The 72,089-nt window shown below is 33.4% G+C and overlaps 5 protein-coding genes across 7 annotated transcripts in view; 1 reads left to right on the forward strand and 4 right to left on the reverse strand.

The window, feature by feature from the left end:
• Positions 1–29,260: 29,260 nt before the first annotated feature.
• Positions 29,261–29,836, reverse strand: LOC111241879. Its single transcript, XM_022782325.1, has 2 exons — positions 29,642–29,836; positions 29,261–29,540 (listed from the first exon to the last, which is right to left on the reverse strand). Exons 1-2 carry the CDS (start codon positions 29,801–29,803, stop codon positions 29,298–29,300), a joined length of 405 nt encoding a protein of 134 aa, XP_022638046.1. The 5' UTR covers positions 29,804–29,836; the 3' UTR covers positions 29,261–29,297.
• A 678-nt stretch (positions 29,837–30,514) lies between these two features.
• Positions 30,515–32,094, reverse strand: LOC106763992 (NAC domain-containing protein 2-like). Its single transcript, XM_014648184.2, has 3 exons — positions 31,868–32,094; positions 31,497–31,771; positions 30,515–31,154 (listed from the first exon to the last, which is right to left on the reverse strand). The coding sequence occupies exons 1-3, from the start codon at positions 32,028–32,030 to the stop codon at positions 30,780–30,782; spliced, it is 813 nt and encodes a 270-aa protein (XP_014503670.1). The 5' UTR covers positions 32,031–32,094; the 3' UTR covers positions 30,515–30,779.
• Positions 32,095–40,756: 8,662 nt separating this feature from the next.
• LOC106763165 (mitochondrial import inner membrane translocase subunit TIM14-3) lies at positions 40,757–46,226 on the forward strand. Of its 3 annotated transcripts, none has more exons than XM_022782327.1 (3): positions 40,757–40,907; positions 41,469–41,641; positions 45,759–46,226. In XM_022782327.1, the coding sequence occupies exons 1-3, from the start codon at positions 40,905–40,907 to the stop codon at positions 45,982–45,984; spliced, it is 402 nt and encodes a 133-aa protein (XP_022638048.1). In that variant the 5' UTR covers positions 40,757–40,904; the 3' UTR covers positions 45,985–46,226. The 3 variants fall into 3 exon arrangements, with proteins under 3 accessions (XP_022638048.1, XP_022638047.1, XP_014502859.1); XM_022782326.1 differs by lacking the exon at positions 45,759–46,226 and adding an exon at positions 43,140–43,916; XM_014647373.2 differs by having other exon boundaries at positions 40,758–40,907; positions 45,828–46,226.
• A 5,293-nt stretch (positions 46,227–51,519) lies between these two features.
• On the reverse strand, positions 51,520–52,499 carry LOC106764473 (E3 ubiquitin ligase BIG BROTHER-related). Its single transcript, XM_014648754.2, has one exon. The coding sequence runs from the start codon at positions 52,305–52,307 to the stop codon at positions 51,699–51,701; it is 609 nt and encodes a 202-aa protein (XP_014504240.1). The 5' UTR covers positions 52,308–52,499; the 3' UTR covers positions 51,520–51,698.
• A 14,908-nt stretch (positions 52,500–67,407) lies between these two features.
• Positions 67,408–72,089, reverse strand: part of LOC106765281 (proteasome subunit beta type-3-A) — a 5,138-nt gene continuing 456 nt past the window's right edge. Inside the window, exons 2-6 of the mRNA XM_014649850.2 lie at positions 72,077–72,089; positions 70,156–70,245; positions 69,586–69,670; positions 68,527–68,621; positions 67,408–67,662 (exon numbers count right to left, since the gene is read on the reverse strand). The exon at positions 72,077–72,089 is cut by the window's right edge and continues 95 nt beyond it. Coding sequence (XP_014505336.1) covers positions 67,614–67,662; positions 68,527–68,621; positions 69,586–69,670; positions 70,156–70,245; positions 72,077–72,089 — 332 coding nt within the window. The 3' untranslated portion in view covers positions 67,408–67,613. The remainder of the gene's footprint in view (positions 67,663–68,526; positions 68,622–69,585; positions 69,671–70,155; positions 70,246–72,076) is intronic.

Here is a 72,089-nt window from a genome sequence, read left to right on the forward strand (position 1 = left end):
AAAATGTAAAAAATATCGGTGGGAGATTTGTAAATAAAACGATATTATAGGCAGATTAAAGGCATATCGGACGTCAAATATTATTATAGACGTTAGCTTTTAAAGGTCGTTGTTTTATTGCATTTAGACAACTACTACCTCCACCTCGACGTCTAATTCAAACTAGACGTTGGCTTCTCTCACCATGGACGTCATAAAGGTTCGTAAACCTTATTTTAAGCGTCAAAATTAATTCTTTTATTGCCTTTAGACAATGGCTACCTCCAACTCGACATCTAATTCTACTTATACATTGGCTCCCCCGCCACGAACATCATAAAGATCCGAAAAATCTTCATTTTAAGCGCCAAAGTTAATAGTTTTATTGCCTTTAGACGACAGCCACCCCCTCCTCGATGTCTAATTCTAATTAGTGTTGGAAAACAGGTAGGCTTCTTTTCTACACCTTGGATCTCTATCCAAAACAATATCAGTACACACTCCATGCAACTGTATAATCTCACAAATATGCAACTCGGCTAACTTTTCCAATGACATTCATTGATTTATCGGCAAGAAGTGAACACACTTAGTTAACTTGTCCACAATTACCCAAATGCAGTCATGTCCTTTCAATAATCTTGGCAAATGAGTTACAAAATCCATAAATATATTATCCTATTGCCACTAAGGTATTTCCAATTGTTGTAACATTCCTCCCGGTCTCTAGTGCTCCACATTTGCCTTGTGGCAAACTAAACAAGATGATACAAACTTAGCCACATCTTTCCTCATTTCACTCCTACAAAATGAATCCTTCAAATCCTTCTACATCTTAGTCATACCAAGGTGTATACTATGACGACTCTTATGAATTTCTTGTAGAATCTATTTTCCCAACTCCGACTTCGTTGGAACATATATTGTACTTATGAACCGAAGAAATATATGGTTGGTCCATCATTTGTTCTGTCTTTATCTGTTTCAAGAAGTCACTCGTGATAGCTAAGTAACTACACCAAATATGACTGATCGAGGTCGTACCCGAATCAAATTTAATGCTCAATTAAAGTGGAGTATAGACTAGGATATGACTCATAGGTCGTCTCTTAAGGACCAAACCGTGATTCAGGAATTAAGTCCAACACTTGGTGGGGGGTCTTTTTGGATAGTTTTGTGAATGCAAATGAACTAATTAAAGCATGAAATTAAACACAGATTTCAAAGTTGTTGATCATTAACTCAAATGCATTGGTATAATCATAAATTAACATTAATTACTCACTTCTCTAACCCCTAATCCAATACAAGCTAACCAACTAAGTTAATACTAACCATGTTCTCAAAATTACGAACTAAGCAAACGCAATGCTCATGCCCAATCAATTCTGCACCATAGAGTTAATTGACTAAGTGAAGATTAAACACCAATTAGGCTGCTAAGCGTATACCCAATTGCAAGCGCAAAAAAGATTGAATATCAAGCCAATTCATAGTAGTAAAATCACAATTTCAACATAGAAATCTCATGGAAACAATGCAATTTCACTAATGACCAACCAAGCACACCTAAGCTAACATTAAAACAAGATTAAAACAACATAACAGTACTGGAAACAACATTACAACAATCACGAAATGAAATACACAACGAAATCAAAGATGGAATGCGAAAATCAAATGGAAAATGAAACAGAACATGAATTCAAAACGTTGGAATCGAAATGGAAGTGGTAAATCTACACAAAATCGAAATGCTAATGCGAGAATAAAATTAAAAACATAGAATGAAGAGCATAATAGAAAACGAAATTGATTTGCAATAAAAACAAGATTCAATACAAAAAGAGGGAAAAAAGAACAAAACCTAAGACCCCCAAAGAGGGGAGAAGAAGAAAACGCTTCAATGCTACAAACCTAAAGAAAAACGCAAATGAAGGGGGGAGAAACCTTTCCCAAATCTGATTTGGGTTTAAAATGGAAAAAGATGAAAATGCCCCCTATATGGGTTTCTTACAAAATGTTGACCAAAAATGGGTCCAAAGTCATAAAGTTTGACCCAATTACATTATAAACGAATTTAAAATGAAATTAAACTATAATGATGACGTGGATAATGGAAAATGATGTGTCCACACTCTTTTTGTCCCAAAATGTGATTCTAAAATTTTCCTACAAATAAAAATTGGAATAATTAGGCCCAAATAATTCAAATTAATGAAAATAAGAATTAATAGTCCAACTAAGCCTAAATAGTGAAAATAAGACAATAATAAATAATTAAACACAATTCACTAACACAATTCGGTGTGAAAAGCTAAGTGAAAAGTACAAATAGTGATACATCAAAATAGATCACACTTAGTCTTTTGCACTCCTGGACAAAATCAAGACGCAAAACAAGGAACACTTTAAAAGACATCAAGAGAATGACACAACTTCAGACACAAAAACAAAAAAGATACACAAGACACCAAAACAAATTTACACAATTCTCATTGAATCTAGAAAAAGAAAAGGATTAGACAACATCCAACACACAAATAAACAAAGAAAGTAGATACTCATGGAAATCATCCAAGCAATTCCAAACATGGGGGTGGCACTTAACCTTAAAGTTGTATGTAAGTAATCGATAATGATTCAATATATGTGGTAAAAGGTTTCAACAGATTAGGTATGATGTTGGTGAATGACTGAGTGAGTCTGGGTGTAAATTGTTTACTTTGACGAAATAATTGTATGATTATATACGAGTGACTTTAATTTTGGATAGTATAATTATTAATGAATTTTTTTAATGACTCTTTTATATTAGCTCACCCTTGCATGTTTGTGGTTGTGGTTTCCACCTACGATGATCGTATTTTACGGGAGTAGAAGTTGTTTCAGGTGTAGCTAAGGCGAACTTGAGCGGTGAGATACGTGGGAGAACTATGGGATTTGAATTTCAACACCATTAGTTTTGTAATGAAATTTTATGAACACTTTATAGTTACTTTTGGTTTATGAAGTTTTTGTATAAACAAAAGTTTTTATACAATTTGTATTCCGCAACAGTATCTGGTTAAATTTTTTTAAAAGTTTTTGCAAACCCGTAACATCAAGGAAAAAATCGGGGTGTTACACATTAGATTTCAACTAATCAATTTAAAGTGACTAAAATTGATTCAAATACTGATTTCATTTCCTTGTTAACGAGATATTACAATGATGGGAGCAAACAAGGAACAAAACAAAACAATGGCATACTAGGCCATTTATACAGAAAAACAAGCATGAGGACACAACTAGGTCATTCAAGAAACATTGGACGTGTTTCCTAGTTCCTTAGGCTAGTCAGAAGGTTTCAGTTGAATCCTTTTCATCAGACCTTTCTTCCCCCAGTTGCAGATTAACATTATGCATCTTTGTAAGATTGTCAAACTTATCATGCAAAATCCTTATTTGTTCAGCAACATATTTCTCAAAGTTTGTTTTAGGAAAGAAGTTTGTTCCAGTTGTTGTCATAACAGATGTCTTTCCTGTAAGATTCTCAGAAAAATTTTCTCCCATGGATCTCCATCCGTTCATGGTCTTTACTAACCTAAGTGACATAAGAGAGTCTATGTCAAATGAATTTGAGGAACTCCAGATGCATTTATGCTCGTTACTGACATCAACGCCTAGGAGTACCAAGATTTTTCTAATAAGGCATGCATATGGTAGATACAATCATCTTCTCAGAGCAGCGTATTCCATGTGATCTTTCACAACTTGCAACCATTTTGTGGGAATACTATTTTTAATAGCATGAAGTAGATAAATGTCCTCTATAGTCATTCGGTCTTTCTTGGCTCTATTGGGTAAGATGATCTTTGCCAAAAGAAGTGCAAGAATCTTCTCTTCTTTCAATAACCCTTCATGCGCAAAAATGTTTTCAGTAGAATACACCAATGGAAACCTCAGCCATTCTTGATAAACTCATTTCTTGCTTAGCACGATATTTGCTTCAGTTGTAGGTAAGTGTGAATAAGCACCTTTAGATGGCAGATTTGACACAATGTTCCAAATAAAATCATCAAGATGAACATTAATCCCTTTTACCTTGGAGAAAATGTCGTCATTCTTTATTCTCGAATTGTGATAGAACACCTTGACCAAGTCAGGATACCAGCATCCCTTTATTTGAACGAAGTTGGACAGTCCTTCCTTATCTAACCAGTATGGAAACATGATCCCTTCTCTTTTGAACATGTCTAGATTGATGTTCATTAGAGTAACTATAGTTTTGAAGGAACCACTATTAACTCTCTATTTTTTCCCAATTTTCTATGTTAATACTTTTCTTTTAGGTTAGTTTTGCTTTTAATTTTCTAGAATTAAGGTAGTTTAGAATAATTAGGATAAAAATAGGTTTTTTGTAGAAATAATGTTAATTTTCCCTTTTTAGTTAAATAAATAGTATTTTTAAATAAATAAGTGTTTTGTTATTTTCTTTAAATGTAAAAAAATTGTTTTTTTTAGAATTATAGGATTTTATTTTACTGTTAAATTCTTTCTTTTTATAGATTAGATTGTGATAGGCTGATGCAATGAAATTGGGCTAGCATTGATTTGAAAGAATGGGCTGAAGGCTGAAACTTTTGGTAGTTAAATGAAACACAGTGTTTCATGCTGTTGTTGACCAAAGCTGAAGGCATCTTTCTCAAAGTTGCATTTGCGCAGAGAGGCTTAAATCAATTTGGGGATTTCTCCCAATTCTCTGAACCCAGTGCCTAGGGTTCATGGTCCAGCAGAAAAGAGAGCAAGAGAAATGAAGATTAGCTCGCGACCCTGACCAGAAGCTTCACAACCCAAGAAAGAAGATGATCCAAGGCCCAATAGGAAGCGAGTCCAGAAGCTAATCGGAACAAAATCATGATCGGAGACGTGCTAAGCTGGATTGAAGGTTGGAGTGTTCGCGATCAGAGTTAGTTGAAGGAGTTGATTCTAGAAGCTTCTACCGTTACTCGGTTCTTCCCCCTTTCCCTCTTCCTATTCTTTTCTGTTTTGGACTTGCCTTATATAAAGGGGAGTTTTTTAATGAGAATAATGTGTGCACTGGGTGAAAGGTAGTGTACTTAGATTGGTTTTTGCATTCTCTCACTTTAGAGTAGATAGTGGTGGGTGACAGACATCACTTGTAGGGTTTACATTGCGATTCAGTTTTCAATTCTTGCTTTAGTTTAGGTTTATCAAGCTTTTCTTAGAGATAGAACTCCGCTCTTTTCACTGGAACTCGAAGATAATCACATTGGGTGACAGACTTTGCGATCTTCTTCGATTTCTGGTATCAATTGTATTTTTACTTTCAGCTTTCAATAAATTTTCTTTGTTTCAATTTCAATTGTGGGTTCAATTTAAATTTTTTGATGTTTTTTTAATTCTTGCACATGAGTTTATGTTTTAAGTCTTTGATATTGCTTTTACTTGATTTGAAATTACATTCTGAAGATTCTTTTAGTCATAGCTTTACTGTTCTGGATTGTTAGTTAGCTGATATTGTGTTACTTTCCTTTTCGGTACTTTCTTTATGATTTCAGTCTTAGATTACTTTCATTGTGAATTTTGAATGTGTGATTTCATTTTGTTTGATTCCAAGTGATCTGATTAGGCAATTTAGATAGTTTGATATATGGAGAGTGCAGTTGTAGACAATTGGGTTTAACTTGAGATTTAAAAGGATTTGTGCATATAATGGTATTTGGTTCAGGCGCCTTAGGACCCCATAGAGGGCCTAACTTTTCAAGATGTCTTCTTGAGACATAGTATACTTTAAAGTTTCAAATTAAACCTAATGCCAAGATTGTGTTTGAACTTTCTGATTGTTTCCATTATATGTACTTAGGTTTAGATCTCCCATTTCTGTTTTTAGTTTAGGAAGATGAAAAGACACCGATGATTAAAAAACTTATGTTTGACCCAAGAAGACCCATACAAAAAAGGTGCGAAGGAGAGGAGTTCAAAAACGATCCATTTTGATAAAATTCATTGAATATAGATGATCGAAAAGAAAGGCATAATCAAATTGATTAAACACTTATTGACTACTGTATGTCATGAGAATTTTCAAAACAGGGTTTAAAGCATACATATAACATACTTGAATGAATTAATAAGGCAATCGACTAAGACTCATGAAAACAAAGTTACATACTCAATCAATCAATCAAATGATCAGACAATGTATTCATACAATCACACAACAACAACCAATCAATTTTAAGCATAATGCAACAGATTGATACAATTTTACCAATTGTAGATACTCGAGATTTTGATTGTTCCAATGTGATTCATCCTTGAGATCATACTGCACCTGCTATGTATCCTACAAAGCAATTTAAGTTTTGGTTGCTGGTATCCATTTAACTTTGAGTCCATGATTGTCAGTCTTTGTCACCATTTGTTCCTTAGTTCTCCATGCATATAACCCTTTTGGAACAACAACATTTCTGTAATAACAATTTCTAACAGTGTGACCAACACAATTATAATAGAAACATGCATTTTTAGCAGGTTTACTTAAATCAATAAATCTCTTAGTATTGGTTCTATTAGACTTAGCTTTGTATCCAATTCCTTGCTTATTTATAGCTCTACTAGAGGATTCCAAAACAAAATTTAAATTGTCTCTTCCTTGAGTAAACTTAGCTAGAGTGCTAGTCAAGTAATATATTTTTTCAATATGAGTAGGACAATACTCACATGGTTTTTCAACAGTAATAGTTTCAATTTTAATATCCTCAGCAGATTGCAAATCATCATTCAGTTCTTTCTCTAATTTTTCATTTTCAGCAACAAGGTTGTTAATTCTATATTCACAATCTCTCCTATCAGAGTTCAGTCGATTAACCTTGTACTGTAGTCGCATTGCTTCAGCATGCAGTTCTTGAAATGCATCTCGCAGCAGATCGTATTTGATTACCACTGGTTCATTTGAAATGTCTGCATCACTGTCAAAGTCATCCCATGTTACACCTGTCATGTAGCAAATGTTGGATTCCTCCTCTTGATCAGCATCCTTATCACTTGAGCTTTTAGAATCTGTATTCTCCCAAGCAACGTATGCTCCTTTTCTTTTTATATTTTTGGCTTGAGGAAATCTTTTCTTGTCTTTCAGCTTAGGCTTTAATTATGGACATTCAGGTTTGATATGTCCTTCCTTTCCATATTCGTAACATTGGATAGTGTTTGTACTAAAGCTTTTGTTTTTACCTTGACCTGCATGGTTAGTCAGTTGACTATCATTATGTATAAGTCGACTAAATTTCCTTACCATCAAGGTCATGAATTCTTTCTCGTTCATGTCTGTTTCTAAGTTGTTCTTGCTTGTAGCCTTCAGAGCAATGGACTTCTTTTCCTCAATCTCTTCTTCATCCTTTAATCTACCAAGTTCCAATTCATGTTCACGTAGCTTGCCAAACAAGGTAGCCATGTTCATCGTTGTAAGATCTTTGGATTCAGAGATTGTTGTGACTTTTGGTTGCCAATTTTTATTCAGACTTTTCATAATCTTGATGTTGATTTCTTCCTTATCAAACACCTTCCCGATAGCCATTAGATGATTTACAATGTGAGTGAATATTTTTTGTACATCATAGATGGTTTCTCCAGCCTTCATTCTGAACATTTCATACTCTTGTATCAGGGAGTTTTTTCTTGGTCTCTTTACTTCATCTATGCCTTCATGTGTTACCTCTAAGACATCTCATATTTCCTTTGCAAATTTAAATTGAGATATCCTAAAAATTTCATCAACTGTTAGTGTAGAGGCAATTATATTTCTAGCTTTAATATCATACTGAGCTTTTCTATTTTCATCAGCAGTCCACTCAGTAAAAGGTTTTAAAACAGTTTTCTCATTAATAGTTTTGGTAAGCACAAAAGGACCATTTAAGGTTGCATCCAAAATTCCTTTATCTTGCGATTCAAGAAAGATTTGCATTCTGATTTTCCAAAATGGATAATTTTTGCCAGCAAACAGAGGTGGTCTGTTTGTTGAAGCACCTTTACCAAAAGTTTGAAAACAGGAAGCCTGATGACACTTTGGCAAGTGTACCAAATCGTTCAAGTAGTAAAATCGGTAAGACCAAATATTGTTTTCCAAGAGACTCGTTTCACTAGACAATCGTATAATTTCTAACTAACCTAGACTAAAGAATGCTTCCATAAATTGAGTTTTGGTGCAATTAAAGTGACTCTGAAACATAAAAGATAAAAGTGATCTTTAGTACTCAAACACTTTGAAATGGAATGATTAAAAATGATGTGGAATGATATTGTTGGGGGTATGATTTCACCTACTTCACTATTATGTATAGCAAATTACTTCCTCTTCATTAATATGTCAAAGTCAATCTACTAATTTACTCAAACCCCAATCCCTAGGTGGAAAAAGCCTAGACTTCCTCATTAGGCTCCAATCCCTTGGAAAACCTAACAATTATTTCCGCATTAAGAAATGAGATTTTAAGACAACCAAAGGTCGTAGTTCTATCCCTAGATACTATTTCTTTTAGGTGTTTAACTCAAGTCAAGATTTACCCAACATTTCCCAATATCAAGTAAACCCTAAAATCAAGTCATGGGTAGCAACTTCACAACAAGCATTAAGAGAAGAAATTAAACACTAACAATCAATGAAAGAGGCATATATTCATTCAAAACAAAGTGATTTACATAAGAGTTTAGTGGCTACATCAATCCCCCAACAACAATGAAACTAGCTCTCCATAAATGGAGGGCTCAAGCTTACAACAATGGTAGAAATGGAAGAAGGAAGAAGACCCAAGGATGAAGAAGGAATGTTCCCACAACTCCTAGCTCGCCTCCAAGAGCTCCAAATGAGAGGACCGTGTTTGGGCAGCAAAAGATCGAGAGTTGGTCGCGTTTTAGGCTTAAAAAGACCTATTTTTGCCAAATCAGCGTCGCCATCGCTCAGCTACACCTCAGCTGCAGCCCTACGGCAGACTTCCAGAGAGTTGGGCGCTGAGCTGCACCCCAGCTGTAGCTTTCCAGAGAGTAGGGCGTTCAGCTGCACCCCAGCGCCAGCCTTCCAGAGAGCAGTGCGCTCAGCTGCACCCCAGCAGCACCTCAACTACAACAAGTCAAGATAAATGGGGCTCAGCTGCACCCCATCTTCAGCATTTATCTTTGCTCAATATTTCCTCTTTTTACATCCATTCGAACTTTGTGGTTCTTCCATTCTTTGGTTTGGCTAACAAGCTTCATGTTCATGATCTAACAACCAAAAAATGGAGATTAGTGGTGAAATTTAAATCAATTCAACTCAAGATGTAGCTACTTAGAAACTTAACAAATTGAGGCATAAATAAGGTATAAAGCTAAGAAAGAGTTGACATTTTCTCTCAATTCAATATTGAAATCATGGTAAAATATGTCATTATCAAAGGCATCCCTAAGTATATAGTCGAATCAAAGAAAAACAGAGTAGACTAGTTTTTCAAATATTTTATGAAAACTAGCTCTGGTGCCAATTGTTCGAAAAAGGGTAGGTTTCTTTTTACACCAAGAAGGGGGGGGGGGTGAATTGGTAGTTTATCAAAATCAAAGTCTTTTTACAATCCTCAAATCAAAGTATAAAACTTTTCAAACTTTCTTGAAATGCAAGTAATGAAAATTCGTGTGCAGCAGAAAAACGTAGTTAACTGCGCAAACAGTAAAGTCGACTGTAAGTAAAAGTGCAGGGATAGAGAAAATCAAACACTGGTTTTTATACTGGTTCGACATACAATGCCTACATCCAGCGTCCTTCCAACTCAGGAAGCACATCCACTATAATGGTTGCGGTTTTTACAACAAGGAATTTATAGAAGACCTCCACGTTAAAAATATAAATTTCATTTATAACCCGTAACCAAACTATAGGCAGCAAACACAACAAGACTTGCAGCAAGATGTCCCCTCTCCTGGAATCTGCCAAACACCACTTTGAACAATCCTCAAAGTGAACAAGACTCCACGAGTCTATCCCCTGTAATCACAACAGGTCCAATGCAGCAATCTTCAAGGATGCCAAGCCAAAATCTTGATCAACCAGAAAAACCTTTACTGTGCAGAATGTGATCAAGCAATGTGTGCGCAATCAGTCTCCCTTTGAATCTCTTTCAAGAAAGATCATCACCGTCTTCTTGGAGAATTCTTAGAGCTTTAAGATCAGAGATATCAATCTGAAATAGAAATGAAATTTTTAGATTATCAAAAGTCTCTGAGCATCTTCGTGTTCAGCCAATTTATAGATTTATGTTTTAACAGACATTCTCTTAGTCGCATAAGCTACCAATGCAGTCAACTGAGTTATGAAAGTTATAACAGTTCAGTGAAATTGGTAGCATTTAGTCAACCAAAATAAAAACTCATTTAATACAATTGACCTATTATTCAATGCTCAACTAACTTATGAAAATATAGCCGTTAAAGTACAAGAGCATAACAAAATTTCAAATCAAACAACTAATGCAGTTGAATATGTTGCCCGCATAGTCGACTTCGACAAGTAAGATCATTTTGAAATTCTTTTCTTCTCATAATCTCACAATGCACTGATTCTCAAAATCTGTACAAAGACTTTAGCATAGTCGAATTAATTAATGATGGAGTCGACTTTACTGCAACTTTGTCACACAGTTATAAGTTCATAAAAGTGCTTGTGGTTTTCATGCATTAAAACATGTGCAATGCATCCAGAAATGATATTCCAATTACAAGCTCAATATGTATGCATTGACATAGCAATTCAACACATAAACATGTTCAACAAATATATCAAACATTTAGCATAAGAACATGTAACACACCAACTACATATGTCTGTTATTAAACAATGCGTTGTCATCATCAAAAACCAAAGTGATATAGATATTGTGTTGTCAACAATCTCAGCACCGACATCTTCCGGAATTTGAACAGTCTGAAATGGTAATTGCTTTGAATCTTGAGATTGTTCCTGATTAAGCTGAATGACCATTTGTCTCATCTGATTAGTCCAACTTTGAATGGATGTTTCGGTCTCTTGCTGGAATTGAATTTTCTGCAAGGTCATATGCTTCAATAACTCCTCCAATGTAGGCTCTAAAGTAGAAGGTTGAGGAGTCGTGTGAGCATGTATATCTTAGGCAACAAATGTATCAGTCCAGTGTTGAGAGCGCAATGAACATCATCCTTATAGGTGGAATTGGCTCCCAAAGAGTACTCTCACAAGTTGGAGGATAAGCCATATTGTTCTCAGCATAGAAATTAGCACAATATATATGAGAACCATAATCAGAGTTAGATGTAGCAGGTGTAGTATCAACAAAATATGGAGCACTGGATACAGAACGAGAATCACAATTAAAGGCACAAGTAGAAGAACAAGTATGCTTATAACCAAAATAAGTAGACATGCGGCAGGAAAATGTAGTGAAATGTGCAACTAAGGCTATCTAAATGCAAAGACTAAAAATTCCTAAAATGCCTAATTGGTTTATGAAAAGTCCTATCAAATCCAAGATCAAAGGGTGGTCACGTCCCAAGATTGCCCTTAGTCATATACTGAGTCAATTCCTATCAGTAGTTAAAACATAGGAGGTAAAACAACAATATATGCAAACCAACTCTGAATGGGCTGAAATTTTATGAGCAACCCCCTAAAATCATGAAAATATAGCACAAAAATTTTAAAGGAAAATTCAAAGTGAAATTATGTCAACAAACACAGGAAAGTGTAAAAAATGGTAAAAATAAAACTTCAAAAATAAAAAAGAAATAGTAAACGACCTTTTTTTGGATTTAGAGGCATGGGATCCTAGCATTTGCAAGGAGCGATGAGTAGCTCATATTTTTCTACCCAAAAAGTACATTTGATACGTCAATTCCAACTTTGTGAGCAAAAGTTACTATTTTTGGAAGTTTGGGTTCACCTGTTTTTCACAAAACTGAATCTGGACAACAACAAGTACTTCTGAGATTTTTCTATGAAAATATGGAGCAAAAGAAGTGACCACACCAAATTTCAACCAAAATCATGGTCCCTAGCTATAAAAACGAAAAATACCAATTAATTTGACAAAACTGGTCACTATTCACAACAACACAACACAAATGACTTCAATTATGCAACACATTTCTAGTAGCACACAAACACTCAATACAACTTTAGAATCAATGACAATACAACTACAAAACAAATGCAACAATATGACCAGAATTCAACATAGACACTATACAAAATCACATAATACAGAACACAAACAACACTAAACATTATCACATTGACCCAAAACTGAACCGTTGGTCCTGACAACGGTGCAAAAATTTGATCGAGGTCGTACCCGAATCAAATTTAATGCTCAATTAAAGTGAAGTATAGACTAGGAAATGACTTCTAGGTAATCTCTCAAGGACCAAACTATGGTTCAGGAATTAAGTCGAACACTTGGTGGGGGTGTTTTTGATAGTTTTGTGAATGCAAATGAACTAATTAAAGCACGAAATTAAACACAGATTTCAAAACGGTTGATCATTAACTCAAATGCATTGTTCTAATCACATATTAACATCAATAACACACTCCTCTAACCCCTAATCCAACACAAGCTAACCAACTAACCAAAGACTAACCATGTTTTCAAAATTGCGAACTAAGCCAACGCAATGCTCATACCCAATTAGGAAACTAAGTGTATGCCCAATCACAAGCGCAAAATAGATTGAATATCGAGCCTAATCATAGAAGTAAAATCACAATTTCAACTCAAAAATCTCATGGAAACAATGCAGTTTCGCTAACGACCAACCAAGCACACTTAAGCTAACATTAAAACGAGATTAAAATAGCAAAACAATACTGGAAACAACATTACAACAAGCATAAAATGATATGCACAATGAAATCAATGCTGGAATCCAAAAATCAAATGGAAAATGAAACAAAACATGAATTCAAAACATTGGAATGGAAATGGAAGTGGTAAATCTGCACGAAATCGAAATGCTAATGCGAGAATGAAATTAAAAACACAGAATGAAGAGCACAACATGTTAAAATAGAATGGCTCAATTTCTCACACAAAGAGGTGTGATGAATTGGTGAAGTGTAAAAATAAAAGTTTTTAATATCTTTTTCAGAAAATAAAATGTCTTTATAGTTTTCTTGAAACACAAGTAAAAAGATATACAATGTAGTTGAAACTTAATCGAATATGCAAAGAACTTAATCAAATGAATAAAAGAGAGTAGGGATCAGAAAATTCAAACGCTGTGTTTTTATACTGGTTCGGCCAACCGGCCTACATCTAATGTCCTCCCAACTACGGGAAGTAATTGCACTATAAAGATCAAGGTTTTTACAACAAGGTTTTTACAGAACACCTCACGTAAAAAATGTAAAACACCTCTCTAACCCTCTAATCTAAATATAGGCAAACACATAACAAGACCAATAGCAAGAACATCATCTTCTATTGTCTAACCTTTTAAGTCACCCTCAAAGTCAAGAACAAACACGTTCTTCTTCTTGTAGCCACAACAAGGAACCCAAAACAATCTTCAAGATCACAAATCCTCATCGCACAACAAACACCCAAATGTGCAGATTGATCAGAAGTTTGAAAATAGCACGCCTTGCTCCTCAAGAAATCTCAGCTGTAAGATCACACACGTTTCTGTAAAAGATATGAAAGTGTCAAATGCACAAAAGTTCTTACAGAATTCAAATTTGCGTCAATTTATAGTTAAACACATATCACACGCATTTTAATCGACTTTGCTGCTAATGTAATCGAATACAATCTTTCAGTTATAACAGTTTAACAACAATCACAGCAGTTAATTGAATGTACAATTAATGTAATCAACTTTCATTTAATGTTTGGTCAACACATTTAAAAATATGACCATTATGTTAGTTGTGTCAAACAATTAACAAATTTTCAAAACATTAACAGACTTAGTTGAATATAAAGCACATGTAATCGATTAAGCAACAATACTTAGTGTTAAAATAGAATGGCTCAATTTCTCACACCAAGAGGGAGGTGAATTGGTGAAGTATAAAAAATAAAGCTTCTAAAATCTTTTTCACAAAAAGATGTGCCTTTAAACTTTTCTTGAAACTCAAGGTAAAATATTTCCAATGTAGCAAAAACATAATCGAATAGGTACAGAAAGCAATCGATTATAAAAGAGAGTAGGGATTAGAAGATTCAAACACTATGTTTTTATACTGGTTTGGCCAACCTGCCTACATCCAATGTCCTTCCAACCACGGGAAGCAAATGCACTATAATGATCAAGGTTTTTACAATAAGGTTTCTACAAAAGACCTCACGTCATAAATGTAAAACAACTTTCTAACCCTCTAATCAAAATATAGGCAAGACACAACTAGACCAGCAGCAAGAATCCCCTCTCTTATCATCTAAACCCTTTAAGACACTCTCAAAGTCAAGAACACACTAGTTCTTCTTCTTGTAATCACAATAGGGAACATCAAACCAATCCTTAAAAGATTGTAGAATCTGATCGCGCAATAACACCCAAATGTGGAGATTGATCAGCCTTTGAAAACTCAATAGTCTTGCTCTTCAGGAAATCACAAGTTATTGATCACCACGGTCAATCTTGTTTCTTGGATCTTTTTCTCTCTTTCTTTAAGATCACAACTTTCAACAAAATATATGAAAATTTAGGATCACAAAAGTTCTTACAGAATTTAAATTTGCGTCAATTTATAGAATAACATATCATAGACGCATTTTAATCAACTTAGCTAATAATGTAATTGAATATAAAAATTCTGTTATAACAGTTAGTAACAAACACAACAATTAATTGAATGCGCAATTAATGTAGTCGACTATCATTTAATGCTTGGTCAACACGATTAAAAATATGACCTATAGACAGTTATGTCAAGCATTAATAGATTTTCAAAACAATAACAGACTTAATTGAATACAACACGCATGCAATCGATTATGTAACAATGTTAAGCATAGTTTTGAAAAACTTTTTCTCTTTGAAAAATCTCACAGCACACTTGAAAATAGTTTGTGCAAAGAAATGAGTTTTAATAGATTCACCCCATAATGAAATCAACTTAAAACTATTGTTTTGTCACACATTTAAAGTTTAACTAAGTGCTTGTGGTTTTCCTTTCCCATAAACATATGTCATGCAATCACATATAAAATCACATATGTAACACAGTGATATGCAATGAAAAACACAAACATGTTCTCAAATATGCTTTAAATAGATTTATCACATTGATCAAAAAGCATATAACATGTAAACATAGAACATGTAACACATATCACACATGTGTTATTAATTATGTGTTGTCATCGTCAAAAATAGATATTATTAAGATTATGGGTTAAGCTAAACATGTGTTTCCTCTATCAACAATCTCAACACTTAGCACAGTTTTAAAAACTTTTCTTCTTGAAAAATCTCACAACACACCTGAAAAGATTTTGTGCAAATACACGAGCTTTAATCGATTCACCCCATAATCGACTTAAAATTGTTATTTTGTCACACTTTTAAAGTTCAATCAAAGTGCTTGTGGTTTTCCTTTTATAAAAACATATGTCATGCATTCACATATAAAATCACATATTAAACACAGTGATATGCAATGAACAACACAATCATGTTCTCATATATGCTTATACAAATTTTACCCATTAATGAAAAGCATATAGCATGTAAACACAGAACATGTAACACAAAATATACATGTGTTTTTAATTATGTGTTGTCATCATAAAAAACATAGATATTACTGAGATTTGGTTAAGCAAAACCTGTACTCCCCCTATCAATCTCAACATTCTCCTCCATTTTTTTATGATGCACAACCATGATTAATAATCAACCATGTTGCATAACCAAAATACAACCATACAGATTTTCAATTATAAATCATCATAAAATCATCATAATCCTTTGGACATTATAAAAAAAGATAAGCACATTGTAATTGATACTCATATAATCAACCATATAAGAGATGCATCAGATCTAATAATAATGAAAACATATTATGATGATCCTCGTGTCAATAATATTCACATGAATTTAAGATTGTCTCCCCCTTAAATGAGAAACATATGAACAGATCAATAACTTGCAATGATCCTCTTGTCATTATGCATGTATTAATCTCAAATTACAGATGCACAATGCAGTACAATCAGAGTATATTTCGGAGCATGTATCAGCATATTCCCGCATTGTATTAGAGCAAATTTGTAGCAGAATAATCAGAGCATAGTTGATACAATTTCAATCGTCAAAAATAGTTTAAACTTTTATCATCTCAAAACATAGATACAATGAATAAGCATAAAGATATAAGAAGAATAAACATTCAACAAAATATAAAACAAGGTTTAAGATGACAAATATTCCAAGTTAGAATTTTCAAACCCATGTCGAAACTCAATCGATTAGATCACAATCATAATCGACTTCTTGCTGTAATACTTTGTTAATTTTCCTGTTCCATGCAGTCAACAAGTATTGTTCCTACAAAACCTTTCAAAGTCTTTCTAGATCAAGCATTTTAGAATAAATGCATTACATGAATTATCACTGATAATGTATGAGTATGCAAAGATGTTAATGTAACAGTAAAATGTATTCAATTACATATAAACTTAGTGTAATGATTATCAATCTATTTAATACTACTATCATCCAGAATTCCCAATTCATTTCTGATGATATAAAATCTTTCTTTATTCAATGGTTTTGTAAAAATGCCTGCTCATTAATGTAAGGTATATACATATTCAACCTTAATTTCACCATTGAGAATGTGGTCACATATGAAATGATGTCATATTTCGATATGCTTGGTTTTAGAGTGAAGAACAGGATTCTTAGTCAAGTTTATTGCACTGGTGTTATCACATTTTAAGGGAATATGATCTAATGATATGCCATAGTCCTCTAGTTGACTTTTGATCCAAAGAGACTGAGCACAACAGCTCCCAGCTGCTATGTACATGACTTTTATGGTAAATAATGCCACACAAGCTTGTTTTTTTGAATGTCAAGAAACTAATGAACATCCTAGTAGATGACATGTGCCACTAATGCCCTTTTTGTCTAGCTTGCAACCACCAAAATCAGAACCATTGTATCCTTCGAGAAAAATGTTTGAACCACTGGATACCATAGTCCAAGATTCTTGGTTTCCTTTAAGTATTTCAAAATTCTATTTACAACGGTTAAGTGTGATTCTTTTGGTAGAGACTGAAATCTAGCATAAAGACAAACATTATGCATGATGTTTGGTCTACTGGTAGTTAAGTACAATAGAGATCCAATCATACCTCTGTACATTTTCTGTTCAATAGCTTTACCAGCTTCATCAAGATCGAGATAACAATTTGTTGCCATAGGTGTTGCAGCCTTTTTGCAGTCCAACATTTTGTATATCTTCAATAGATCGATGCAGTACTTGGATTGATGAATGAAGATGACATTCTCAGTTTGTTTGACTTGAAGTCCTAGAAAGTACATGAGTTATCCTATCATGTACATCTCGAACTCTTCCTGCATAGTCTTAGAAAATTCTTTGCATAAAGTAGAATTAGTTGATCCAAAGTTAATATCATCAACATAAATTTGGACGTACAATTTATCTTTTTTGGAATTCTTAATGAAAAGAGTTAAATCCACTTTACCCCTAATGAATCCCTTCTTTATCAAAAATTCATTCAAACGCTCGTACCATGATCTTGGTGCTTGTTTCAGTCCATATAAGGCCTTTTTCAACTTGAAGATAAAGTTTGGATGTTCATAATCTTGAAATCCTGGTGGTTGTTCCACATATACCTCTTCCTTGATTTTAAAATAGAATGGCTCAATTTCTCACACTAAGAGGGGGGTGAATTGGTGAAACGTAAAAACAAAGTCTTTTAAAAAAATTTCCACAAAAGGTGATGCCTTTAAAGCTTTCTTGAAATGCAAGGTAAAAGACTTTCTAATGAAGCGAAAACTTAATCGAATGAGTATAGTATAAAGTCGATTAAACGTAAAAGAGTAGGGATTAGAAAAATCAAACACTGTTTTTTATACTGGTTCGGCCAACCTACCAACATTTAGTGTCCTTCCAACCACAGCAAGTAAATGCATTATAATGATCAAGGTTTTTCCAACAAGGCTTTTATAGAGACCTTACGTCAAAAATATAAAACATCTCTCTAACCCTCTAATCAAAATATAGGTAGTACAATAACTAGACCAGCATAAAGAATCCCCTCTCCTGTTGTCTAAACCCTTTGAGACACCTCTTAAAGTCAAGAACGTCGCACGCTCTTCTTTCTGCAGTCACAACAGGGAACACAACCCATCTTCAGCAGATTGTAGAACCTAATCTTGCAGTAGACACCCAAATGTGCAGATAGATCAGATTTTGAAAACACAACAACCTTGCTCTTCAAGAAATCACAAGGAGATGATCACCACGGTCACTTCTTGATTCTTGGAGCTCTTTTCCTCTTTCTCTAAGATAGCACTTTCTAAAAAGATATTACAAAAAATGTTAGATTCACAAAAGTTCCTACAGGAATCAAATTTGCGTAAATTTATAGAATAACTCATGACAGACGCATTTTAATCGAATACGCTACTAATGTAGTCGAATATAATAATTTTGTTATAGCAGTTAGCAACAGTCAAAGCAATTAATTGAATTTGCAATTAATGCAGTCGAATGACATTTAATGCTTAGTTAACATATTTAAAAATATGACTATTAGACAGTTATATCAAGCATTAACAAAATTTAAAAACAATAACAGATTTAGTTGAATGCAACACGTATATAATCTACTATGTAACAGTGTAAATCATAGTTTTGAAAAACTTTCTCTTTGAAAAATCTCATAGCACACTTTGAAAAAAGTTTGTGCAAAGACACGAGTTTTAATCGACTCACTCTATAATGAAATCGACTTAAAACTATTGTTTTGCCACACAATTAAAATTCAACAATAATACTTGTGGTTTTTCTTTTCCAAAAACATGTCATGTGTCAGGACCCATAAATTCCCCAGCTTGGTGGAATCCACGTGTCAAGACAGAGAATGTGTGAGACTCAGAAAGTGGAAGACAGGTGGCGGCATGGGAATGGACCGGTCGGTTTTGGAGGTGGTATAAATGCTGGGATTTTAAATTTTCTACCACTTCCTACATGCACCTTCTTCTCCAAGTTTCTGCAACTTTTTATTTCTTCTCCTTCTCTCTAGAAATTGCATCTTCTCTCTAAGAAATCTTAACCTTTTTCTCTTCCGATCATTGATCAGTCACCAATTGAGCATTCTTGGTGCTAGGAGCTTTCGATTGCACCGATCAAATTTTCGTTTAGAGTTGGTAAGTTAACTTTCTTCACGAGAAATCTGCCTTCGGGCACATGCAAGCTAAAATTTTAGTTGCATGTGTTCATCTGTTTTCTCTCCACAAGAATTTTGATCAGTTTCTTGATCTCTTCTTTGTTCGGTGGGTAATAAGTATTCTAGAAAGGTTGGAATTCGGGAAACACTTTCTCCTAATGAGTAAATAGCTTCCCAATTATAAGGTAAAGGAAGCTTGTAATTTAATTACATTCTTTTGTTTCAGATGTTGTATGCTTGAATGATGTTATGTTGATGAATTGGTTGATCTTGTGATATTGCATGTTTGTTTGAATAAATGAATGTTTGGTAAGTTATCAAGAACTGGGTAGAAATAGGGTTATTCTTAACTCTGCTAAATTCTGCAGAAATCTGTAACTGTGACCGAGGGTCAATGATGGTTGTTCGGTTTTCCATTAGTACGTACGGTCTTGACTGAATTCTCATCTGTAGGAGATTTCAGTTGATGACCAATCGGTCTTCTATGGGTGAATGTTGAGTGATAAGTTAAGTAAGGTTAGACAAATTTTCTTACTAGTTATTTTGGTTAAAATATTCAAAACAAGTTAAGTTAGTTGCTTTGTCAGCTTTACCATATATGTTATATGAAAAGAGTGTTCGGTCTTGTTTTAACGCTCGGTCTTTTGAAGAGTGTTCGGTTTTATACTGACGCTCAGTTTCTTAAAGGATGTTTGGTCTTATACTAACACTCAGTCATACAAAGAGTGGTCGGTCTTGTACTGGCACTCGCTTATACTCATAATGAGTCTCTTGAAGAGTGTTCAGTTTTATACTGACGCTCGGTTTCTTAAAGAGTGTTCAGTTTCGTACTAACACTCGGTTTCTTGAAGAGAACTCAGTCTTGTGGTCAAAGTGCTCAGCTAAAGCCCAAAGTGTTCGGCCTTAGTTCTAAGCGCTCGGCCAAAGCCCAAAGTGTTCGGCCTTAGCTCTAAGCACTCGGTCAAAACCCAAAGTGTTCGGCTTTAGCTCTAAGTGCTCGGCTAAAGCTCCAAAGTGTTCGGCCTAAACTTTAAATTGCTCGGCTTGAGGTATAATTAGTATGTTAAGTATCTAAGTATTTGGCTCCAACTGGATCAATCAGGTTACTTGACCATTCGATCATTATTCTAGAGTTGAGGGTATTCTTAACGTGCGGTCATATTCGAATATAGGGAATATTCTCCCGTTCGGTTTTGTACAGAGATTTTGTAATCTCTTCTGTTCGGTTGTGTTCATCTATAGGGAACTAGCATTTTCATTCAGTTTTGTTCTTAGAAAATGATAATTTTTTCCATTCGGTGCTTTTCATTATGATGATTATTTTATGATATTGGTTAACTTTACTGAAATGTATTTTGGATGAGTAAGTATGTTGATTGTATATTTCAAGTTGGTATGGAAGAGAATTCCAAGGAGGAATTTCTCAGTGAATGGTTGGTGGTGATGTGGTAATAGTATGAATATGGTCAGCTTTGTAGTGGATGTTCATCTTGACATTCCAATGGTCACCGAGTATTATGTAGAGAATGACGGCGCATGTGGTGGGAATAGCAGGAGGCTTGGTCGCGTTAGGCTTAGGGTTCCAGCTAACGAACTAAACTCCTGTGTAAGCTTGGGGTTCCAGCTATAATAGGGGATGAAGGGCTAACCCCGTGTGGCGGTTTGGGTTTCCAACTATGGTATTCACGGGATGTTCCGGTTTACCTTTCCACGGGTGCAAGAACGACCGTAGCTACATGATTCATACAGTCTGGACAGTAAGTGTGGAATGGTTGGGAATTATATTATTATAAGTTTGTATGTTCGGTCATTTCCTGGAATACTTGTATTACGATTGTGTGAATGGATATGTTTGTTTTACTTATTAACTTTTCTATTAAGTGATATGTTTGACTGAATTAATTAAATTACATAAGCTTACCCTTACTTCCTGTCATGTCTTTCATTACCCGTTCGGTCGTTCTCTTCACTGCGATGATCATCCTTTGGATGGGAGCAGAAGGCGACGAAGTCTCACTAGAGGAAGCCCTGCACAGCGAGCAACCCGAAGAGAGTGTAGAACCGTTTGACCTATTTAGTAAATTTGTATAGGACATCTGTAAGACTGTTCAGTCTTATAATTTTCTTTTTGTACAAGTGTAGCATCATTCGATTTGTACATGAAATAGTATCAGCTTAGGATTTCTTTAAAGTTTTAAATTTATAATTATTTTTGGATAACTGTAAATTAGCTTTATTGTCTCTATAACTGTTCTATTATATTATCAATGTAAGGACTCTTAAGTATAGTTTAAGGCTATACTTTTGGGATGTTACATCATGCATTCATGTATAAAATCACATATATAACTAGTGAAATGCAATGAACAACACAACAACAACACAGTCATGTTCTCATATAAGCGTATAACATGTAAGCATAGAACATGTAACACATAATACACATGTGTTATTAATTATACGTTGTCATCATCAAAAACTCATATATTACTGAGATTGTGGGTTTAGCTAAACCAATGCTACCCCTATCAACAATCTCAACACTTGATATACCCGTTTAGGAAAGCTCTCTTAACATTCATTTGATACAACTTGAACTTCATAACTGAGGCAATAAATAGCAGAATCCTTATAACTTCTAGTCTGGATACTGGTGCATAAGTCTCGTCATAATCGATTCCCTCTTCTTGGTTGTAGCCTTTAGCAACTAACCTTGCTTTGTTCTTGATGATTTCTCCTAAGCCATCCATTTTATTCCTAAAAACCCATTTGGTTCCTAAAAACCCATTTGCTTTGTTCTTGGAACTAATTCTCATACGTTGTTTCTTTTGAACTGATTCAACTCCTCTTGCATGGCCATCATCTAATTTTCATCCTCAAGTGCAACCTCAATGTTCTTGGGTTCAATCTTAGAAACATACGCTACATTCATGCAGAATTGATTGAGTTGACGTCTAGTGGAAAATCCTCTAGTGATATCACCAATAATGTTTCTTGTTGAGACATTTCTTGGTGTTTTCCATTCCTTAATCGATTCAGCTCTAGAGAGATTGATAACATCTTCAGAATTTTCATCTTTTGAAATTTCCTCATTTTCTTCTTCCTCTCCAGTGGAGTCATCTGCATTCATATACTTTCTAGGATGTATAGAATTAGTAGCAGTAACAATATACTCATAAAAAGCTAGATGTACATATTCTTCCACACACATTGTTCTTTTGTTATATACACGATAAGCTTTACTTGTGAGAGAATAGCCAATAAAGATAACCTCATTGGCTTTGGAATCAAACTTACCAAGATTTTCCTTACCATTGTTCAGAACAAAACACTTGCATCCAAAGATCTGCAGATGTAAGATGTTAGGCTTTCTTCCCTTGAATAATTCATAGGGGGTCAATTTCAGCATTGATCTTATCACGGTTTTGTTAAGCACATAACACGTTGTGCTCACAACATCTTCCCAGAAATACTTTGGTAAGTCCCTTTCATTCAACATGGTTCTTGCCATTTCTTCTAATGCCCTATTCTTTTTTTCAACAACTCCATTTTGCTGAGGTGTTCTTGGTGTTGAGAAGTTGTGAGAAATTCCCATTTCCACACAGTATTCATCAAATGCTTCATAATGGAACTCCTCCCCATGATCACTTCTAATCGATTTAATCTTAAGCTCCTTTTCATTTTGAATAGCAACAACAAATTTCTTGACCACCCTAAACGTTTCACTCTTGGCAGAAATAAAGAAAGTCCAAGTAAAACGAGAATAGTCATCAACAATTACTAAGCCATATAAATTTCCTCCAAGACTCCTAACCCTTGAGGGACCAAATAAATCAATATATAACAGTTACAGGGGTCTGGTGGTTGACATTTCTCTTTTATTTTTAAAGAATGTCTTGTTTGCTTTCCTTTTTGGCATGCATCACACAATCTTTCAGAAGCATAACGTATATTAGGAAGACCAATGACAATATCTTTAGACACTAGTTTGTTTAATTGACCCATGTTAATATGAGTTAACATTTTGTGCCATAACCATGCATCATCTTCTTTAGACATCAGACATACTACAAATTTGAATGAAGTTTTTCTAAAATCGATTATATATATGTTGTTGTATCTCTTACCTATCAGTAGCAACTCATCAATTGAACCATTGCTAATCAAATAGTATTTTGGTTCGAAAGTTATTTTCAGCCCTTTATCACACAACTGACTAATAATTAGCAAATTGTGTTTCAATCCTTCAACAAGCAGTACATTTTCAATGCTCCAAACATAATGAAAAATGCAAGTGAAGGGGGAGAAACCTTTCCCAAATCTGATTTGGGGTTTTAAAAGGGCAAAAGACAAGACGAAAATTACCTCTATATGGGCTTCTTACAAAATGTTGACCAAAAGTGGGTCCAAAGTCATAAAGTTTGACCCAATTACATTGTAAACGAATTTAAAATGAAATTGAACTATAATGTTGATGTAGATAATGTAAAATGACATGGCCACACTCTTTTTTTGCCAAAATATGATTCCAAAATTGTCCTGCAAATAAAAATTGGAATAATTAGGCCCAAATAATTCAAATTAAAGAAAATAAGAATTAATAGTCCAATTAAACCCAAATAGTGAAAATGAGACAATAATATAGAGTTAAACACAATTCACTAACGGTGTGAAAAGCTAAGTGAATAGTATAAAATAGTGATTCATGAATGACCTTCTTTCACCTGCACTCCCAAGTTCATTTCTCCTAACTTCTCAATCAACTCTAACTCCTTTACCATCAAGGCTACCATTTGAACTTTCTTCCTACTTAAAGCATTGGTAACAACATTTGCCTTACCTGAATGGTACTACAATTCAAAATCATAATCTTTCAAACACTTCATTCGTGTTCTCTTACGCATATTCAACTCTTTCTGATCGAACAAGTATTTCAGACTTTTGTGATCACTAAAGACTTGGAAATGCAACCCATATAGATAATGTCTCCACTTCTTTAAAAATCAAACACTATAACAACCAACTCCATATCATGCGTCTAACAACTCAGCAAACCCAATATTCTACATATGATTATCATACCATCTATATAACATATGTTTGCATGCTAAAACCCTCAATTATTATAACTTTGTTCCTCGTAGAATCAAATCTTATTATGGGAAAACCCATCAAAATCATACATACATTCAAAGGAAAAACCCAAACAACCATGATATAACCCTATCACCATGCAAAATGTATTTTCATGCATGCATCAAATCAACATAACCCTTTCAAGATAACCAAAAGGAAACCTTATTCATCATACAAACAAATAAGAAAATAAACAAAGGTGAGCTTCCCCATACCTTGGCCAATATTAAGGCTTTATCTAACTTTAAAAACACCACAAACCTCTCTTGCACTAAGGTTTTTTACAGCTATTCCTCTTTTCTCGTAGAGAACATCTTTTCTCTCTCTTATATCTCTCAATTTCGTTTTTAGAATTAGGGTAACAGTGTGCAAAACCCTTTCTCTCTTTTCCTTTTTATCTTCTTCTATTCTATCTCTATCTTTTTTGTTTTAATAAAATCTCTTACTTTATCTCTACAACCATTAAGATTTCCTCTCTTGTTCTCTCTTAACTACTTTTTCAAAAATTTTAACAACCACTGAATATCACAACTATTCATGTAATCTTTCTATTTTATTTCAGATTTTAGTTTTGATCTTTTTCCTTCTACATCCCTAACTCAATTTCTGCACCACTTAATAAATACAAAAAAGACCCTTTTACCCCTGTGCCTAAAATTCAATAAAAAAATCCCTTAACTCTCTTTCTTTCTAGAATTGAACTCATAATCATTCGATCATAAATCACACTTCTATAACAAGTCAACACATCACATTGATAATATCACACACACAAATGATCAAAATAACAACATATCAATCATGTATCCCACTTAATCAACAATAATATTGATTAATCAACATTACAATTATAATTAAAAAAAACATCTAAACATTAAAATCAATTACCAACCAATAATACTCAAGTCTCAAACCACATCATTTCCTAATTACTACATCATTAATGCTAATAAAGATCATTTCATCACAGAAAACAGAACATATGCAAATGTCTCAAACTTACTAAGTCAGTTCTAACCATGCACATACACCATCCTTTCATCAAATGCAAACATACCACACATGCTAATGATCAACAACCAACATATTTTATTTATTCATAACAACAATACACATCATCATTGAACGTGACAAAATTAGTTAGCTTCCTTAATCTAAGCTTTACAACATTCTTCTTCTATAGTTCCTTATTATAACTCGTTGGTTTCATTGTTGAACTTTCAAACTCACAATTCTTATTGAATTCTCATCCTTTTCAGCAAAACTTTTTTAGACTTCTTAAAGGAAAAAAAAAAAGAAAGAAAAAACTATTACGAAGAGATTTCGTATATGAAAGAGACTTACTCAATTATTAGTGCAACCTTATTTTTCACTCGAGCTCTTTGGTAATTGTTTAATTAAACAATTGTTAGATTAAGAAATTAAATGTTTGATTTGGACTTGAGTTCCATTAATATTGTGTATTCCTTTTAATTCACACGTAAACCTCATGTAATGCACTCATCCACTAATTATAGTTACATATTGTGTCTATTCTATGTAACTACACTCAACATCTACCATTCTTAACCTTTATTAAATATGTCTATATTTATAATTTTCGTCTTTTCATCTAGATTCTCCATTAAATAATTTCTCACCATTCATCTAATCCAATACTTATTATATATAATAAAATAGTTTAAATACTTAGTGTCGATAAATATTATTATTTTTAATATAAATAATAATATTTTCTCACTATGTTACTTACTTTCATGTTTCTAATTTATTTTTCTTTATCATTCTTACTTTCTATAATTTTATTAATTTATTATTATAACTTTAAATATTATTAAAGATAAAATTTAAAAGTAATTTTGTATTGTGATAATTCATATTCTTAATAGTCATAAAATGAACTAAAATATTATTATATAGAAAAATGTGTGTGTTTTCTTTATAACAATAAAAAATATTAAAAATATTATTATTATTAAATTAAATATAAATAATTTTATAATTTTATCGTAATTTTTTTTTATTTTGTAAATAGTTATAATAAAAAATAGTTAAGTTTAAAAAAAATCAAATTAAAAAACGATAGATAAATTTTAAAAAATATTCACTTAAAAGATAAAATTAATAAAACAATTATTTTAATTTAATTGAAAAAGTATTTAAAAAATAGAATTAAAAAATGTAAATACCAAAAAGAAAATCTCTTTATATACAAATACAAATGAAAAGAATGAAAACCAACAGGATCGTCTCAAAGATTTAACTTCCAGACAGTCCTCAATAAGATGCAAGTGGGAGGAAAAATAAGAAACCCAAATTTGATAGAAAAAGAAAATATCTTTTCATATTGTATAAAAAGTACCAACAACATACTAAAACGTTAGAATCCTTTTATTTTCAAGGAAGTGTAAAATTTAATTAAATGTTTGTATTATACAAGTTTTTCTCATGTTTTGAAAATAAAATAAACTCAAGAAATTTTTAAAATATTCTTGTTTCGGATGTAGACCCGAGACAGAACTCGAACCGATTGACCCCTCCTTTAACACCTGAACGGATGGCGCCCTGCAAGTTAGCACTCCAACGCTCAAGTCAGCAAGGTCACCGTTAAGTTCAAAGTGAAAAGTAATTAGATCAAAAAGTCCCTTGCCTGACCACTTGCTTCTGTATTTATAGGCCTAAATCTTACCCTTGGATGGCCCATTATCTGTAACCGTAGATCCATGATCCCGGGTATCTCGCCACCAAGCGTAACTGTCGNACCTGTCTCCGAGATCTNNGCTCCCACTATCATNTCTGTTACAATACGCATATCCGCTCCCTAAATCGTCGCCCCCACCACATGCTTGCTCANGTGTACTAACTCATGATGTTATCGCTTCCCCTTTGTCATTCCCCGACCAATTTCTCCCTCCCCCGATCCGTTTCTCCCTCCACCCGATCCATTTCTCCCTCCACCCGATCCACCATTCACTCCTGATAGCTCCACACACTACATTGTGCCCACCTCCTAGACCCAGCCGATTATTTTCTCCCTCCCCCCGATCTGTTTCTCCCTCCACCCGATCCACCTTTCACTCCTAATAACTCCCCACACTACATTGTGCCCACCTCCTAGATCCAGCCGATCATTTTCTCCCTCCCCCCGATCTGTTTCTCCCTCCACCCGATCCACCTTTCACTCCTGATAACTCCACACACTACATAAGCCCCCCAAGCCCCAAGGCATGAAAATGGCGAAGGGGTTTAAGCAAAGATAGTACGAAAAAATGATAAAATTAGAGCCCTACGATAAATTATGAAATGAACGGTGCAGATGAGATCTTCTGACAGTTATCAGAGAACTTGAAAAGACGGTTGATGCTGACCCTCTGATTTAACAATCATCAACGGTGAAGATGAGAGAATGGAACCATTTTTCTCGGCTATAAATAGAGAGTCGCTCTCTTCCTCATTTTCTCCTAACAAGCATCTAGGACTCGCGTTACCCGATCCTCTCCACCTATTACCCCTTGAAGGAGGCCTACTCGGCCTTTGGACAAATCTTCTCAAATGTCCTTCTTGAACTAGGGTTTCCAATTTGTCCTTCAGAGTGACATAATCTTCGGTAGAATGCCCTCTATTTTGGTGATACCGACAATACTTACTCTCATCAACACCGAAAGGGGTTGGAGCTTGGACCGTAGTCATTAAATCTGCTCTCAAAGCTTCCTCCAAAACACGTGCCCGAGGGAGGTTCAGAGGTGTATGATGCACATACTGTTGCACCCTTGAGGGATTTCCCCATCTGCGCTCAGTGCCTCTATCCACCCTCTCGACCGGCTGCTTCATCACCCTCTCTCTGTTCCCCTTGGATTGCGAATCCCCCTCCTCTCTTCCTCTCTGATGAGCCTGCCCCTCCTCTATCCTGATAAAACTCGCTAGTCTATCCTGTAACTCCTCCATACTCTGCGGCTGCTCTGCGTGAAGGTAATCAAAGAACGGTCCAGGTCTCAATGTTGCCGTCAGTGCACCCACTATCAACCTTTGGTCGGCATTTCTGACTTGCCTGGCGGTACGATTGAATCGGTCCATGAACATCCTTAGCGACTCATCCCTTCCTTGCCTCATCCTCACCAGCGCAGTATACGTTACTCCCGGGGTTTTGCTTGAGGCATATTGCTAGCTGAACATCTGCCTTAAGGTGGTGAAACTATCAATAGTAGCTGATGGTAGCGAATGGAACCAGTCCAGAGCTTCCTCCTTCAAAGACAAGGAAAAGACCCAACACCACACTAACTCATCGGTTGAATACACCGCCATAGCATCTACAAACGATCGGAGATGCTTAATAGGGTTGGACGAACCTCCATACTTATCCAGCGGGGGTAACATTTTATTTTCCGGTATAACAGCCCTCATAACCCGTGGCGTAAAAGGATGAAGTCCTTCTGCCTGATCGGGATTTCGATCCCTCTGTTCATGAATCCTCTCCCTCGTTTCATGAACTCGCTCTCCCGGTTCATTGGCCCCCTCTCTTCTATCGTTATGCCTTTCATCCACTTCATCAAAATTTTCCAGTTCCCATCGTCTCCGTCTTCCCCTTCCCCGTCCTCTTCCTCTCTCCCCTCGCCCCCTTCCTCTACCAATTGCTCGACCACCCCGTCCACCATTCACTGGATTCTGGTCGCCTCTAGTTTCCACCCCCTACACTTGGGGGTTATCCCCTTCATCGCTTTCCGAATGAATCGTCTCGACATTCACTAACTAAATGGAAGGTCTGCCTTCATCATTTACTCGATTGGCTCGTTTAGCCCTCATCGCCGCAATCTCCGCCCGCATCTCTTGCATCTGTCTCTGTAATTCTTGTAAAAGTTGCAGTGGTGCCTCCTCTGCCATTGTGATCGTACTTGGCTTTTTGTTAAGTCTTCGGGCCCCACGGTGGGCGCCAAAATGTTTCGGATGTGGACCCGAGACAGAACTCGAACCGATTGACCCCTCCTTTAACACCTGAACGGATGGCGCCCTGCAAGTTAGCACTCCAACTCTCAAGTCAGCAAGGTCACCGTTAAGTTCAAAGTGAAAAGTAATTAGATCAAAAAGTCCCTTACCTGACCACTTACTCTTGTATTTATAGGCCTAAATCTTACCCTTGGATGGCCCATTATCTGTAACCGTAGATCCATGATCCCGGGTATCTCGCCACCAAACGTAACTGTCGCACCTGTCTCCGAGATCTCCGCTCCCACTATCATATCTGTTACAATACGCATATCCGCTCCCTAAATCGTCGCCCCCACCACATGCTTGCTCAAGTGTACTAACTCATGATGTTATCGCTTCCCCTTTGTCATTCCCCGACCAATTTCTCCCTCCCCCGATCCGTTTCTTCCTCCACCCGATCCATTTCTCCCTCCACCCGATCCACCATTCACTCCTGATAGCTCCACACACTACATTGTACCCACCTCCTAGACCCAGCCGATCATTTTCTCCCTCCCCCGATCTGTTTCTCCCTCCACCCGATCCACCTTTCACTCCTGATAACTCCCCACACTACATTGTGCCCACCTCCTAGACCCAGCCGATCATTTTCTNCGATCTGTTTCTCCCTCCACCCGATCCACCTTTCACTCCTGATAACTCCCCACACTACATTGTGCCCACCTCCTAGACCCAGCCGATCATTTTCTCCTTCCCTCGATCTGTTTCTCCCTCCACCCGATCCACCTTTCACTCCTGATAACTCCACACACTACAATTCTCAAAATACATTTTAGAAAACTAATCAAGTTCAGTAAGTTTAACAATTTGTTTACAAAAATAAGTTCTTTACGAGCTTTCTTCTATAGAGAAAAAAAAAATCTTTTGTACTATTCTCTCCCAACCAAAAATTGCAATCCTCATACAAACAAATCAATGTAACAATTTTAGTGTATTAAATCAATATTGTTAACACATAATTAACTGAGTATCATTAAATAACCCCGCATTAACACTATAAGACTATTGATGTATTAATATTTCATTAATTTAATACATTCATAATTCATCATCTTCAATTGTTCATGTAAGAATCACATTTTTTGTTTCTGTTTTTGATAATATCACCTGCGCGCACCAGCACGGGCACACTCATGGACCTTCCATCGATCAGTCTCGTGCTCCCCGCGCGATGCAGCCACCTCAAAATTCGATGCATGCTTTCATACGCACACGTACGGCGACGTCTTAGCGACTAATTTTCATTTAAAATGGCTTTGAGAGGTACATGAAGATATCTTGCAGCGGCGACATCTGATTCGCGCTGTGGAACTCCGACGCCAGATTCGCATCCACGTAATTGTACTCAAACTCATTGTTGCTCCTCTTCGGCTCACTCTGCGCCTCGCTCGCCGGCTCCGGCGAGACCACCTGCTCCGAGCAGCTCGAGTCCATCGTCAGCAGCCGCGGCACCGAGTCCGACCCCTCGAAGTTCACGCAGTCCGCCACCTTTACCTCCGCGTACGGCCGCGCAATCGCCGGCTTCTCGTCCGCCAGTTCGGAACACTCAATTTTGACCGGCGGTTGCTTCTCAACCGCGCTTTTCTTGTTGTATATGCGACACAGTACCCAGTCATCCAGCTGCAAAATTATAATCAGGTGCACACATTTTCATCAATTTATTTATTTATTAATTAATTTTCAATATCCCTAACTTAATCGAGATAAGAACGAATCATTTCCTTAAGTAGAAACTAATGATTAGTCCGCCACGTTTTATATTATTTTTCAAGTGATTCCTCTTTATCAAGTTATTATCGTAATCCGAAACTTCTTAATATGTGAACCAATGAACCAGTAGCATTTAATAAAGGGCAAAACAGTAGTTTCGTGCGTTATGTTTTTCTTTTCTTGGAAAGGTCTATTATATCCTTTGTATTTGAAGAGAGAAAAAGGGTATATTAGTATATATAATACACCCACCCTCAAGCTGTTTTTTCTGCGAACGGAACGGTCCACCTCGGCGAGACGATACTCGTGCATGATCCAGTTTGTCTTCTCTCCCTTGGGCGCTTTTCCAGCGTAAAACACCAAGGCTTTTTTTATACCAACCGGTTTCGGTTTACCAATCGGTTTATCTGCTCCGGTTGCTTTCCAGTACCCGGTTCCCGCGGACCGGTTCGGCCGCGAACCGTTCGGATACTTTCGGTCCCTCGGCGAGAAGAAATACCACTCTTTCTCTCCGTACAACGCCATTCCTGTACAAAAAGAACAGTTATACATTTCACAGATGAAATAATAAAATAAGAAAGCAATAAAATATTTAAAAGCAGTAATTTGAATTTGGAAATTACCAGGGAGGTACCAAGGGTCGTATTTGTAGAGGTCGATTTCGGCGATTATGGGAACGGCGATTTGTTGGTTGAGGCATTTGCGGCAGAGGTAATGAACGACGAGTTCTTCGTCTGTAGGGTGGAATCTGAATCCTGGGGGAAAGTGAAGTTGCGGTGCGGCCATTATTGTTGGTGACAGAGAATGATTGGAGAATTATGCGGTGGCGGCGTTTGAAAGTTGGAGCGTGGCGGAGAGAGGGGGATTTATAGGGTGAGGAAAGGGTAGGGTTTGGGCTTGGGATGGTGAGGAGGAAGGACACGTGTCGAATGTCGAAGTGTGGTGCGTGCGTGTCAAGAAGTCACAGGAAGAGGTTTAGTCACTGCTGACGACATTGGTTTGAGTGGGGCCGTTGTGTCTGTTGTCGGTTCGGACCTACCCCTTTGTTTTTTTTCACAGGGATTCGCATCCTCTCTGCGCACTGACGGTATGTTTTTTCTTTATCATAAATAATATAATTGATAATGCTCACAGTTAAGAAATGAATAGCAGAGGAATTTTGATCTGAATGAATATCTTGTACAAGATTTACATATTTTTAAGAAAGTTGATGGAGATAGAAGTTAGAGCAGAGAAATATTGTTCTTTTGTTGGTCTGATTTTTCTCAATGAGGAAGAAACATTTGCCTTTCGTGAGAGATATGTATATCAGTAGGGGTTTTCAATTTGAAAACGTAGATTTATCAAACAAAATGGAATTTTGAAGAGGCATGATTTTTTGTCATCGAGATAGCGCCGCTTTGAAAATCATACTAGCATCCAAATAACAAATAACAAAGGAAAGAGACAATCATGAAAATGTTAATGCAAAGTTCATCTAGGATTAATTAGTTACAAATATTGATGACATAATGTTTTGTTATCTCAGTTAAAAGTATTTCTCTTACCAGCCAATTATACTATTTGTTAGGCATACATAAATTTTCATGAATCGTAAGCGTAAGTATACGAAACTTTTCAGAAGGTCATCCATCTCAAATTACTTTAGTGTGTTTTGTCCTCACTTGTATATTTTCCGAGAAAACTTTCATCCATTCCAAATTACTCTAGGCTAAGCACGTTTAACCATGGAGTTCTAACCATGGAGTTCTTATGGGTTAGACTACCGAAAAACAAATGCATTTGTTGATATGAGTAGCCAAATCAATTCCTTTAAGTTATTCTTCAACTGTATAGTCTCATACCTATACAGTCTCTAGATTCCTCTCATTCCGGTGTATGTTCGATTCGTCCATGTGTCCCTTCCACTAGAAGCCTGCTAGAAGTCGCTCCTTGTCTTTACTTCTTGCACCGGCGATTGATAAGAGTAAAAAGGACTGGGCAAAGTATAAGAAAGTATAAGAAAGCGATAGATATACATTTAATGATTTTAACTAAAGTCTTCAAGAGAATAATAGATTAGATATAGTCTATTAAAAAAGGTAGACATAATCTATATAAAGTATCCTATGTATATTAAAAGTGATGGATGCATATCAAGATTAAACACAGTTTATATAAATTGTGGAACAGTTTATATAAATTCAAAGTTTAGACAAAGTCAAGAGAAGTGTTAATTAAAGATAAGTAAAAGTATCACACAAAGTCTGAATGCAAGCGGATGAGAACAAACACTACTCGAAAAGTAGAAAAAAGTCTTATATAATATGCAAGTACATATGAAAAAATGAAGTTAACATGTTGAAATTACAATAAACATTCTTGAATGTTTGCAATTCATGCAAGTTGACTCACATATTCTCAATATTTTTGAAACAATGAACCTACTTTCTAAGTTTGAATGCTTAATTTGGTATTGTAAAAAAGAAAAATACATAGAATACAATGATAAAGGTATCCTACGTTAACCACATTGAGAGTAGCAACAAAATACTATCAATGAAAAGTCAAGCAGGTTTTATAAAGTATTAACACTAAGGACAAGAAAAGTACAACGATTCTTTTATGTTCATAAGCAGAAGTGAATCCAAGTGGAAATAGTAAATGTTCTATATTGCATTACAAAAGTTCACGAGCTTCTACTGTTAAATTAAAAAGACTATTTACTAGAAAACTTAAAAGAATGGACTATGTTTGTAACTTCTCTATTGCAAGGAGTATTTGGATTTCATATTCTCCAGAGATTCCATGTGAACACTTTAATTTATATTGTGTTGTAAAGAGTGACGTACTGAGATCAAAAGTGTCAAATTGTATTCATTCTTTATCTTAGTGGGAGATAAAAATATTTAATAATGACTGTGTATTCATTGTGAGTCAAGTGATGGTGAGTATTACTTGTAATTTTTTTTAATCAGTGAAACTTTGCATAACATGACGTAACCTATTTTGAGGTGAATCCACATATAAATCAAAGTTTTCACTGTTATTCATCACTTGTGTTGGTCCTATGAGACCATTGTGAAAAAAAAAAATTTAAATGTACCTCAAAACTATTATATGATAATCATTATCTAACACAGATATCATGCTGCCAAAAAAAAAACTAAACTCTATTTAAATTCCTTTTTTAAAGCTAACAATTTATTTTACAATTAACCCGTATCGTTGAACTTGTAGAAAAATATAAAACATGGTATCTTCGATTTCTTGGAAAAGGTATTCAAAATTTTTCTTACAAAACCAAGAACTTTTTTTTTAAAAAAAATAAAAAAGATGATAATGTATCTTCTTAAATACTTTGAGGGAAAATAGTTTTTTTAAATTTCAAGATGCATATTTAAATGGGAAACTAAAACATATTCTTTGGTCTCCAACTTCTTGTTTTGAATGGTAGAAAGTCATGATGATATAGTTTTGTTTTATCTTAAAAGAATGTCAATTCCTATAAATTGCAATTTGGAATTTTATGGTTATGAATAATCATTTAAAAACTATACGCTTTTGAATCTACACACTTATAAAATGAAACAACATTTGCAATTTATTGGTTATCTTGATGTGACTATTTTTTAATCTACATATTGTCATAATTATTTAAGAAAACATGTTCATCATACTGGAACAAGCATAAAGCAAAACCATTAATTGTATTTATCATTCTTATTGAAATGGAGAAGAGTTATATGAATCAAACTACTGTTTCAACTTCTAACAACAAATAATACTTTCTAGATCAAATGAGCAATGTGGTATTTCTACTACTATTTACTGATATTATGATGATTTGGTTGAACGTTTATAACCCTAACTTTATTACATTTAGCTTCCATTTATTTTATATAACTCATTTAGGGTTAAATATGTTTTTAGTCCCTATATTATTAAGCGGTTTTGATTTTAATCCTTCTTTTAAAATAAGGTACATTTTAGTCCTCCTTTTTAAGGAAACTTTGATTTTAGTCCTCCAAAACTAACACGGTTAACTTTTCGCTGAGCTTGCTAATGGGGAGTGCCATGCCTTTTTTTTTTCTGACACTGGGTCATTTTTTCCTCCCTTATCCAGCACTTCTCCACTTCCCCTACGTCATCCATGACCTCCTTTTCGGCCACGTCACCCACCTTCCCACCACACCCTGTGATGACTCTTCCTCCGCTGTCCCCACCCTCCTTGCCACCGTCATCGGCTTCCTCTGTTCCCCCTCTTTCCAGGAATCCTCAAGCGTTGTCATCACCTCCACACTCCACCCTCACTCCTCCGTCCTCGGGTGGTTCTTCACTCATCACCGATCCGCCCTCTGCCCCTCCATGCGCGAGATCTCCTTCACCTCCTCCCTCTCGTCTCTCTCTCAATTCTCTACCTCAATCGATAACTCAAACCCAAACCTAAAGTCAAATTCCCCTAGAATCAACTCCATGGTAAAGCAGCAGAGAGGGAAATGAAAGATGAATCTGAAATTATTGAATCAGAGAAATCCTATGAACAACAACACAATTACAAGATCGAAGAGAGAAAAGGGTAACACGGGTTTATGGAAAAAGGTTACTATTTGAGAATCTTCTAAGTTTGAAAGAGAGTGAGTGTTGAGAAGCGTATGAGAGAGAAGGGTTTTATAAGAATCACAATGGGGCGCACATGGTCTTCCCCCTTTTGTCTCTATAATGGATGCCATAAAACCTGCCATAGGTGGAGATGATATAAGGGTATCATCATTTGTTGATTACTCTGCCCCTGTCACAAGCTCATCATCTCTCAATTCCAATGGAAGCATGGGTTTTAATGATTTAGATTTTACAGTTGTAGAACCTCAATTGAGGGCTCTCATTGTATCTAATCTACCAAATTCAGAAAGTCAGAGTTATGATCAAGATAAATGGAAGAACAACGTACAAAATAGTTTGATGCAACAACACCACCAACAAAACTATCCATGTGAAATTCCTAGCAATTCTCAAAGTGAAAAATGTGCATATATTGGTATGGAGCAACCTCTTCACAGTTCAAGCAAGTTCTCATCTGATGTCCAACCTGTACTATTTGTACTACAATCATCTAGGTATACACCTCCATTATATGCTACAACAACAGCTTATATGACCTCAACAAATCCCTTTTACACTAATTTTCAAGCTTCAGGTATATATTATCCACCGTATCTAGGTGCATATCCCTTTAGTCCCATAGTTGTTCCTCCGTATATTGTTGCATACCTTCTTCATTGTTTTGTACCACTTGTTGATGGGGCTACTTATTTCTCACTGATTTTGAGATTCGTGAAAAAAATTGATTTAAGAGAAAGTGTTGAAATTATGAATTGGAAAAAACCATGTTCTTAGAAAGAGGTCCTGCACAGTGAGGGCATCGAATATTTTCATTGAAATCGTGACTAAGGTTTATGCCTGTCATGTTCCTCTGCTCTTGTCACCTGAATGGTTCGGTTCGGTCGGTGTTGTAGGAACTAGAAATGATTGAAACAATGGCTTTATGGTGGTGTCAGGGTGGAGGCTGAGGCAGAGAGAGGGAGGATGGTTGTATGGGTGGGAAAGGTGTTGATTTGGATTTTGCAAAAGCAAGGAGTGGTGAAGGGATGCACCCCGTAGAGTGGAGGGGGTTTGGTTGGAGAGTGAAGTTTCAGAATCAGAGATTTTCAATTTCCAACGTGGCATGAAACATTGACACACTATTAGCCAAATTAGCGAAAAGTTAACGGTGTTAGTTTTAGAGGATTAAAATCAAAGTTTTCAAGAGAGGAGGACTAAAATGTACCTTACTTTGAAAGAGAGACTGAAACCAAAACCTCTTGATAATATGAGGAATAAAAACATATTTAACCCTATATATTAGTGATATTGGGACTCAATGTTAATATTCAAGAGCAAGAGAATGTAAGGCTTCGAGCATCACATAATTTTATTTTATTGTCTTCCAATTTCTTAAACAAAATTAAGACGTATAGTTGGTAAAGAATTATTAGAGAATAAAAATACATGCGATTTTTACAAAGTGTTGGAGATAATATTACATATATATTCAATTTTAACTAAAAAAATATATAAACAAGTTGTGAAGGTGAATATTTAAATCTTACATCTCACCTACAACTTTACATAATGATTAATTTATTACTTTCTATATTAAATATTTTATATGATTAATTTGAATACTCCATGTATGAATTTTATATTATCTTGCTTCATTTTCTTTCTCTTCCTTTAAAACAGAGTCGTTGAACATAATAAAGGAAATTACCGTTGTATGAGAAGTGATCAAAGTTTAGTTAAAGGAACTAGTTCAGCTTCTTCTTTTTCTTGTCGTTTTTAAGTCAAGTGTAAAAAGTTTTTTCTTTTTTGCAGATGGTGTTTTCAGCATGCAATTTAATTTTCTAAATTATGTTGTTATTACTTTTAGAGTTTATTAATTAGTTTTTTCATTGTGTTAGCGAAGTATGAAATGCTAAAAAAACTTCTTCGTATTACATGGAGTTTGTAGAGATGACAAATTTCGTTGTCCACTTAATTCTTACTTAACCACTGTTCTACCCGTTCTTTATAACTATGATTTTCTTTATTTAAAAATTGTAATGGTGAGGAGCCACATGAAAGCACATGCTTCAACACTTTTGGATACTGTACGGTCATAATTTTGGAAGAACACCTCATCACCGATTAGAGACGGAGATTTTAACCTGATTATGAGTAGAGTTAAGACTTCTTAAAGTCTGCATTGGACTAATTTACTTCAAATTAAGTAATATTTTCTATAAGTTTAGGGATATTGCAAAAATTATTTAATATCCAGCAAAAGATAACATATGTTTCCAATATTTTAAGATATATAAGTTGATTATTTAATATGTAACTATATTAACTATAACTGAAAGATAATTCAAATGAATGAACAACTTCATCTTTAATTTGGTCATATTTAATTTAGTTCTACCAATGACAAATATTAAATTTAGTTTAATCATGTATAGAGTTATTAGACAAGTTATCTTTATAGAATCTATAGTTTATTTATGAGTTGGATTTTAATTTCAATTACACAAAATACACACTATAATATTTAAGAAATATCTATGCAGTTAAACTAATGAATTTAAATTCAATTAAGATAACTAAGATTAAGTATTCTAAAAGTGTATAAAAATATTTTCATCAAATGCTTTAGTTTGAGGTTACTTAAGCTTTGAATCAAAACAATGATATTCACCATGGGACAGTAAACCTTTATCTTGCTTAAAAAAATAATGGTTAAACTTCTTATTTATGTGAGTTTTTCTCCGTTAGATTTTCGTCTTATCGATTTTGTCAATTTAATAATTTTTAATGAAAAATTGACTCAATTAGGTCATTGTTGTTAAATTGACTTAATAGGATTAGGTTTTTTATGATTTGGGACGTTGACTTAGTAAGTTTTTTATATGTGACATTGACAAAGCTCTATACGTAGAATTTGAGAACATTTAACATATTAAAATTTGGGATTTCTCGAATGTAAAATTTAATTAGGAGTTAGGGTTCATTGAAATTGAAATAGGGTTTGTCAGTATGTCAAAAAAGGTTTTTTACACCAGTTAAAAAAGGCTTTTTAGACTGGTTTTCGAAAGCGTTTAGAAGTAGGGCTATAGAAAGTTTTCGTTTTTTTACACCGGTGTAAAATGTTTAACTTTTTACACCAGTTTTGTCGATAATAGGTATTAATATTCTGGGAACAAGTATAAAAGTTCCCCTTCGTTGCTAGGAAAAAACTCACTTTTTATGCCTGTTGGTGCTAGAACAGGTACAAAAGGGTCTCACTTTTATACCTGGTGGTGTTTTTTACACCTCTTCTGACTTTAACCGGTATAAAATGTGACATTTTTTTTAATATTTGATTTGTATGTGCTACTATCCATATCTAGAGCTGCATAAAATTCAATCCCAGAATACAGTCTAAATAATCAATAACAAGCAAAATAATCAATATTATTTCTATTAACACATCAAAATGTAATATTTACCTAACAAAGTTCCCAAATATATTTACCTAACATAGTTACTTAAAATAGTTACACATAAAATAGTTCGTAAACTTAAAACGTAATATTAAAACATATAATTATTTACAAATGGTTAAAAGAAATGCAGCCCAGTGCTCCCGAACATTCTTTTTGACATGTTGCTCCGTTGGAGACGTGTCATCAAATTTCTACACAATCATTAGTGCAAAAACAACTTACAATGTCAAATATTTTGGACTATTCACGTCGAATTTGAGGTTGACGTCATATTGGAAGATGTTAAATTGACGTTGAATTTTGTCAATATATCACATATAAATTAACGTTGAATTTTGTCAATATACGACGTTAATCAATCTTTTTTTTTTTTGTTTTTTTTAATTAATTGTGATCCTTTTTTACAATTCTACGAGACCTGAAAAGCAGAAAAACAACAAATTTCAGTTTTTGCTATTTTATAAAACATGAATTATGAACGTATAGTGTACTATTAACAACAAACAACAATAACCAACAACAAATAAGTTCAACCAAACAACAACAACAAATAAGTTCAACCAAACAAAAATAACAAATAAGTTCAACCAAACAAGATCATCAAACAAGTTTAACAAAAACAACAACAAATAAGTTCAGCAAATAAATTCTTCAAAACGAAAATGAAAACTAACCTTCAAAAAGGTGAGTTCGTCGAAATAAAATGTCGCACTAGTGAGAAAGAAAGCAAAATACACCTACAGAAGACAAAAATACAAAAATAATCGATCAAAACAACATAAAATAATTAGTTAACATACATTTGTATGAAATAAAAGAAAAATTACATCGAATTGTTAAAACATGCCTAGTGCAAGCAAGATAAAGGAAAAGGATAAATTATAGAAACCTATGAAGGTTCATTGAGAAAACATAGGATGTAATAAGCAATAGTCGAATATTATTTTCAGTAACATGAAAGTGAGACACAATTTGACCGCTATCAGGATGGTTAAAAACATTAACAACTTACATCTAATTATTTGGTTAAAACATTTTGTTTACATTAAATAAACCTTTTATTTATTTTATTTCAAAGGAATTAAAGTTCTAAAAATTAATTATGTTATCTATTACTGTTAACATAAATATTTCTCTTTATAGCTACTTTCTAATAATTTGTAGTGGACTTTTATCAATGTAATTCATTTTATTTTTTCATTTTTAAATTTTATAATCATTTTTTAAAATTTAACTAAGTATTTATAATAAAAAATACTACTTATAATTTAATCACAAAGCTATTTATTTATTAAATATATACCTTTCATAAAAATAACAATATTTTTATTCTAATAATTGTAATAAAAATAGAAAATAAATTGTCTTTTCAGTTATATTTTCAAGATAATTTTAGAAAAGAAACGAAAAACTGCAAAGATGTCTTGTATTGGACTAGATATTTCGAGAGAAATCCAACGTGCGGAGCAAGGCAATTAAATTAAAAAAAGAAAAGCAAAATATAAATATAAAAATGAAAAGCCAAGTTTAACAGTGTTCTTCAACTCAGCCCTCTTTCCGTTTGCCGGCAGAACAGAACCCTATTCGAATTTTGCATTTATTTCTCGAAGATTTTAGCATAATGGCAAGTTCTTCATCGTTTTTCTTCAAATTTTCTTCTTTTTATTCCAATTTCTAACAGGGAACCATCCTCAACCATTACAATATTTCGCCAATTCAATTTTAGATTCAAAAGAGCTGTTTTTTCTACAGATATGATCATGCTTTTTCTTTTTATGTTGTCCTTGTTACTTGATTTGAAGCCCCTCTTTCCCCTTTATCTCTTTGCCCACCTTTTTATATCTTCACTATCGGTTTGCCTAATTTCTTACACAACGTTGACAAGTTGTTTATATATTGGAATTTTTTGTAGTCTTCAAATTTTGTTTGGGGCTCTGGAATTCGAGGGGGTTGGGGGATAGAGTCTTATGTTGATGTTCTGAAAACAGAACCTGGATTGTTATCCTTGTTGTTCTGTGCATTAGGTTTGTATCCTTGTTTCGTAGGCTAGCATAGTTTGAACATTTTGTTTTCTGTCTATACAGTAATCAGCAGAGGTTAGGGGATAATTTTTTTATTATATATAAGTTTGTTGATTTTTGTATTGCCTTTGGGTTGTGGTACTGAAACTGAAAATTTTGAACAGACTTCACCATTGGCGGCTGGGCTTGCAGTGGCAGCTGCGGCTTATGTAGGTAGATATGGTATCGTGGCTTGGCAGGCATTCAAGGCTAGACCGCCTAGGATGCGTAGATTTTATGAAGGTGGTTTTCAGGCTACCATGACTAGGAGGGAAGCAGCTCTTATACTGGGTGTTAGGTAATTCCATTTCTGTTTGAAGATTCTAATGTGTTAGATTGAATTTAAGACACTGGAAATGGAGAAAATGGCCTACTAAAATGTAAAATTCTGTTTGTGACAATGGTTTTCACGGTGTTTATTATGACCTTTTCCTTTCGGGGCTTGTTTATGATATTACTTGAATTGGGATAGTGATATTTCTTGTGATGTCTTTACAATCCTGTTCGTATGTATACCAAACTTGTAATAAAAGTTAAGTCTCTTCATGGTAAAATCATATGACACAAGTCCTGTCGTAACCAGTGTTTGAGTTTTGGTTGATATCTCAAAGTATGTGATAAAAAGGAATAGAAGGTCCCAGACAACAGTTGCCACCATCTTATTATGTCAAATATTGGCTATGCTTGCATCTTCAAAGCATGTTCATAGAGTGTAGTTTTTGAAGGTCCCAGACAACAGTTGCCACCATCTTATTATGTCAACTAGGGATAAGTTTTATTTCTGTATATAAGTGGAATTATACCTTATTTTACAAGTTAGTTTGGAATGACGATGAGGTAGGCTTAAACTTACTTTTTAATAGGCTGTGATACCAACTTGAAAACTAAATAATTATTTTACTGATGAGTCACACCAATTACATTCTCATAATCTTTATTTGTAATAACCAAAACTTTAACAAAAGGAAATAAACATTTTCTGAAATTAATATAGAGATATTGAGAATGTTTTTTATCCTAATAATGTGCTCTTTACAACATAAAGCAACTAACCATCAACTGCCCACAAGTCTAGTATTCAGGCTGTATTGCTGTTCACTATGGACACGAGATTGCAGGATAAATCCTCCTTTTTCTTACGTACAACTTGAATATTGTAGATGGCTGAGAGGTATTGTATCATTGTAATCACAAACACATCAACCAGAGTGCTTTTCTGCACATTCTATTGAAGTAAAATGCAGCCATTCTGGTTGTTGTTTGTATATGAAGTTATTGAAACCACTAATTTAGAAATCTTAACGATTTTTACCATTTGTCACGTTTGAAATATTTGGGGCCTCTGACCTTCAATACCATTGTTACCTGTGTTTGGATAGTAAAACATGAATTGTGACCTCTATTTTCTTTCAGCCACTAACCCCACTGCTTAGTGGTATTAGTAGTGTTCAGCTGCCATATTCATTGTTAGGAATCCAGAGTTGAAAAGAGAGCACTCTCTCCTCCAAGGGTTTCCCCTTCACAAAGACCTAAAGCTCAATCTACAAAAGTCCCTTGCATACCAGGACAGCCCCCCCCCCCCCCCCATGTAAAGGAAACCCCACTCACCCTAACAACATAACTAACAACTACTTAATATGTTTGTTTCCTTCTATCATACACATTATATCTTATCATTACACGCCACTGAGAACAACCTTGTCTTCAAGGTTGGAACAGTAAAGCTTGATCCCATGGCAGTGTGATATTGTCTCATCATCGGAAGGGAACTCACTAGCTACTACCTGCAATTTCAGATCTGGAGGCTTGGGTGGTGGTCGATATGAGAGTGGTTTTTGTATATCAGATTTTGAACCCAGTAATTTGGAATCCCAAAATTCCAATGTCACTGATGTTCCAATCATTATGACATCTAAGTTCAACCATGAATTCTTCTTCATATTATGTAAATTTGATTTTGGAAAAAGTTGTTGCTTGGCTGCATCTCCACCTTCAACTCTCTTTATTGTTGCATCCCCTTCCTCTTCCATCATACTATATTTTTCTATTACAAATCTCCCTTCTGTTTTGGTGTTTTCTTCCCTACTAAGGGTATGATTCTTCATTGCTGGACTTTCTCCCATAACTAGAGCAATTTGTATATTTCTAATCAAGCCCTTTAGATCCAGTTGTAGCAATCGATTGTGAATGTTAGATTGCAACCCTGCAAAGAAATATCCCTGCAAGTGATCTTCTACTGCTTTATTTGCTTGTGACACCAATATCTTGAATTCTAGGATGAATTTTCCCCCACTCTCAGTCCATGTTACTGCTGTCAAACTCTCAAGTAAAACTCTCCGTTCATTTCCACCAGCTATTGGCGCCAAGAAATCAAACCCACCCTCCTCAAGAATGCCAATATCTTTATGGATGTAAAGAATATCTATGTCCCATAAACCATCACTTTGCGTATTATTACTAGGTGACACATCAATGGCATAACAAAATTCACCCTATTGTTGTTTCCCACTTCAAATTCTTGAATGTAATCTTCCACCCTTCAATGCTTCAAAAGTATTGACTCATCCTTGTCAGACCAATTTGTTAGGAATCCAAAATTGAAAAGAGAAAGAAGAGTAATATTCTTTACTGTATAGATTGAAAAGAACACAAAATAGGAGAGCACTCTCTCCTCCAAGGGTTTCCCCTTCACAAAGAGCTAAAGCTCAATCTACAAAATTATTCCCAAAAGTCCCCTCCTTACCAGGACCTCCCCAACCATATAAAGGAAATCCTACTCCCTCTAACAACCTAACTAACAACTACTTAATTGATATGACATATTGGACCAATTTGTTAGGAATCTAGAATTGAAAAGAGAAAGAAGAGTAATATTCTTTATTGTATAGACTAAAAAGAACACAGAGCGCTCTCTCCTTCAAGGGTTTCCCTTTCACAAAGAGCTAAAGCTCAAAATTATCCCCAAAAGTCTCCTGCATACCAGGAACCCAACTATATAAAGGAAACCCCACTCCCCATAACAACCTAACTGACAACTACTTCTTAATCTGTTTCCACTTATCATACACATTATATCCTATCATTCATGTTTGCACTTCTGTTAGGCTTCTGAGCAAGAAACCTAGCCAAGAACACCCTCACACACTCTCAAACCAAACGATAAGAAAGAATAGGATGAATTTTTATTAGTCATAGAAATGAATTGTCTGTACAATCAAGTTCGAGGGGTATAATCCCCTTCACAGGTCTAAAGAGCCTGTCTACAATCAATGTCTCAAAAAACTCCTTTCTAACTCTACAACAGCCTATTTATACATTCCCTTTCTCCCGCCCTCCTAACTGTTAAAACAGTTAGGTTATTAATGCTAATTATTCTTCTTTCTTCTTTCATACACTCTCCATTGCCTATCAACTTCTCTGTTCCTTTTTCAAATCTAAATTGTGTTCCTCCTTCACATGCCTTCTTTGATATTCCTTTGATTTTGTTAGATATCTATCTAACATATAATGTGTTGGAATTACCATATCGACTACAGGTAGACCAATTTATAATATATAAATAGGTGTAAATCTTACTTTACAAGTCGATTTTGTCGGGGTTGAGTTAGACTTAAAATTTACTTCTTAACATGATATTAAAGTTATTGTTAAAACCTATCCTAATGAGATTTGTTGAACATAATGTTCCACTCACTATTGGATTGCTATCGGATCACCCTTAATGTCTAATCTCGTATACGAGATGTATATACCTCGACATGAAGGGAGTGTGTTGGAAGTCTCATATCAATTAGAAATCAAGCCAATTTATAGTGTATAAGTGGATGCAAACCTTATCTTACAAATGGGTTTTGTGAGATTAAGTTAGATTTAAAGTTTACTTCTTAACAAATTTGCCTCATTCTTTTCCAAGTTTCAACAAGCTGTTTTATTCATGTGTTCTGATATGTTCTGTTTTTTATTTTCTATTAATTCTACTATTTTTCTCTTTACGTCATTCCTATGTTCCCATTACTCTTGAGAGAAATGGTATCATCCTTCATAGTTAGAACAGTATTTCTCCGGTTTCTATTGACTTGTTAATGAAGTCTCAGCTTGACATTCATTGTTTCAGATTATAACTATCTGTTTCTAATTGTGAATATTATATCTTGTTATTTTGGTGCAATAATGTGTGTGATATAAATCATTGGTTTTGAGAAACAAGGCATATCAAGTTCTGTTTCCAATTGAAAAAAGAAAGAAAAACGAATTTAGTTCTCCAATTGAAAGTTCAGAGTTGGCTTCCTTTTTGTTTTCCATTTTGCCCTGATCTTAAATGTGTAGACTGTATGAGTTGTGTCTGGCTTTTGTTTTGTTATCTTTTGTGTATTTTATAGGAATTTCATTAGATAATATTGAATTTTTGTTTGTAGTCTTGACAACTTTTTTGGTAGACATAGTTCTTCTCATGCCGATTTTCAATCGTCATATTTATGTTTCAGAGAGCGCACTCCAACAGATAAGATTAAAGAAGCACATAGGAGGGTGATGGTTGCAAACCATCCAGATGCAGGTGGCAGCCATTATCTTGCATCCAAAATTAATGAAGCAAAAGATATGTTACTTGGAAAGACCAAGGGTGGTGGCTCAGCATTTTGAAGCCCCTATGAAGCCTTTCTTTCCATTATTTTCACACTACGCGATTCTCACTAGATTTCAATTACAATTTTTTTGGCCATCGTCCAATTACTTATTGCATTACCAATTCGATAGGGAGAAAACTGAAAACTAAACATGGTTACGCATATATCTAGATGATATGGCTCAAATCTAACATGGCTTGTGCTATTGAAGTGAAGGTTGCTGTCAATAAAAGTGATTTTTACTTCCTCATTCTACTACCAGTTATCTTTCTTTATATTTGAGTTCATACCACTTCGTCGTGATATTTGGCACAATATAATCCATTCTATCGATTACAGAATGTTCGGTGATCAGATGTTTCAGACTAGTGTAAATGAATGTTGTATTCAGGATAACAAATTTTGTGCTATATGAGCATATACAATCATTGTTCACTACGAAATCAATTACGAAATATATATCCAATTCTACTTAAAACAATTTTGTTATATATTGACATCTGCAATGTATTTACCTACATTGTTTTAATCTTAAAGTACTTCAAAAGACACAAATTTTTGGACATAAACACCGGCGTATGTGATTGTTTTTTAATTCATATGTCTAAGCTTTTAATATTGTCATCTTAAAATCTTTTAATTATTAAATCTTTAAAATTTAAATAGAAATAATATTTTTTAGAAAGTTGAATATATATAAAACATTTTAAAATCGATTAATTATGAAGTAATTAAGTTTTTCCACCTAACAAATATATTTCTCTTGTTTAAATTATTCACATTATTTTACTTTGAAAATGTATTGTATCTAAAATATAAAAAATTGGATAAATTAGTTCATATTTATATAATTTTTTAATTATATAATAATATAATGTTGTATGAATTACTCTTTCTTTTCTTCTTTCTATTGGTAAATGATAAGTGTTTAATTTTTTGTTTTAATATATTTTTTTTTCATACTTAAATTTCACAAAATTGATACAATATCTAGTAAATCAAATCCCTTTTAGTTAGAATTACACAATATTGATCTGAGAATTAGAAAAATAAGAAATTAATTGATTTTTGGTGGAGATTTTTCAAATTCGAAGCTTAAATAATGACTACTCTCTAGTACGCTATCAAGTGATGATGATAGGTCAAATGCCATCATTGTCAAAACTTTTCCCATGATTGTTCAAAACAATGGATAATTTGTTGGTAATTTCCCTTAATCTAAATCAGAAGATTATGTTGCTTTTTCTCTTCTTCCACTTATCCATCTTCATGAATTTTGGATTTATCCATGACCATGACCAATTGCTTTATTGATTATATATAACTGTCATTGTTTATACAGGATTAGTGGGTTCGATCCGGTCTCATTCATCACATTCATCACATGATCATTCAGTGAGTTAATTCAATTTGACTCATTTATTAGTAAGCTGAAAAAAAATTCAAATTCGGCTCGATCCATCATGGATTAGTGGGTTAAACGAGTTGACTCACTGCTTCACTTAATTATAAGTCTTTTTTAAAATAAAAACATTATAATTTTTTAAATTCAAATCTAAATAAATTTCACTCTAAAATGATGTTAATCTTCAAAGATAATTAAAAAAATTATCATATAATCCAAACATAAGTGTCGGAGTGTTTTCTTGCAGGTCACCACCGTTCAGCCTTTCAGAGGAGATCTTTGGCACGCATTCGACGATCGGGAGATAAAGAGAAATTTGAAATGTTCAGCTTCGGATTCCATAATCGAAATATAACCCAACTCCAAACCCGTAATGAATCGGATTGACTTGTGGATTATAACTTATTTTAACAGCACTGCAGTAGAAAACATCTGTCCATTGTTTTTTTTTTTTCTTTACCTTTTTAAAACCTATAACACCTGCCCAAATCAAATTACCAAATAATACTACTGTCATTGCTCATTTTTCTAGCAATATTCACCTTGGAAAGTTGACCCTTGTTAATGTTTTACTTGTACCATATTTTTCTACCTATCTCTTATACATTCCTAAACTCATTTCCACTATTAATTGCATTATATTTTGTGATGCACATTGTTTAATTGTGCAGAAAGCTAACTTTCAGATGATTGGTCCAGCTAACCGATGAAATGGCTTGTTCTACTTAAGACTCCAATGACTTGAAATCTCATGTGAATCTCATTCTGACACTTGTTTTAAATTCACCATATTTTTCTATTGTAAGGCTTACTGTTGTGGCATCTCACAGAAGGTCACGTTCTAATAAAATACCGAAACATTTATCCTTCAAATACATTTTGTTTTTTATTGTTTACATTTTTCTGATACATGTCATTATGCAAGAGAAAATAAATTGTCTTTTGTTACTAGTTATAGAAGTTTAAAAGTTTATTGAACTCATACACATAGAAACATGGGTTCAAATAATGTCAAATTTATTCTTCCTTCTTTCATTCAATCAATTAAAAATCAATTTGTTTTAAAACTCATGAAAATCATATCTAACAATGGTAAAAAAAAAATTCCTAAATGGTTTTTTTTTTCTACAAAAGGCATTTTTCATAAAACCTATTGTGTTGAAACCTAAAGAAAATAAAATTGTTGAATGGAAACATCAACATTTTTAAATTTTACTCATGCCTTATAATTTCAAGCATATTTACCAACTTGTTTCTAGTCTTCTGTTGGCAGAGATGTCACTCACATCATAAATAGATTTCCCACTACTCTTGTAAAATTTAAAGCTCCTTATGAAATAGTGTATGTTCATGCTTTTGATTTGAATTTTTTAGGTGTCTTTGGTTGATTTGCCTATGTTACCACAATCAGTTTTGTAGAACAAAATTTGACAAAAGAGTTTCAAAGTCCATTTTCTTGGGTTTTAAACCTGGAACTAAAGGCTATTTTATGTATGATCTTAACAAAAATCATGTTTTATATCTTGCAACGTCATCTTCTGGTAAAAACATTTTCACTATGCCAATGACACTTTAAATTCTTATAACACAAACTACACATAACATTACTAATAACACAAAATTTAACTGTCTCATTACTTTTAACACTTGTTTCATATTTTGATAATTCAAAGAATTTTTATCATAATCATGATTGTATTGTTCCCATAGAAATTATTAAATCTTTTCTTCCTAATTCTCTTAAGTCACTAAGTTTGATACAAGAATTTCCATCGAGATTAAGAATTCCCCTTCATAACTTCATCTCATGTTAGATATAGCACTCCTTATCCATTACAACTATATTTGCAACATTACTCGGAAATCCATTATAGGTTACTATATTTTCTATGGTAATTGCTTTAATTTCTTGGAAATCTATGAAACAAAACATAATTTTACAGCTTTACAAAGGAACAATACATGGCTTTTGCTTTTATTGCTTGTGAATTGCAATGACTCAAATACTACACATAGATTTCTATATTGATAAGATATTGTCCGCTTAATGGAAGTATCTTATGTGTATATAAACTCATATTCATCTCTTATTTTTTCTGATGTAGAACTTTGTTTGTACCTAATATTAAACTTTGTTTTTTTTTCGTTTTTTGTGACAATCAATCTACTTCATTCCATGAACCAAACACATTAAAATAGCCTATCATCTTATCATTGCTAAAATTCTTGAAGGCCCCATTATCCATTTCATGTTGTTTTTCTAAACATCAACTTGTTTATGTGTTTACTAAGTTGGATTTAATTGATATTCACAACCTATTATGAGGGAATATTGAAGATAGTTTTATATAGTTAAAATTGTTGCTTTTTCTGTTAAAAGTTTTACATTTGTTAGAGGTAGTTATCCTCTGGTTCTTTATTACTTAGCTCTATATAGAGCTAATTCTTTGTATGATTAAAACTCAGTTAATTGAAACAATTAAAGTGTTTTTTAGTATTTTTTTTTTTATCTTTAAAACACTAATATAACACATTAAATCATTAATCATTGGTTCAAAAGAAAACCAGAAAGCCCCAACCATAAAGAACGAAGTCAAACCATATGATACTATTTCATATATGGTCATTGATAATCATTTGAAACAAAAACATTCACTTTTAAAGCAATGCTAATAGAACTTTGACCTTTGTGTCAGAAGATTTTGACCAACCATGACACCAACTAATTCCAAACAAAAGGGCATATCAAAACACAAAAAGAACAACAATTTTAGAACGTACCAAAACATTCTACTCACTTATGCCATATACTACAACAAAAACTTTAAATAATAACCAATTTTAGAAATAAAAAATAATTAATTACTAATGACTAATTTAAATACAATTTATAAATTAAAAATTATTGTTATATAACAAATGTCTATTATGAATAAACAAAATTACAATAAGCTTGTGAATTATATTCTAAATTAATCTTAAATATTAATTATCAAAGATTTGCTGTTAAGAAATTAGTGTCTAAATTGATTATAATGGTGATATGGGTGCAGCACAAAGAGGGGACAATACTCTTCTTGAGTTGTCTTGTTTGAAATTTCAATCATGGATTTACTATATAGAGTTGAAGCTTGAAAATATACTTTCTGCAATTATAACTGTTCACCTAGTTGGGAAGACATTCTTGTTGCAACCATCTAACATGAGCTTTCTTACTAATATCCCAAGGTAAACTTAAACGGGTGACTCGTAATACTCTCTCTATGTTTGATTGAGAATGAACGTTTCATAAATTTCACTTTACGATCAAAAGTTCATCATTTCTATTGGAAGAACTCTTGGATCATACTATTCTACAAAGACAGCCTATTAAGAATGAATATATTGTGTCTTGGAGTTGAAATAATATATACATTTATGGTTTTTCGTTTCATTATTTGATTTTGATCAATAATATTAAAAGGTCAAAATAATATATTTAAACAATCCATTTTCTATTGGTCACAAGATATAACATTAATGAGTTTCTCTTATTGTATTACTTTTACCTTACTCATAAGTAAATTATATGAAATAAGTGTACCTTTTTTTATCACAAACAATACTAAATCCTAATTCTGGTAACGGATTTGCTTTTAGTACCATTTCAAAAAACCTTTTACCAATTGAAGTATCTTATTTGTATATAAACTCATATTTATCTCTTATTTTATTTGATGTGAAACTTTGTTTGTATCCAAAAGTTTACTCGCAATTGGACTTAAAAACCTTTTCAAAGAGTTCTCAAAATAAATTGAAAATTTTTTATTCTTTCAAGCTTTTCCAGTTTGTCTTTATTTTGAGCAAAGGACAAACCTTTTCTTGAATTTTTTCATTATATTCTATCTATTTATTGAAGAAGTGATGATTCAACAATTCTTACTCAGAGAATTTTTGGACTTTGATTCAAAGTTGTTTTGAATCTGAATCATCGTGGTTCTAGTATGAATTTGAGATTTTTTTTATTCGTTCATATGGCATGATTTGTACACTTTTTCTTTTTCTTTTTTATTTTAATTTGACTTTATACAAAATAAGTTATACTTAAATCTAAGAAAATTAAATGAAACAAATTAAATTTGTTCATATACATCACGGAATTGACGGAATGGAACAAGTATTATTAGATGACATTTGATTTGAAACCATGTGTATATGAAACATCAAACTTGTGTTATTTACAATATTACAAAGCAGCTTTTATTTCCTCAACTATTTTCATTCAAATTTAGATTGAACAAATTAAGGAAGCATAAATATTAGACTATCTAAAATCCAAAGAATTCTTAACTAACTACCTTGGGAGCAGAAATTTCAGTGTTGCATATAGGGCAAACCTTCTTAATTTGAAGCCACTTGCTTATGCAATCTGTATGATAAGGGTGCTCACACTGAATTGCTACTAGGGCTTCACCTTCTTCATATTCAACCTGGCAAATCACACAAAGATCAACTCCACTTTTGCTTTCTGCAGAATGAAAACTGTAAGAATGCAAGCATGAACAAATTTCACTTCCTGATAACCCTCTCTTCTCTCGCCCTATAAAATCTCCCAACTCAATCAACTCCTCATAGGTCAACTCATCCACATCGATCTCATCTTCCTCCATTTCTTCATCATCATCATCATCATCATTGCTCCCTTCGCTCTCAAGAAACTGAAGTTCAGATTCAAACTCCTGGCTCAGAAAAAAGTCAGAATCTTCATCATGGTCATCCAAAGAGGACTCACTCTCAGTTCCACTTTCTAATGATGCAAACGTTGTGAATGTGCCACTTTGCTCCTGATAACCATTTTCTGGAGCAATATTGTCAGAACTATCAACTGGGTCAAGCTGATTGTCTGATGGTGTTTTCTGGGATGGTTGTTGTTTGCCTTCTTCACGTTGATCCATTGAAGGACAAAAGGGGTTAATAATTTGCTAAAAGATTTTGTTTTGAGTTCAGGTTTGGAAAGAGAAGAATGTGAGAGAGGTATTTGAGGAGATGAACGAAAGCAAAAGATATTTGAAAAATTGCTTGAAGATGAACAAAACTTGCATGTCAAGTAATAGGAAACCGTTTTCATGTATGCTTATCGATATTCCAGATTCTTGACTGTTCCTATTGATATCTCCATTAACTTTTCTCTTTCTGGATAAGGCAGCTTATGTGCAAAGCAATAGCAAAACATTATCCGTAAGTTGCAATATACCTTATTCCAAAATGGAAGGTATCATCATATTGTATATATAGTAAGTTAAATTAGTGAAGTAATTAATCTGGTTCTAGTTTATATTCATATCTAAATTTAATTAAAATACATACCATCATAATATTTTTATGATGTTATTTAATTATAGATTATTTATAACAGTTTTATTGGGACTAAAACATATATATAAGTACATTAATTTAAGTAAAATGCAAAGATATTGTAGTTTTCGAGCATTATTATTCAGTTGTGGATTGCCATTATGATAAAGTTATTAGTTTTTATGATAGAACATATTTATCCTAATTCTTTTAAAAGTTGAATAACAATTTTAAATGGTTCTTATTTCTATTAATTGTTTTTTAAAAATACGTGTTATTTGAATTTAATAAATCCCAATCTTCATAAAATGATAAATACCATTGTATTAATCTATATATATATATATATATTTTTTTTTTACATATGTCGTGTAATAAACTCTTAAGAGTTGAACCCGTAATCATTCATATAAAGAACATATGTTAGAAAATATTAACTACCTAAATAGTTTGCAATACTTTAAAAATCTTGGTTCCTATCAAAGGATATCTCAGTAATGCAAAATATCCTATTGACAACAAAATACGATTGTCAACCGTCGTGGAACATTATCAGCGGCATCTTTATTAATTCATCAAGTTTTTTATGTTGAAAAAAAAAAAACATTGTCATAGCATTAGGAATAATAACTATAATAGATTAGTCGTCTTATGATAATGGTGTTCGAGAAAATCCTTGTCACATAATATATTATGACATTTATACATTAGTTTTTTTATGTGATGACAATTCTTGAAAAAAACAAAAACCATTGTAGTAGAGAATATATGACGACAAACCAATCTACAACCCTCTTTATCGTAGTCTTTTATTTTGGGTGTTTAATGCATGTCACATTACTTCTCTACTATGCTTTTTTATTATAAAAACAAGAGTGAGTTTTAATAATTAATATATTGACTTTTAAATTGTCCGGTTGAATAATTTTGAAAAATTAATCTCTTTTTAATAATTTATTAAGACATATATTTTAATTTACATGTCACATGTTTTATGAATTTTGGTTCATTGTATTCTATATTATTGTTTATGTGCATATTTGATTGTGATTGATCATAAGTTTCATTTATTGTAACTTGAATGATGACCTATTTTAGTTCTTTAGGAATATAGTGTTATAATGGTGAAGAAAACTTAACGAAGATTCCTACTAGACAATAAGATAACCAAAATGTTATTTATATATGTGAAGATTTACTTTCAAGGATTCACAAGAGGAAGAGAAGAAAAAATGGAGTAAAAGATGAACGACTAGAACGGGGAGGGGATTAAGGTGTTGACAAGCCACTTGAGGGGGCCACAAGGCTAACCAAACTTAAAATAACTGGGTGTTGTCGTACAATGTGCATTTAATAGAAATGACAAATCAAAACTAGCTATGACTAACATTCTTTCCTATTTAAACCAAGTTGGTCATTCTCTCTCGAACACTTCCACCTATCTAAATCATCTTTCTCTCTCTTTCTCTTGAATGCCCCTCCAATACTCACTAATTTCTCAAGCTCTCAACCATCCAAACCAATGAAACCACATCCTGAACCTCCAGACCAACATCATTATCTTACCTCTGGATCAAGATGCATATAATAATCAAACATCCCTTCCTACATGCCTATTAAGAAATTACCTACCTTACATGAGTAGTTCTCTAACCTAACCTACACTTTTGAACATTGGACATTACCTCATCATTATTTTCCCTCTCTTATCCCTCTTCATAGTCCTTCTCTTATCCCTCTTCATAGTCCTTCTCTTCCTCCCACACCATCCTCAACCTCTTCTTCTTTTCTTCTTTTCCACCATCCTTCGCTTACATCATCGTCTTGTTCTACCATGATCTATCAACGATGATGTCCAAGAGCAATCCTCTCCTCCATCGGGCAATTATGCTCTTTCTTTCTCCTTTCACCTCTTTTGATGTTTATCAAATAAGAGGGAGAAGAATTAGATGTGTCAGGATCTAAGAGCATGTACTCAAGGGGAGGACACTAGACGATAATATAAAATAGGATAGCATAAAATCAGGGGGAGTCTCCAAATTCTTAGAAGTCCTCATGCATAACATTGTACACATTCATGTTAATGTACCTTGTTTATGTTTATGTATTTAAATATCAGTCCTTTACATATATTAATATATGCTCTGATTATTTTTTTATGCTCCGATTATTTATTCAATCGCTATAAAACTAACTTGTATTCATATAGGACAACTAATAATAAAAATGACCTAACAAAACATTTAAAATGAATAAGAACTCTAAAGTCTTTTACAAAAGCACTTCTATGCTAACTAAAAAATCAAATAATTTAGATATGTATTTGTTAAACATAAAAAAGGAAGAGATTGTTAAGACATGATCGTCTATACAACAAAATTGTCTAAACGCTCTCATAAGTTTTAAAGTTTAACAAATAACAAGAAACGAAATAAGCATATGACATTGTTACCATTAGAAAAACAATTCAACTAATATAAGTAGTTTATGAAAATGCTTTGAAATATCTAAACACCTTATGAAAAGCTTTAAACCACAAAGGTATGAACAGACGCACCATTAATCTTTTTCCTTACTTAATGCGTTAATGAGAGTCTTGTTAAATGCAACGAATGTTATACATCATTAGGCGATGATCAAACGAACTCTCAATATATCTTGTTAGATAAAAGTGTCAAATGACATTTTTGGAAATCATGCTAAAAGTCTCAAATGATATTCCAAAAACTGGTGTTGAAAGACACCTTGTTACACACATCTTTGAATGGAAGAGACAAAAAGTTAAAGAAGTGTTTACATAGGATAGAGGATACCATGTGATAAACGATCTACTTCATCCAGCGATGAAGTCTTCGTCAACTGCTTGGTATCTTAATGAAAAGCTTAAATGATCAAATCCTGCTTGAATGATAGAAAATGTAAAAATCACTTTATTGTTCTTAATAGGCATTAAATGTTTGTTCAACATTTAAAAACAATAAAAGTGATAAGAGAAAGGACATATTAGTTGCATACATGTCTACTCTACTTTGTGCAGATTTCCTATTACATGTATCCACCTCCTCCATCCTATACAAATCAGAAGTGGACATTAGAAACAAAGAAAAGATTCACGAAATGCTCTCCTCATCAAAAGTCGTGCCAGAAAAATCGTTTTGTCTACTTTTGTCAAAGTACTGAAAAAGCAAGTATTTTCTAACATGTTGACTTTAACCAACGACTGCTAGATACGATAAGGCTAAGAAGACTCAAATATCAAAGCAAAGCTTTGTCTAACGATATCTTTTTTAGAAGCATTTAAATAGAAGATCATTCAAAAAGAGAACCAAGAGAGTATAATATATAGAAAAGCTTCACTGATATATAAGATTACTTTTGTAAGAAGAGAGAAGAGAGAACAATTTTGTGAGTCTGTTAGATTGCATTGTATTGCATGCATATCCTCTTAGCGAGAGTTATCGTCTAAGGACTTGTAATCAATCTTTGGATTGTAAATTCTGAACAAAATTCAAACACTTTATGTTTAACTTGGTGAAGTTAAACGGTAGCTAGACATGTGTGTTTAGTGGCAACCAGGAATGAGTGAAACTTAGTGACGTTTAACTTGGTGGAGTAAAATGGTATCAAGACGGGATAGTCTAGTGGAAACTAGGAGTGGGTTAAACTCAACTAGACAATGTATCGGGAAGATACTAGGTCTAGGGATACCAGGAGTGGGGAAGAATACTACACAACCAAGATTTGGTGAAACTCGGTTCTAGTCAGAGTAACGATAGTTACTTGGAGCGACTAGGTGATACCAGGAGTGGTGAGAATATTCAATTGTAATCTTGTTGAAGATTATAGTGGAACCCTCTAAGGTGCTAGAAGAGACTAGACGTAGCTCGATAGAGCGAACTAATATAAAAGTAATTGTGTGATTATTGCTTTATTCTTACTAAACGCTTCTTTCACAAATCCTATAGTTGCATATTTCTTATACCGCTACAAAAGCTATTGTCACTAAACACCTTTTATTAAGAGCTAGTTTTATCAAAACGCTACAAAAAAACTAATTTAAACTATTGAAAAATATTTGCTTTAAGAACTTATAGTTTGAATTGAATATTCAAGTTGAGCATTTAACAACTTACGTAAACTTTTCAATCCTTGACAAAGATGTTAAAATATCTCCTTCGCAAAATGTTTTCCTATAACACAATCTAACCTCCCTTCTAGTGTTTTTCCATGTACTTGACAATCCACATATTAAGTTGAGTATATATAAGTTGCAACAACTACAAATCAAGCCATTTAGCTTAGAAGAGTTATTTATGAAGTGGGACAACTACATGATGAACCTATTGTCTTATGGGTTGATAATAAGTCATTTGTTGCAATTGCAAAGAATAATATCTAGCATGGTAGAGCAAATCAATATTTAGAAGATAATTGGAGGATATTACATTATCATAAAGAAGATTATAACAACAGAAAAGCCTGAAACAAAGTCCAATCTAATTTCTATATAAAGAGACCTAAGGAAACACATTAATGGAGCTTAAGAATCATTTAGGGGTTCAAATTTAGTCCTTTCTCTCTTCTCTCATGTTCTTCACCCTCTTTTCTTTTATTCTCATGTTAACATTTTATGGAGTATCAAGCCTTTGAGGTTGATTCTGTTGTAATTTCTTAACTAAATTTTGAGGTTAGATGAATAAATTTCTTTTTTCATTTAATTCTTATTGTGATTTAATTTTATCTATCTTTTACTACTTAAATCAAGTAAAAGTAATTATTTTCACATTTATGGACATCTTCGTCGTCATTTTCATTGTCATGGTCAGCTTCATCTTTATGGACAAAGATGTTACCATGAGCAACAAATCCAATTTGGCATAGAGTGGTTTCACCAATTTCAGAACCTGTAGCTTGGATGGAAACTGTGTTTTCTCCAACTACATTTACACCTTTGTATTCAAGGATTCTAGTTACAAGAAGGGCATAAGGTAAATGATAGACAGGATATCTTTGCGCCTTATATGAATATGATTGATGATAACGGTTTAAAACACCGTTATTTGTGATGTGATTTTGATACTAAAAGTACCTTTTTTCACTTAGAAACTTGCTTGGACTCATACTTTTTCATTAAATTGTGTGAATGAGAGAGATGAGGTTGATTTCAATGATTTTATGACTAATTCCCCTTGTTTTGGTAGAGATTGAAGTAATACTGGAAGCAGAGATGAAGAGCCAAGAAGATGGAGCTCAAAAGGGCCTAAAAAAGCACCAAAAAGGAGGGATAACACGAAGCCGGACGCCCTGAACGGAAGCTTAAGCGAGGAAAATTGACGTCCACCGCTCGGGCGCCCTCCTTGGTCACTTGAGTAGCGGGGTCTCGAAGCTTGGGCATCCAACTCGAAGCCCGAGCCTTACATGAGGATCGCCCACCACTCGGGCGCCCTCTTTGGGCGCCTGAGCATTGGATTTTCGTGGATCAAGCCTTGTTTATGCTCTATTTTGACTCTATTGGATTGGGCCCTATTTTTGCTCGTTTTTTAAACTATTTAAAGGACCGTGAGGCTCTAGGTTTTATATCTTTAGAGATCATAACAATATACTCTTTTCCCAATTCTTAGGCTCTCTCTTTCTCATTCTTTTCCATTGTTCATAGAGTTCCCCTAGGTCTATGGGGAACTAATTTCTATTTGTTGTTCTGGGATGATGTAACCTTGTAAACTCTCATGTATTTGAATTTATTTTTCTTTCCATATGCTTTTCCATTAATTGTTAGAGTAATTCATCTGTTTCAATGCTTGTTGTGTTTAACTCATTCATTAGAATGATTGATGAATTGCATAAGTGTCGGAAGGTTCCTTACAATTTAGGTTCTTGTTGAATTAATCCCAAGAGTAATACTGCATAGGGATGAGGATATGAGTCTTGGCTGTCTTAATATCTTGATCTTCACATCTTATTACTATAAAAAAACCAAGAATTGTATGAATTGGTAATTTGGGACAGACTTATTCGCCGAGGGATTGGATTTAAGTAATTTAGTGAGTGACGTTGGCATTAATGCATAAAGAAGAATTCTTATATACATGAAAGGGAACTTGGTGAAATTTAACCCCAACAGCATATTCATCTCATATTAATCAACATTCGTTCATTTATGTGCTCCTTTGCTATTGATCAATTGCATTCATATTTAATTTTATGTTCTTGCATTCAAATCCAATGATCTCTTTTTATTTAGGTCTTAATTAATCTTGCTATCACACAACTGCTTAGCGCTGAGTGTCCTCTGGGATACGATACTTGGTCTTACCATTTTATATTACTTGTGCGACTCGGTACACTTGTCGATTTGTCCTAACAATTGAGCAGCCCATATATTATGAGAAGATCCCGTTCTGAGCATTGGGCATGATTGGTGGCGTGGAGGCATAAAACTTAAACAATCAAATAATGAATTAGACGTTCTTCAACTTTGAATCCACCCACTAGAAGTTGTTTACACTCGGTTTGGAGTTTTGGATTCCTTAAGAAAGATTGGAAAATGATTTTCTAATTTCAATGTGCTTAGTCCTATAGTGCATTATGGGGTTCTTAGTCAGATTTATGGCACTTGTGTTGCCACATTTTAAGGGAATGTGTTTAAGGAAGATGTCAAAATCTTCAAGTTGTTGTTTCATCCAAAGAATTTGGGCACAACGATTCCCAACAACTATGTATTCTGCTTCGGTGGTAGACAGTGTTACACATGTTTGTTTCTTTGAGTGCCAAGAAACTAAAGAACAACATAGAAAGTGGCAGGTTCCACTAGTGCTCTTTCTATCAATTTTGCAACCCCCATAATCAACATCCGAATATCCTATTAAACTAGGTGTTGCATATGAAGGATACCATAACCCAAAAGAAGTAGTGCCTTTAAGATATTTCATTATTCTCTTAACAACTACAATATGTGATTCTTTGGGATTGACTTGATATCTAGGACATGCACAAAGACTTTGCATTGTGTCTGGTCTACTGGCTGTAAGGTAAAGTAAAGATCATATCATGCCTTTAAACATGGTTTGATTAACTTTTACCCAGATTCATCTTTATCTAAATACCAAGAGGTACCTATGGGAGTGTTGGCTTCTTTAGAGGTATCCATAAATTTGTTAAAATTTCTCTACAATACTTTGTTTGGGAAATAAAGGTTCCTCCATCCATTTGCTTTATTTGTAATCCTAAGAAAAAGGTTAACTCACCCATCATAGACATTTCAAATTCACCTTGCATTATACTAGTAAACCTTTCACATAGAGAATTATCAATAGACCCAAAAATTATATCATCAACATAAACCTATACAAGCAAAATATGACTTTCTACTTTCTTTATGAACAAGGTTGAATCAACCTTTCTTCTAGAGAAGTCATTTTCAATCAAAAAAATTACTAAGTCTTTCATAACAAGACCTAGGTGCATGTTTAAGGCCATACAAGGTTGTCTTCAACTTATAAACGTGATTTAGGAATTTAAAATCTTCAAAACCAGGGGGTTGATCAACATATACTTCTTCTTTAATGAACCCATTTAAAAAAGCACTTTTCATATCCATTTGATACAATTTAAATTTCATCAAAGAAGCATAAGCAAGTAATAATCTAATAGCTTCTAACCTGGCTACCAGTTCATAAGTTTCATCATAGTCAATACCTTTTTCTTAACAATAACCTTTAGCAACTAGTCTTTCTTTGTTCTTTGTGATAAGACCATCCTCATCCAACTTGTTTCCGAAGACCCGTTTTGTACCAATCACTTGATAATGTTCTTCTCTAGGAATGAGTTCCCAAACTTCATTCCTTTCAAATTGGTTCAACTCTTCTTGCATAGCTATACACCATTTGTCATCTTGAAGAGCCTCACCAATGTCTTTGGGTTCTATCTAAGAAACAAAAGCAACAGTCAAGAAGAAATTATTTAAGTTTTGTCTAGTAGTTACCCCTTTTGAGATATCTCCAATGATATTATCCATAGAGAGGCCTCGTGGTTCTTGATAGCTTATAGGATCATCTTCTTGTGGTATATGGGGAACTTCAGAGGAAGTATTCTCATTTATGTACTTCTCTTCAAGGGCATCCTTTAGATAATCTTCATCACCTGCAAGTGGCTTATTTGACTCAAGAGGGTTCTCATCAAGGTCCATTATCTCATAAAAAACAACATGCACAAATTCTTCAATTATCAATGTTCTTCTATTGAATACTCTATATGTTTTACTAGTGATGGAGTATCCTAAGAAAATAGCTTCATCAGATTTAACATCAAAATTTCCTAAGTTGTCTTTACCATTATTCAATACAAAGAATTTACATCCAAAAATTTTCAAATGAGATACATTAGGCTCTCTACCTTTAAACAACTCATAAGGAGTTAACTTTAAAATTGGCCTAATGAGCATTCTATTTAGAACATAACAAGAAATGCTAACAACATCAGCCCAAAAATATTTAGGTACATTTGACTTATTCAATAAAGTTCTAGTTAACTCTTCCAAAGATCTATTTTTCCTTTCAGCAACCTAATTTTGTTAGAGAGTTCTAGGAGCAGAAAAATTATGAGTTATACCATACTCATCACAAAATTTTTCAAAAGACTCATTTTGAAACTCACCACCTTAATCACTCTCAAAATCTTAATTTTCAAATCTTTTTTCATTTTGGACTCTTTTTGCAAAGGTTTTGAAGGCTTTAAAAGCTTCACTTTTCGAAGTTAAAAAGAAGGTCCAAGTGTACCTAGAGTAATCATTCACAATTACAGTGCGTAGTAATTTTCACCAAAACTTTTGATTCTAGAAAGACCGAATAAATCCATATGCAACAATTCTAAAGGTTTTTGTGTAGAAATCATGTTTTTGGATGAAAAAGAAGAATTTGTTTTCTTTTCTTTTTGACAAGCTGCACATAGTTTGTCTTTTACAAATTTTAATTTAGACAAATCAATTACAAGATCTTTTGAAATTAATTTATTCAAATGTTGCATATATATGTGTGCAGCCCTTTTATGCCATAGCTAAGGATTTTCTTCCTTTGCAACTAAACATGTTATAGTATGACTAGATGCACTTTCAATGTAATATTATTATCCCTAAAAACCTTGTAATGCAATATCAGAAGAATCTTTATAATATACAATACATTTATCACTTTCAAAAGTTACCTTGATACCTTTATCGCATAATTGACTTATGCTTAGGAGGTTGTGCTTTAGTCCTTCAACATATAACACATCCTTGATGGTTAAGGTATTTCCTCCTCTAATGTCTCTGATTCCAATTATATTCCCGTTGTCGTTATTCCCATAGGTCACAAATCCTTGCTTCTTTTTCTCAAAGCTTATGAACCTTCTTTGGCCACCTGTCATGTGTTTTAAGCATCCACTATCAAGATACCACAATGACTTCTTTGACTTTGAGGATTCCTACAAAACAAGTTTAAGCAACAATTTAGGTCCCCAATCTCTTTATGGGTCCTTGGGGTTAGTATAAAATTGGAAAATCATTTCACAAGTTTGACCCAAGTATATTTTCCATTAGATACACCAAAGTGCTTAGTGTTACGCTTATATAAGGTGTAACCATGTTTCATACAATAAAAACAACAAATACTATGTAGTTTGGTTTTCACAATTGTTCCTTTTTCAACCTAAACTTTATGTGTTCTCCTATTTCGATTTTTCTTTAAATGCACGTTTTTGTTTTTAAATGAGTTCTTCCTAATTTCATTTCTCATACAAGATCCAGATTGAGTTGCTTTTGCAAGCAAGTTTTCTAGAATGTCAATGCCAAACAGATGACCCTTACAAGATAAGCATTCAACAGGATTATGACATTAGACTCTTTCATTTCCAAATAAGAAATTTTATTTCTAAAAATTACTTCTTCATCTAAAATTTTTTCATACTTAATTTTTAAATCATGAAATTCATTTTTTAATTTTTCATGTGCAGAATCCAATTTTTCAGATTCATTAAGCAATTCAAGAAAAACTTTTTGCAAGTCTAATTCACTAGTTTCAAAGCTAGAGTCACTTACTTGGTTTACAATGTCTTCAGTATCTACCATTAAACAAAAAATTGCTTCTTCATCTGAGTCGCTTAAACTAGATGAACTAGAATCATTTTCTTCCTAAGCAATGTATGCTTTCTTCTTTTTGTGAAACTTCTTTTCTTTCTTTTCCTCACTTCTTTTGTTTTTAAGACATATGCCTTGACATGTCCTCTTTCTCCACATCCATAACACTTGTAGCTTGAGGAGGACCCTTGGTTATCCTTCTTTTCACTTCTAAACTTGTCCTTACCCTCAGCTTTTATGAACTTGGCAAATTTCTTGATCAGGAGGCTCATGTGCTCATCATCATCATCATCAGAATCATCTTCAATTCTTGAGCTATTTCCCTTAGAGATTTCATTTTTGAATGCCAAGGTCTTCTTCTTTCCTTGGACTTCTTCTATTGTTAATATATTTAGCTCAAGCTCATGCTTACGAAGCTTTACAAACAACATAGCCATGGACATTGAAGATAGATTTTGTGACTCTGAGATTGTGGTCACTTTGGGCTGTCAAGTCGTGTGCAAATATTTTAAGATTTTCACATTAAGTTCATCAGTGTCAAATGTCTTATCCAATCCAGTGACATCGTTAACGATATGAGTGAAGCATTTTTGCACATCCACTATGTTTTCTCCAGGCTGCATTCGGAACATCTCATATTCTTGTATCAAGGTGTTCTTCTTAGCACGCTTCACATCGTTAGTGTCTTCGTGAGTAACTCTGAGTACTTGCCAAATTTCTTGAGTTGTCTTACGGTTATATGTTAAGTTGTGTGTTTATGTTAATAGGGCTCAGCCCATTCTATATTTAGGGTTTAACCCATATGTTACATTATAAATAAACTACCCTATATGTATGCTAAACACACAAGGGAGATTTCTCCTAATCTTCTCCACTATTTCATACTTACAAACTTAAATTCTATAGAATTCATCAAGCACAACCGTAGAAGAAATAATATTTATAGCCTTAATGTCAAATTGTGTTCTTTTATTTTCCTCAACAGTCTAAGACAAATATGGTTTTTCTTGTTCAACACCATCAACAATTCGGTTTGGTATAAAAGGACCATTTTCCATTGCTTCCCAGATGTCTCTGTCAATAGACCCTATCAAAATTTGCATTCTGACTTTCCAAAAGGCATAGTTATCACCAGTAAAAAGTGGTGGTCTGTTGATGGAAGCACCTCCAGCATAAACTTGGCTATGTTTCGCCATTTTCGTAAAATTTGAAAAATTATCAAAGCAAGCTCTGATACCAATTGTAGGAATTGGTATCGCGTAGTGGAATGTTAAAAGAGCGTCATAACAGACACAAACCAAGAAGGGGGGGGGGGGNGAATTGGTTCTTTTAAAAAAAATTGCTTTCTTTTAGGACTTTTGTCAAACAGTTTATAAGATAAGAGATATAAAGATAAAGAACAGTACACAAAGAATTTTTATATTGGTTTGAATCAAAAGATTCAACATCCAGTTGTTAATCACTATAATAAAGTGATTAACTTTTCACTAAAAATTGCTTTGAGATTACAATATGAACAATGAAATAACAATAATAGAAAACACCTTCCATCGACACACGAGAGAATGAAGACCAGCTTAATCAACTTGTAGAGAACCGCTTGCATCTTTAGACACACTAAAATCAAGCTTCTCCTTCCTCAAGACTTGATCAAGCTTAGACTTAAACTTAAGAACTTCCTTAGAACCAATTATGTGCTCTCAAGAGTTTAAGTAACTTGTAAAAGGTTTAGGAGACTTCTATTTATAGGTAGGAGTCGGAAAATAAAAAGACTGCTTCCAACTGCTAGAGATAATCAATTATGAAAAGTGATAATGAATTATTTTAGGCAGTTATGAGTTTTGAAACACGTGATAATCAATTATTACTGAACCCTGAACAATTTTAAAACTTGTAGAAATAATCGATTATCCTTAGTGATAATTGATTATTATCGAGACAAAACATTTTTTATTTTTGCTTGTGATAATCGATTATCCTTATAATAATTAATTATTGCCACAAGAAATCAATAACATAAAATAAGTTATAAGATTTCTAAGTGCTTACAATTGAAAGATAACTTTAATAGAAATGATTTCTACAAATAATTTTTTAACAATTAATGTATTTATTTTCTTTAAATATTAAAATGCATCATTATCAAAATCTCTTCAAAACATTCGTGTTTCTCCTTAGTAAAAAAACTATTTTTAAATTTAGAAATATCATTTCAAACATCTATTTTGAAAAATAAAAACATATTTTGAAATAAAAGTTTTAAAATATATTTTTATTTCGAAATTTTTAAATTTAAAAATAACTTTTAGAACATCCATTTATATAATATATATATATATATATATATATATATATATATATATATATATAATATGCATTCTAAATTATTGTTTCGAATAATATTTTCAAATCTAGAAACTTTCTGGTAAAATCAATTCCGAAATATATTAAATAAAATGAGATGCAGAATAACTTTTACTTTCTGGAATAGCAAACTGAAATGCATCACATCTCACGCACCCATCTTGATCTCGTCATCTTCCTTCAACTTATCTTACCACTTTTTCTCCACCCATCTTCCAGAAACCGGCGTGTGACCACCAAGCTTGGGGAGGAGTGACGTATGAAGGAGCTTTAGAACGAGTTTGGTGGATAGGAAATGTGAAAGCTGCACTTTTTGGGAAAGAAACAGAAATTCAATGAACATTGTACAATGACGGAGAAAGCTGCAATTTTGAATCTGTACCTCTTTGTAAAGTAAAGGAAGTGGCAGAAACGGAACTGCAATGAAGAAGGTGCGGCACTAGGTGCAGAAACAAATAAAAAGTTAAGTTTTGATATTCAGTTTACTCTCCTCTTTTAAAAATGTCAATGATATAAAAATTGTATCAAATCAGTCTTCATGACACCATAAACAATAAATCACAAGTTTTCATACCTAGATATCCAATATTTTGTTATTTGTTAACGGAATATGTTATCAACAAGTTTTTCATGAAGTGATTTGTTGTTCATAACAACAAATCACAAAATATTGGATACCTAAGTATGAAAACTTGTGATTTATTGTTCATTAAGTGTTGTCATAAGGACTGATTTGATACATTTTTCATATCATAGCGACTAAAGATTGACATTTTTAAAAGCAGGGACTAAACTGATCATCAAAACTTAACTTACGGACCAAAAAAGAGTTTAAACCAAATAAAAAAAAAGTTAAAGTAAACCGAGCCTTTGAGTTAAGGGGTTTGGTCCCTCGATCACCTCAAGTGTTATTCTATCTCTCTACTATTATTTTTTATTCCAAAAATGTTTTACATCTCTTCATTATTATTTTTATTTCAAAAATATCTTACTCCTTCATGTTAGTCTTAATAATTTTTCTTTTTATTTTCCTGCATTAATGAAGCATTCACACACCTTTCTATCATCCTCAACAATCTTTCTCTTTCTCTCTCTACACTAATGGAGTATCTACATGGCTTAGATTTGAATTTGTGATATATTGTAAAATATAAAATTCAGACAAAAATTCAATATTAGTGTTTCTACCACTTCCATTTTATAAACTTAAAAGTTAAATACAAATACAAAATAATAAACATAATAATATTAATAGTAAATAATAATAATAATATATTATTATATACTAACTTTATAATGAAAGAACTAAATAAATTTTAAATTTTTAATAAATAACTTTTCTTTTATATTTTAAGTATTTAATAATATTTTTATATTATTTATTTAATAAATTAAATACTTTATTCAAGTTATTTGAGTCAAACATGTCCGTAAGTTAAAATATAATGTAATGTTAAAAATTATAAATATTAAATGTAAAAATTACATATATATATATATATATATATATATATATATAAACATTTTTCTAAAAATTAATAACAAAATCTTAATTTTACATTTTACAATATAACACAAGTTCAAATTTGAGTCATATGAATACTCCATTAATTTGGATAGATAAGAAAAAAGATTTTTAAAAATCATAGAGAGATTTAAAATATATTTGAAATAAAAGAAAATAATAAAAAAATATAAAGTATTTTTGAAATAAAAAAAAAATAGCAGAGAGAGAGAAAAAAGAACATGAAGTGATGGAGAGAGTAACACCCTTGATTTAATGCACACAAGAAAACATTATTTTATTTAGACTATTTCTTACTGTACCCCCATCAAATTTCTCCCTCCAACCCCATAAAAAAAATTCCGAAATAAAAATTCCGTAATAGGAGAGGATGATTGCTTTCAGGAAAAACATTTTCAATGCTGTTTATAGTCCGGAAAATACAATCCAGAAGTTATAGGATACTGGAAGAAAAATGACAGGGTACATAAAGCAATAGCCTTAACGAGCAGCGGAAATTTTTCATTTTTATTGTTGAGATATCAGACCACAGTTTAAGCAGCTTATTATAAGTGATTACCTTTTATTAACTTCTTGAAAGAACTTCTTAAAAGTAAGTGTATTTTAAGAAAAATAATCACTTCATTCAACTAGCTTTACTTAGAAAATTTTTGAAAAAGAATATCAATTTCTCGAAATTAATACTAGGTCACTGATAGAATAAAACATAAACGGGAGAGATATAGATGAGGCAATTCTTGTATCATTCAACCCTGTCTGCCTGAAGCATAGAAACTCAAGAATCTCCTTTCACTGGTAATCTAAATATAGAACAATTGAGAACGTCTATAAAAACAGTCAGGGTACATTTTAACTAAAAGCCATGCCATTCAGCTCCAAACCAAACAGAAACCCAGTCTTACAAAGTTAATCCATCCTTCCCTTTAAAATCCTTTCCTTTACTTCAGTTGGTGTACTGCATAAGACAAATCAAGATACCAATAAGCCCTTGGAATAAATTAAGAGGCATAAAACCAAACCTAAATAAATGGCATCTGGCAATAGGCTGGAGGGGGCAGATTTGACAAAAGAAAACAGAGATGTATTGCCATGAGGATATGCAGATGCTCTTCATTTATGTAAGGACATTCTTGAAAGAAATCTCACAATGACTAAAATTATTACCAAATTATATTACATGTCAGTTTTATAGAATTGAATTATAATTTTTTGAGAAATTTTTCAAGTCATTGTAGCCAATTTAGTATTTCTTTTGCCTTGGCACCAACGATGCTGTGTTTTGAGTTTTGTCAAAATTCAAGTTCAACTCTATGTTCTTTGTCACCTTTGTGCCTATTAAATTGGTATGGGCGCCTTCCACCATGTCTCTCGGCTGCAGACGAGATGCGTGGGTGGTGAGGCTGACTACTGCAGTGTTTGCCAGAGGCAGAACTACTCCAATAACTAGTGCACAGCCAGCTGCATCCGTGCTAGGGCTTAAGTCCAACATTGGAAATATGAGATTTTAGGAGGGGGGTTTATCTCTGGATTCTCCAAATGAGACAACTAACTTCTGTAGTTTAATCCTCCCAAGGTTCTTATTACAATCCATAAAAATTAATCGTAACTAAATAGCATAAGGAAGTTTCCCTACTGTGGATGTTTTATCATGGCTTCTTATCAAAATAATTTCATGCACATGCAAAAGTCACAACTTAGTGCCTCGTGGCTGGTTAGAAAGACAAGCGCATATAAAATAAATGTGCTATTAATGGCACCGAAATTGACAATGACAGCACATAGACCAAATTACTAAGAAAATCAGAATTTGTAAACTTACACAACATAGACATGTCCTCCCCAACCACTTAAACAATCACGATCTACAGACGATAGTAGTGCTTGGGAGATGGTCTCAAACAACTCCTCTGGTTCCTGTGTCAAGATCAGAAACCAAGTAGAAAAATCTTAAGCTGTCTCTTTAACAAACACCGAAAAAATATGATTAAAACCTTTGTAGTTAAATCACTAGAATGACAGTGGAAGATCAAGGCAATATCAAAGCATTACTTGTCTCTTATATTTGAATTCCAGACTAACACAACATAAAACCTCTCGTGTCCATCCAAGAACCCCACAGTTATTAAACATTTCACTAAAGTTTATGTTTGGTAACCTAATTTGTCTCTGTAGTTACTTCCTCCCATACCAAACAAGATATCTCATGAAATTACTTGCAGAATAATTAGTCAATCTTCTTAAGCTTTAAATAAAACCCATGATGATTTGATTAATTATGTATAGATGAATGATGTTCATCTGTTTGGATCATCCTTATAATCCAAACCAAACCAATCAAATTGAGTTGGATTTTTAGAAAAACTGCATCTAACCCAAACCAGACCAATCAAATTCAATGGTGATTAGTTTGGGGTATCGATTTAAAATTTACAAATCCAATGAACCAAACCAAACTAAGTACAAACTTTTGGGCAAAATTAATGATAAAATTATGTACAAACATTTTGGCAAAATTAATGATAAAATTATGTACAAACATTTTGGCAAAATTATCTTCTTTTTCTTTTTCTCAAAATATAATTTGGTATATTTGCACATAATTAGATCCAATTGATCCAAATACAACCAACATGTTCTTGATTGGGTTGGTTTTGTTCAGATTTTGATCTTTTTTTTCTGTTGAAAAACCCAAACCAATGAAATTTATTGGTTTGAATTTTATTTTCTCTCCAACTCTATTCAAACTCACTCAGGAACAACCCTAACAATAATAAATTGTACATGTTAAAGTAACGTAAAACCCGACTATATTGATTTGCATAATAATCACATTAAAGTGTTATCTGAAAGACAAAACAAGATAATCTTAGTGACCAACCATGTCAGGCTTAAACATTGACTCACAAGCACCATACAGGGACTCGGATGCAGTGCCGGAAACAACAAAATCTTTTGCAAGCTCCCTGCATACAAGAAAATTATAAGATAAACAATTAAATACATGCTGCGCTTATGACGATATGCAAACTTAAAAGGTTATTTAATTTAAGTGAAAAAATGCATAAAAGGCAACATCATTTCTGTTTGATAAGTACAAAAAATTTTAGCTTCTAGTCCCACAAATTCCGTCCATCTCTATCACTTCTTTTTTGAACTATGCTGTTTTTCAACTACAACTTGCTTTTATCTTTTATTAGAGCATGTTTACTTCCAGTTTCATTTCTTGTTTTCCTTTTTCAATTACAAAGCTATCACCTTGTCTTCAATTCAGTTCCTGTCTTCCAATAGGAAACACTAAATATAAGTTTTCATTGGTTTTATCTGTACTTATACTAATCTTTGAAAACGGATTGAAAAGCAAATGATACTAACATTTGCAAGTTTTTACACATACCAGATGCCTCTACATGATTTAATATGGACAGTAGAGTATAAAAATTTAACTTACTTTGCTCCAAGACAATCCATTGTGCAAATGAATGGTTTGTCATCGTCCCCTAATCCAGCAATTACAGGCTGGCAAAAATATGGACCAAACCTGAAAAGCAAAAGATGAAAACTTGTTTTCACTACTATAAATTAGAGTTTGTTAACAATTTAACATAACAAGAAACTTATGAATCTTATAGTTTACTGTGCTTTGTTGTAACCCCGTCTACAAACATGCAGAGTGAGCCAAAAGTAAATACAGAAATTAAGCATGGTTCAACTTCAACCTACAATGAGCTATTGGTCACACATTCAAATAATGAATTGCTGAGTTAATTTTTGAATTGTGAATTGGACACCATAAATATCACATCAAGTCGTAAGATACATACAAAAATAAATAAACACAAACATTCATATGTATACATGCATACTGGTACACTCATAACTACATATGTATGCATGTACACACATTTTTGTGCTGTGTGTGTGAATGTATATACATACATATGCTTAGTGTAATATTTTTAAACAAGGAATTGAGAAAACAATTTAATCATAAGTCTCAACCAAATCCCAAGTCTCCTGATTACGTTAGCCCTCCACCATTATAAGGGTCAGTATCAACAAATTTCCAAAAGATTACCATGCATGAAAACCCTTCACCATCAGAATAGTGCGTAACAGTTAACCATATAGATCCCATCTGGGAGTTCCAAACCATAATGCAACCAAATGACTCCCCCCACACCATATGCTGAGTCAAAAAGGAGACTTAATCAAACCATCTTTAAACTAAACCTTCTCATAACACTGATAACTCGGTCTCATTTCAAAACTCTACACATTAAATTTCAGTTTCCAAAACAATTTAATGAGGATTTTACATCTTACGCAGTAATAAAGCTTATCTATTGTAGACTAATTATCCAAACCCTGATGTTTTTTGACAACGCTAAGTTTGGCACAACTTTTTTGACAAGTATTCTTCTCTGAAAACAAAACCAAAAGTTGTGTGAGAGTTTTAACTAATAAGACCAAGTTTGGAAATTTTAGCTTAAAAGCTACCCCAACCCGCTTTCTTTTAGAAGAAATATGATCCTGAAGTGTTTCTCTCCAAATATGTTGCCCGGCTTTTGTTTAAAAGAAAAGCCAAAACAACTGGGCCAGTCATTGACTTAGTAAGCTCGTGTATGTAAAACATGCTCAAGTACACAAGTAACAAACTAGATTCCACCCCTGTTAAGTCCTGGTTTGTTTTTTAGTTATTTATTTAAGAGCAAAATCTAGCTCATTATCAAATCAAGTCAGGATTAATAGATAAACTACTTACTTGAATGGTAAAAATGGGAAGGATGAAGGGAAAATGGAAAACTATCTTGTTTTTAAGGGAACGCAAAAAATAGAAAGGAGTGTGCAACAGGTATTTTGCAAACGGAACTTCAGTCTCAGCTAAGTCCAGAAAGGAATATTTATCAGAAATATACTAGCAATACGCCCTTACCACATTCTTTTAAGTATGTTCTATTATTAGTTAAATTAATTTCAGAAACAAAATTGTATGTGTTCCACTTCCTATTTGACAAATGCCAATTACCAGGAGTGTTACAATGTGTCTTGTTGAGGCTTCAGGAAACAGACATACAAACACAGTCACTACTTAATATACCTCAATATAAAAATAAAATAAAATAAAATAAAATAAAATTAAAACCACCTTGCCAACTTGAAGGCAAACCGTGAATCATATACAAAAAGAAAACTACTTTACACACAAGGGTATCAATCAACTCAGCTAAAACTCACCCATAACAACCCACAATACTTCGCCAGGAAAACCCCATTTGTAACAGCACCAAAAAATAAAAACTTCCAACAAATATTCCTTCAAAAGAAATCAAGAACCGCTTTTTTTTTCCCTTAGATCTAAGCGGCGTTACCTTTTCTCATAGA

This window comes from Vigna radiata, chromosome 6, assembly GCF_000741045.1.
Source record: "Vigna radiata var. radiata cultivar VC1973A chromosome 6, Vradiata_ver6, whole genome shotgun sequence".
NCBI lineage: Eukaryota > Viridiplantae > Streptophyta > Magnoliopsida > Fabales > Fabaceae > Vigna > Vigna radiata.

Bases quoted from the DNA above. Each gene is read 5' to 3' on its own strand.
- LOC106763165 (XM_022782326.1), top strand. The intron at 41,642-43,139 runs GTAATTCCATTT...CTGCAATTTCAG, and splicing joins GCTCTTATACTGGGTGTTAG to ATCTGGAGGCTTGGGTGGTG.
- LOC111241879 (XM_022782325.1), bottom strand. From the start codon at position 29,803: ATGCGTATTGTAACAGATATGATAGTGGGAGCGGAGATCTCGGAGACA. The intron at 29,541-29,641 runs GTAAGGGACTTT...CCATCCGTTCAG, and splicing joins ATACAAGAGTAAGTGGTCAG to GTGTTAAAGGAGGGGTCAAT.
- LOC106764473 (XM_014648754.2), bottom strand. From the start codon at position 52,307: ATGGATCAACGTGAAGAAGGCAAACAACAACCATCCCAGAAAACACCA.
- LOC106763992 (XM_014648184.2), bottom strand. From the start codon at position 32,030: ATGGCCGCACCGCAACTTCACTTTCCCCCAGGATTCAGATTCCACCCT. The intron at 31,772-31,867 runs GTAATTTCCAAA...CTTTTTGTACAG, and splicing joins CGACCCTTGGTACCTCCCTG to GAATGGCGTTGTACGGAGAG. The intron at 31,155-31,496 runs GTGGGTGTATTA...ATAATTTTGCAG, and splicing joins GCAGAAAAAACAGCTTGAGG to CTGGATGACTGGGTACTGTG.